This window comes from Lentinula edodes, assembly GCF_021015755.1.
Source record: "Lentinula edodes strain Le(Bin) 0899 ss11 chromosome Unknown C8R40scaffold_81, whole genome shotgun sequence".
Taxonomy (NCBI): domain Eukaryota; kingdom Fungi; phylum Basidiomycota; class Agaricomycetes; order Agaricales; family Omphalotaceae; genus Lentinula; species Lentinula edodes.
The window spans coordinates 1,319-67,749 of record NW_025764387.1 but is presented as its reverse complement, the minus strand read 5'-3'; the positions used below and the strand labels follow the sequence as shown (position 1 = coordinate 67,749).

Genomic DNA, 66,431 nt, shown 5'->3' with positions numbered 1-66,431 from the left:
TGTAATTGCGGTATCTAAGTTGTCCATGCCCTCGGAAAACTTTCATTCTACGAACTAGTGATGAATGCTTTGGAACTTCTTGCAGAGCAAGCAGTAGCAAGGACAGAGGGCCATGTTATCCCTACGACACCTCAGCAGGGACAGCAAAGTGACAGACACCAATATGGGCAACCTATAGTACCAACACAGCACTACCAGTCACTTCGACCCAGTCCCACACAACCTCCTCCAAGCTCTGCCCGCAGTGCACTGTCCAAAACATATCTTTACAATTTTTCGACACCATTTCGAAGTGGAGCGTATCTACCAAACCCTCCTTGAGATAACATGCCCTCCACATTCCAATCCCATCGTCAACTTCACCAGCCAGAACACTGGTCTGATGATTGGTGGAATCAGCAGGACCACGACGATCAGTCTTTCAATATCAACACACTGCACCATCCAACAGTACCTGTAGCTCAGAAGGAGAATGATCAGACAGTTGCAGAGCTTCCGAAAATTGATGAAGAGAGGAAGAAAACAACAACGGGTGAATGCAACATTGACAAGAAGGAGAAGAAAATGAAATGAAAAAAACCCCTGGGCACAGGGAGTAAATCTGGGTCAACAAACCGTAGAGATGGTGGCAACTCAGATGTAGAAATCGAGATGCTCTCACCAGAGGACATGAAGGCAGCAGTCTTGAAGGATCCTGGTGATGAAAAGAAGTCTGGAGTTTCAGAGGAAGACAAGGTTTTACTGGTGGAATATCTTACTCGTCCCGAACAATGGAAGAATTTTAAGTTGCGACAGGGTGCCCTGATGATTAATGTGAGTGTTCATCCATCTATCAGTATTGCTGAGTTGACGTACTGCTCTCCAGGCTGCCTCGGACATTTTCAAGACCAAATACACCGCTACACAACTCTCAAATGCATGGAAAGCATTGTGGGAGAAATACAAGGCTGTTCGTGAGTGCCAGGAGCGTACAGGTGGAGGCGATGGTGATGCAGATCGTGGTGAGGATCATAAAAGCAAGGAGCGAATAGCAAGACGGGGGAAAGCCAAGTTTTTGGAGAGGGTCCTCGATGCATTTGAAGCTTTGAAGATCTTCGAGCTCTTGGATAAAGTGTGCGCCCCATGACTTCTGTTCTCTCTTGCATTAATAACACATTTATTTTAGAGCCCATGATGATAGTAGTGTTGTACGTGGCCAAAATATGAACTCTACATCCAGCATTTCCGAGCCCGAAAGCAGTAGTGATGACGAGGAGAAGAAGCGGAAGAAAAAGAAGAAGAAGACAAAAAGAAATCGCCTCAGTGATGATGACGAAGAAGAAATCACTCGTGATAAATTCCTCGCAGATGCTGTTGGAGCAATCCAGGACAAAAACAAGGTGGCGAGAGAGATGGAGTATAAGAACTATGAGCTTGCTTTAAAGAGGGACAAATGAGAGGAAAAAGCAAAACAGGAAGAGCTGAAGCTGGCAGTTGCACAGCGAAGGAACGTCGAATGGGAACATGCAACTAAGATGATGGAATCACCTATTGCGAAGATTCGACAGATGGGGGAAGCACTCGCAGAAAGGCTATGTTCTGAGGAGGGCTTGTAATAGATATGAGCTGAAATTATCTTCGAAATTTTGTTCTCGGATTGATATAATAACAATTGGTTTAATGCAGTTAAAACATTGAATATTTATCCATAAGTAATTTACGACGAAGAAGGCCAGTGCAATAGAAGTCATCCCCTTCAAGATCAGCATCTCGTTCTGCAACCTCAACAGTAGAATCAGTGACCTCTTGCTCTCCACCGCTGCCCATGAAACCAGTGATTGTATAAGGATCATCTCCGATTACCTCAAGTATATTATGGACAATCATTAATGACTCGATCATCTTATAGGCCTCGCCCAAGTGACGGCTGGGAATGCAGCGTAGTATAGGGAATCGGCCTTTTAGATGACCAAATCCGTGCTCAACAAAAATGCGCATGCAAGAGAGCTGACGGTTCCACTTTTTGCGGCGACGTGCTTCAATTGGATTCGATGTGAGATCGTAGTCATTGAATGGGCAGATTGTAAACTTCGTCAATGGATATCCTGCAGTACGGGAGCTTCAGTTAAGGAATGAGGCAGAGGACTATATTGACGAACCTTTATCAACCAATATGTATTCATGTGCACGAAAATATTTCTCGTGGTGCAACCATAGATGTGAATTTCAAAAAACCTGACTGTCCTAAACAGAACCTGGCCATCCCAGTTCATGCGATGTGAACACGCCACAATGATCAACTGTGGCTTGCATGATCAACTATTTGAGACATAAGAAATGAGCCGAGAATGAATCAACAATCACTCACCGCATAAAACTTTTTCCTACACCAATATGCATATGGGTTGACAAGTGGTTGGTTCGTGAGTCTGAACAGACACCCATCTGCTGTCCCGAGACAGCCTGGAAATCCTTGCTCAGCAAACTTCTCGGAAATGAAATGTCTTCGAGCTTCTCCAGGCCATGCAAGGTAATCGGACCATAAACGACGTATTGCACCAATGACACGCTGTACATAGTTTTATACAGATCCCTCAGCAACTGCCATTACACTAGCTGTCTTCACCACCGTTTCAGCCCCGACTCTGCATAGGAATGTGGCCAGCTGATAGCGGACAGGGCGTTGAGGACGATTTGTTGTGGATTGGAAAGCTGCATCAGCAGCAATAAGGTCATGCAGGTGCCAGAAGGCATCACGACCCATTCTGAAACAATATTTAGTGAAAATTTTAGCCTTACATTAACACTCACCATAGCCATGCTTTAAACCAGCAAACAGGGAAGGAATGAAGCTGTCAAGTCCATGCCTCGGGCCTCCATTCCGCCGCTCGGTATTCCGAAGATCCACCTTTATTGTAATCTTTCCTTATTGTTCTTTCTCGCTACACATACCCTTTCATTCTAGTCCCTCCTTATTGTCTTTTAATTTACCCTGCAGGACTACACGTATAACTCCTAGTAGCTAGTCTGGCGCTCCGTAGATATAAATACTGCTTGTACGCTACTGTAGTTCCTCAGTTTAATTATCAACTTAGATCTCCCTTCTCTACTTAGCTCTTCTCTAAGTCTTCAGGCTCAACGCCTTGAAGTACGTCCTACTCGACCTTAGCACTTGAACGTTCTCTGGTCCGCTCCTCGTCATCGGCGATACCGCCGCTCCGACCTGGCTGCTACTTAGCTCCTCCTTCTATACTCTCGATCTCCGGGGACTAACGGCGTAACGGCGGTGTTGTTAATAACTTCACTACTGTCCCACTCGTCTTCCGCACTTAGACACCTTGTGGCTTTGGCACGGTTATACAGTGTACATGATCTTAACAGTATAATTAAACTCAATCCGTTAACGTCGTACTGACCTATCATTTTTTATGCCTCCGAAAACTCAAGCTCAATCCAGAGCTAACTCCGAAGAAAACACTTTCTTCACTACAGCCCAATCTTTCGCCCCATTCTCCGAATCTATCTCTGCCATCGGTCAACCACGTCGCCGTAATCGCGGTTTCGGTCCAGCTACAGTCCCTACTATGTCGACTCTTCCTGAAGCCATGGAAGAAGATCAACAATTTGAGTACAGCACCTTGTACACTGGTGACGGACAACCTGTCCAAGTCTTGACCCCTCGCTGTGGACAACCCCCCGTGGTCGCTCCGGCTCGGGGCTGGTCAGCTACTCGAATTGAATCTCCAATCCTCCAAGCTATAGCCCGTCGTACTGGGAAACAACCCCAATGTCGTGCTGTTTCTGAATCTCCTCGTGACCCACCTCCTCACTTCGATTTGGACACTGGTGATCACGACGATCAAGACCCTCCTGTCAACCCTGACGATCCGGGTGCCGATAACAATCACGACGATCTGGATGACGACTCCGGCGGTTTACCACGTGGTGAGCCTGGTGACCCCAGTGGACCTGGTGGACCTGGTGGACCCCGTTCTCCTATCTCTCCTGACATCCCCAACGAGCAACGTGCTATGTTGGAACTCCTCTCGGGATTCAAGGGTTCCATTGAGGCCCTTGGTACTGTCCTCGCCGCTCTCGGTCGTCCTTCTGACAGCTCTGAAGCTAAGAGCTGTTAAGATCATGTACACCGTGTAACCGTGCCAAGGCCACAAGGTGTCTAAGTGCGGAAGACAAGTGGGACAGTAGTGAAGTTATTAACAACACCGCCGTTACGCCGTTAGTCCCCGGAGATCGAAAGTATAGAGGGAGGAGCTAAGTAGCAGCCAAGTCGGCGCGGCGGTATCGCCGATGACGAGGAGCGGACCAGAGGACGTTCAAGTCCTAAGGTCGAGTAGAACGTGCTTCAAGGCATTGAGCCTGAAGACTTAGGGAAGGGCTAAGTTGAGAAGGGAGATCTAAGTTGATAATTAAACTGAGGAACTACAGTAGCGTACAGGCAGTATTTATATCTACGGAACGGCGCAGCGGTGCGGAGCGCCAGACTAACTACTAGGAGCTATACGAGTAGTACCTGCAGGGTAGAGTAAAAGACAATAAGGAGAGACTAGAACAAAAGGATATGTATAGCGAGAAAGAACAATAAGAAGAGATTACAATAAGGAGTGGATCTTCGGAGTACCGAGCGGCGGAATGGAGGCCCGAGGCATGGACTTGACAAGAGCAAGGTCAAGGAACCAGAGGTATTCGACGGTTCGGACCCCCGAAAACTCAAAACGTTCTTCGTCAATCTTGCCCTGGTCTTCAATGACTGTCCAAAGTATTTCACCGACCAACGGAAGGTGAACTACACCCTTTCCTATCTCAGTGGGTCAGCCAAAGAGTGGTTTGTCCCTGATATCCTAGACCCGGATCTCGACTCGCTGCCGGCGTGGACGTCCTCCTTCAAAGCCCTTGTAAAGGAGCTACAGGACAATTTCGGCGTTTACGACGCCCAAGGCGAGGCCGAAGATTCTCTCGGTAATCTGAAGATGAAGGAAACCGAGAACATCCGGAAATACAACATCCGGTTCAACACCCTAGCTGCTAGTACCAACTGGGATTCTGCTGCCCTGAAATGGGCTTATGGACGAGGTTTAGCTGAATGCATCAAGGATGAAATGGCGCGTTTGCCCGAGCCGGTGACGCTCGCCGATTATCGTCAAGAAGTTCTTCGTATTGACAATCGATGTTGGAAGCGCGAAGAAACTAGAAAGCGTGAGGCTGGTAAGCCTTTTGTTGCTCGGAACCCGAAGAAGGGTTCCTCGGACTTTAAGACTGGTTCTACTAACCAGCAAAACAACTCTCAGCCATCTGGCTCTTTGGTGCCGTTCACGCCGAAGCCTAAACCCTTCTCTGGTGGTAAGCCTAACAACAATGGTAAGCCCCAGAACTCTTTGAATTCCGGCCAATCCGGCGGTCAGCGCCCCGCGTTCAACCATCTTGGTGCAGATGGGAAAGTCCTTCCCTCCGAGAAGGAAAGAAGGATGAAGAACAATCTTTGTCTCTTCTGCGGTGGTAAGCATCAGATTGCTGACTGCAACAAGCGAAAGGCCCGAGAATCGAAGGGCCGTGCTGCCGAGGTTGAAGAAACCCCCGAAGCAACCATTGAGGTTGTTGAAGAGGAATCGGAAAACTAGTCCGCAGCTCTTGTTCCCTGGTACAAAACGGGAGCTGCGTTGATCAGGTTCGTACCTCACCTGGGGAGTTATATCTCAACGCGTCCGCTCTTTCTTCCATTGAACGATCTCTTGTAATATCATTAACTACTGAATTTCCTTTATCCGATTCGGCCGCGTCGGCCGAACCTATCTCTGCTCTTCTCAAATTTCCTACTCTTGTTGATTCTGGTTCTACTGACTCTTTTATTGATACTCGCTATGTTTCTCAAAATTCTATTCCTATGACCAAAATCTCTCCTGTTAATCTTCGTCTTTTTGATGGTTCATTGTCTTCTAAACCAATTACCGATATGGCAAATATTGCCGTTCGGTTTCCTTCCGGCGAGCTGCTTCTATTCCCCTTTTATGCTACTCATTTAGATTCATCCTGTAAAGCAGTATTAGGTTACAGTTTCTTATCCCGCTACAATCCGTTGATTGACTGGGCATCTCAAAATATTACATTCCGTAACACTTCACATCTTGATTCTCCACAGACATCTGTGCCTTCTGCTATCAACCCTGTTGTTGCAAAGGTCGCTGTTCCGCTACCGGAATTTTCGCCATCGGTTTCACCGACAATTCTGGAGATCCCTTCTGGGGACTCACCTCGCTCTCAGGCCTCATGGGCCAAGCCCCTTTCATCCAAATTCCCTTTTGAACCCATCTATTCTTATCCTACGGTCTCTCAATTCGCTGCTCAGCTGGAAACTCCCGAGGTTGACATTGCACTAGTGAGTGCTGCAGTCTTTAACAGGGCTTGCAAGGACGCTGGTATGGAACCCATACTTCTTCGTGCTATTCACTCTGAGGTCGCGGCCCGCGCCGCCGACCGCTCTTCCACCGCTCCTACTGTTCCTCCACTTCCTCCCTCCATCCCAGCAGAGTATGCTGAGTTTGCAGACGTCTTCGACGAGATTGCTGCAGATTCACTTCCTGAACACAGACCCTATGACTTGAAGATTGACCTGGAAGAAGGCGCTTCGCCGCCTCTCGGCCGTATTTACCCTTTGTCTGAAAAGGAGTTAGTCGCCCTTAAAGACTTTATTGACAAACAGCTGGCTACTGGTGCTATCACCCCATCATCCTCTCCTCATGGCGCTCCGGTCCTTTTCGTCCCAAAGAAAGACGGCAAACTTCGCCTTTGCGTCGATTTCCGTGGACTCAATCGTATTACCAAAAAGGACCGTTACCCACTCCCACTCATATCAGACCTTCTCGACACTCCGAAAAGAGCCAAAATATACACCAAATTGGATCTCGCTCATGCTTATCATCTCGTCAGAATCGCTGAAGGTGACGAATGGAAGACCACCTTTCGGACCCGTTACGGCTCCTACGAATGGAAGGTTATGCCGTTCGGCCTTACGAACGCCCCTGCGGCTTTCCAGCGGTTTGTTAATGACATCTTCTCTGACATGCTCGATGTTTGTGTCATTGTCTATTTGGATGATATTCTGATCTATTCTGATACGCCAGAAGAACACCAAGAACACGTCAAGGAGGTTCTTTGGCGACTTCGCCATCATTGGCTTTACGCCAATCCCGAGAAGTGCGAATTCAATATGGATACTGTTGAGTATTTGGGTTATATTCTTTCTCCCGATGGATTAACTATGTCCAAGGAGAAAGTTCAGACAGTGCTAGAGTGGCCGGTTCCGAGGAAGGTTAAGGACATTCAGTCCTTCTTGGGTTTTGCAAATTTCTATCGTTGTTTTATTTATAATTATAGTGATATCGTTGTGCCAATGACTCGGCTTACCCGAAAAGGCGCTCCCTGGATCTGGGACAGCAGCTGTCAAGAGGCCTTCGAAAATCTCAAAATCGCTTTTACTTCTGCGCCGATACTGGCCCATTGGGAGCCGAATCGCCCACTTATCGTGGAGACCGACGCTTCTGACTACGCCATTGCGGCTATTCTTTCCATCCAATATGCTGACGGTGAAATTCATCCTTTAGCCTTCCTTTCCAGAACGCTTCACGCGGCTGAACTCAACTACGATACACACGACAAAGAGCTTCTGGCCATCTTCGAGGCCTTTAAAGCTTGGCGTCATTATCCGGAAGGCTCGGGTGATCCGGTGGACGTCGTCACCGATCACAAAAATCTTGAGTATTTTTCTACTACCAAGGTTCTCACACACAGACAGGTCCGATGGTCTGAAACCCGACTCGATAACTAGACGCTGGGACATCTACCCTAAAGAGGGGGATATCGGCTACGCCCAAGTGTACCCTCATAACTTCCGTCCTATCTTTACTAACGAACAACTTACTGCGTCCCTTCGAGCTACCTTCTTAGAAGGCCCGGTTTTATGAGCCTCGATTATCATGGATATCGAAGCCCTACACCAGGCTATCATCCTCGCCCTTCCCGCCGACCCAAGCTCCGTTGTTGGTTTGGAACTTGCAAAAGATCCTTCCAATGAACGTTGGAGCTTAGGTAGTGACAAGCTACTACGCCTTGACGACCGTATTTATGTTCCTAATCACGGCAATCTTCGCCTTCAAGTCCTCCGCTACTTCCATGATCATCCACTTTCCAGCCATTTCGGCCAGAACCGCACTTTAGAAGCTGTACGTCGTCAATACACCTGGCCCAAGGTCAGAAACTTTGTACGTGATTACGTTACTTCTTGCACTATCTGTGGTCACAACAAACCTCGCCGCCATCGGCCTTACGGGTTGTTGAAGCCTCTGCCGGTTCCGGTCCGACCATGGGATTCCATATCCATGGACTTCATTGAGCAACTGCCAATGTCAAATGGTTTTACAGCTATTCTAGTCATTGTGGATTGATCTTCCAAGCAAGCTATATTTATTCCAACTCACGACACCATTACCTCCGAACAACTAGCTGAGCTTTTTGTTATTCATGTCTTCTCTAAACATGGTGTTCCTAATCATGTCACTTCAGATCATGGTTCTGAATTTGTTTTGGCGTTTTTCCGGGCTCTCGGTAAAGCGCTCTCCATGGAACTTCATTATACCTCTGGATATCATCCGGAAGCCGATGGGCAGACCGAGCGTGTTAATCAGACTCTCGAGCAGTACATCAGGATCTATTGCTCCTACCAACAGGATGACTGGTCACCATTACTTCCGATCACCGAATTCGCCTATAACAACACTCCCAATGCTTCCACTGGTATTACTCCATTCTTCGCCAACAAAGGATACCACCCAAATATCACTGTTCGGCCCGAGGTCGATATGAAGTCTGATCTAGCTAGAGACTTCGTCATCAACCTCGATGAACTCCACGCTTTCCTTCGAGAGGAAATCCTTTTGGCTCAGTCTCGTTACAAGGAACAAGCTGACAGGAAAAGAATCTCGCACCCGGAGTTCCCGATCGGATCCGAAGTCTTTGTTCTTGCTAAGCACATTCGTTCTACTCGTCCTACTGAAAAATTCTCAGAAAAATATCTTGGTCCCTTCAAGGTCATCAGTCGACCTGGTACTTTGTCTTACGAACTCAAGCTCCCGGATTATCTTCGCCGTATTCACCCGGTTTTCCATGTCTCACAGTTGGAGCCAGCTACGCCGAATCCGTTCCCGAATCGAACTCAATCTCCTCCACCTCCAATTGAAGTTGATGGTGAAGAGGAATACAACGTTGCCGAAATCCTGGACTCCAAGCTGGATAGAAGGTATAAGCATTGTCCTCTACGTTATTACATTCAGTGGGCCGGTTACGAAGGAACCGACGATGAGTTCTCTTGGGTTACTGCTGATGAATTACATGCTGACGAACTTGTACCGGCATTCCACGCCCGATATCCTCACAAACCTGGACCTTGATCACACAAAAACATTTTATTCCTTTTTCCCCATTTCTGCCGTGCTCCGCCAAAGTTTACTTCGTGTGTTTAGAGGGTAAACACGGTGATAGTAAATTGAGTGTTTACCTCTCTCTCTTATTTGCTTATTGCGGGTTCCTTAATTTAAGATTTCATTTAGCTTCCATTTACACTTATACTACTTATACTAAACTAATTACTTCTTACGCCGCTTTGCGGCCCATTCGCTTTCCGAGTTTAAAAGAAAACGCGATAACATTTTTTTTTATATACAAAGTCAAAAAACAAAAAAGTCTACAACAAAGGCAGGGATACAAAAAGGTTACAAAAGGATGGCCGAAGGCTGAAGTCCGATGTCCGTTAATCTACTTCTACCACCTCCTTCTCCTTTCCCTTCTCAGAGGCCGCCGTCTTCGCCTTCTTCGGCACCGGCGCCTCTCCTTCTTTCTCTTCCTCCTCTACCTCCTCTTCCCCTTCTCCATCCTTCTCTCCCTCTCTTTCTTCTTTTTCTTCCTCCTCGCTGTTCTCTATCACCCGTCTCCGCTTCAAGTTCCTTGGCCGATCGGAGACCGACCTCGACGGCCCTAGTGTCGCCGGCTCCCTCATAGCGTCTCTAGTGTCTGGCAATAAGCCGCGCGTGGTCTTCGTCCTGACGACGCAGGAGTTGCCTGAGGTATTGATGCGACCTCGAGGTTGCTTCCCTCAAGGCCCGGTTGTCCGCTAGGAGCTGAGCCAGTTGGCTCTCCATTACGGCCATCCATTTGCCGCTCGGTCCTCCTTCCCGCTTCACCTGCATCGGCCGCCCGGAATATGAGCATTTGACTTTTGCATCGTGACATGCCTTGCATATCATGGTGCTCCGTTTGTCCACCTGTTCCAGGCAGGGGATTTTCTTCATTTGGCACCGTTTGCATGGCACCCGCTCTTCGTCGTCATCGTCATCATCGTCTCCACCATCATCCGGATCTCCGCCGCTAGCCTAAAAAGTTAGAGTTAGTAAATCGGTGATGGTGTTGTATGGATTACACACCTCCATCCTTTGTTTACCTTTGCCCTTCTTGACCACCCGAGGGATTTCTACTTCCACTCGACGAGCGGAAGTAGACGCCTCCCCAGGCGAAGAGCCCTGACGATGTCGCGCCGCTGCTATCCTTCTCCTCTTCTCTGCTGCCTCCTCCTCTAACCTTCGGGCAACAGCGGCCCGGGCGGCAGCCTCCTGTCTCTCTTTCTCCTCTTCCGCCTTCCGCCTAGCCTCTTCCTCTGCCTTTTTCTTCTCCTCCTTCCTCCTCCTGTTCTTCTCTCGGGTACGCTCCAATTGGAGTTCTAACTCCCGCTCTTCGTCAGATGGGTCCGGCGTTGAAGGGCGAGTTGGGGCCGGGGGCGAAGTTGGATGGGCGCCGGTGACCAGAATCGAGCCGACGGTAGTGGTGGTTCTGGTGGTAGTGCGACTAGAGGACATGTGTGGACTTGGAGTTTTGGAAACTTGGCCATAGCGGCAAAACCTGGCCCTTCTTATAGGGACAAAACTGCGCACAGACCAACGAAAATTTTTCTTCGAGTTGTACTCGGTTTACGGTGCACCGAAAATTTCTTGGATGACTAACGACAATTCCCGGTACCAATGGTTTTCGAAAAATTTCCCTGCTGACTGATAGGCCAAATTCCCGATGCTGACGGCCTTTAAAATTTTCCTTTGTGGACTAATCAACTCCCGGTATTAATGGCTTTCGAGGGCTCAAGCCTAAGAGGGGAATACTGTCAAGTCCATGCCTCGGGCCTCCATTCCGCCGCTCGGTATTCCAAAGATCCACCTTTATTGTAATCTTTCCTTATTGTTCTTTCTCGCTACACATACCCTTTCATTCTAGTCCCTCCTTATTGTCTTTTACTTTACCCTGCAGGACTACATGTATAACTCCTAGTAGCTAGTCTGGCGCTCCGCACCGTTGCGCCGCTCCGTAGATATAAATACTGCTTGTATGCTACTGTAGTTCCTCAGTTTAATTATCAACTTAGATCTCCCTTCTCTACTTAGCTCTTCTCTAAGTCTTCAGGCTCAACGCCTTGAAGTACGTCCTACTCGACCTTAGCACTTGAATGTTCTCTGGTCCGCTCCTCGTCATCGGCGATACCGCCACTCCGACCTGGCTGCTACTTAGCTCCTCCCTCTATACTTTCGATCTCCGGGGACTAACGGCGTAACGGCGGTGTTGTTAATAACTTCACTACTGTCCCACTCGTCTTCCGCACTTAGACACCTTGTGGCTTTGGCACGGTTACATGGTGTACATGATCTTAACAGAAGCAATAAATCAAAGAATTCTTCGCATTTCTTCCAACTATAAGGTCCACGACTGCCATATCTCGAGCTACATTGAGCATCCTTATCTTTGGAAAGTGCTATCTTCAAAATAGCAAGAGCTACGAGTTCTTCTTTGCTGTCGTTGGCATCACTGAGCAATAAAATGGCAAGAGTTTTGAGGTCAGCAGCTGCACGAGCAAGATGTTCCAGAGATCTATGTGGCTGTCGGCAGTGGCAGCGTGCCATAGATGATCATTAGAGGTAGAACGTGTTCGTCAATAAGTGGCACTTCGCTCAGCTCGATGGCTTACGGATCTGATTGATGGATTTCCCAAATGGGCTTGCGGCACGCTAGCCGATATTAGTCTCGAAATTTCACTCGAAAAAAAAACTCTTAATTGAGTTGGACTACTATGCATAGCTCCCTTGATAGAGTATAGGCACAATGGGTGTCTATTGAAAGAGAGAAGCAATTAGTTTAACCCAGATGAATCAGATTAATAGGATTAGAATTGAGGAGAGCTGATTTGCCTCCAGACGAGGTGACAAATGATCGAAGTAAGTGTTGAACAGCAATGACAGCTGAACACCATTCGAGTCATTCTCCAAAACAATTAAATTACATGAATATTGAAGTACCTACCTATGTTTGGAGGTATACTAGAATCTTGGAACCATTATGGACCAAATAAGGACATGTAGATTCAAATTAAATGGTATCTGACCAATTGTAGAAGTTTCCTTGTGGTTCCAAACGTTTATTTTATTAAATTAATTGTACTGTGCGACTCTATATCCTGTATGTATAAATAGCGATCCGATGTATCTGGAATACAAGTGATTTTGGGACAACGTTGCAGTGCTAATCCGTAAAAAGGAAAGACACACTCCCGCCAGACTGAAACCTCTTTGCTAGCAGCCATTCGGGCCCGGCACTTGTGAGTATAGGAACATTGTGTTCTGCTCCTTGTGACTGCAAGAAGTATATCCAGTTGTTGGGTATTCTTCAAACTTAGGATCAGTCATTGGTCTTAAGGGCAAATCACGCTGTGTGGTTGTGCCAGCACATAGTTCTACCCCTCTGTAGGGGTCTGTGTGTTTTGGTTTTTAATTTACTTTGTTTCAAACCCCCAATTCTTGATATACCCATATCAATACAATCAAAGCACAAATTGTGCTGAATCTTGTTGACTGATAAGTACTCAGTTAGTTAGGAAACAACTGTATTGTGTACCTGTTGACTGATAAGTACTACATGTACCGTGAGTATGTAGAATACAGGTAAGTAGTCATTGGGCTCACCTCAGTTAGTTAGGAAACAACTGAGGGAGCCCGTGTCCGTCGTCCGCAGGTAATGATAAACTGTACAGTGTGTATGTAATCCTGTGGACGGAGGCAAAATGGTACACTGCCTGTATTGACTGTGCATACGCCGTGCGGAGATGGAGTCTAACAAATCTACCTTAATCAAAGGAATATACTGAATCCTTAGAACAATTCAAATTGATTGATTGAAGCTTCTTACTTAGCTCTCAAAGCTTTGCGGAACCTTTGCCAATGCTACCCCTTGCTATTAAATAAATTTGATAGCAGTGAACTCGCATATTGTGTATTAGATTGGTTGGTTGGAGTGCCCATTTGATTCCTTCCTTTCTCTTTCACACAAAAATGAGGCAAGCTTATTAGCGGGGATACTGGTACCCTCTGTTTCAGTCACCCATACCAACATTCCAATTGGGCCAGAGGAACAAAGACATTCAATCACATTCTTTACTGCTGCAGGGATTCTATGCTGGTATTTTAATGGGTTTATGAATAACAATGAATTCCTCAGTCAGGCTTCTGACTCACAAAAGAAGAATTGGACTCAATATCAGACGGATTTGTGGAAGTTTGGACTTGATATGCTAAGCAGTAATGAACCATAGTATCAGTATATAGTATGGTAGGTTAAATGCAGTTTTTTTTGTTATATGGGTAAAGAAGTGTGAGTATTTGATAGGTGGTGATGCACGCATAAAATCCAGATCTGAGCTTCAAGAACAATTTACAGGGATGGTCTTGCATGAATAATTCTATTAAAATTTTCACAGAGTACATGATGTACTCTAATATATGTATCTGAGTTATTGAGGCCAGGGGAGCAAAATTGCTTGGTAGAAACACTTCAAACAAAGTTAAGATATATCTACATGTGCGAAAATCCCTATACATACCCACATCATTTTTCACACTTTTTTGAATACAATAAATTTGGAAGATAGGAAAGTGTCTTTAATCCAAGCTGATATATCTCAAAATATATCTCTTATATTTCAAGATTGGCTAATAAAGAATATCTTGCATAATTGACAAAATATTGTGAATCAGACTTACAGTAAAAGTCTTTGATGAAGAGTTTCCCACAGTTGATTTACTGTGCTCCTATACATTGTTCTACCAACTCTGTATGTCATGGTCTCCGTTAAACAAAAACCTCTTCATGCTGAACTGCCACCAACATGTCCACGACTTTCAGTATCAAAGCAAACCAATGAACAGAGAGCCATTAAAAAGGAATGCCAGAGGATTGGAAGGACTATGGCATCCAGCAGGTATTGATGAAGGTAAGAAGTCATTCACCTAATTTCTCTTATAACCTTTATTAATTAAAACATCAGGCAGGGTGAAGCAGGAAGGGTGAGAAACCAAATTCGGATGGCACAGAAAAGAGCTGGGATGACAGAGGAGGAAAAAGCTGAGAGTAAGAACACCCAAAAGGAAGCTGCTGCTGCTTCGTATCTCAGGTATGTGGTTATCTGTTATATTGCTCTCCTCAATTCAATACTTTATAGAAACAGGAAAACTATCCTTTGGAAAGCACAGGACAAGTGGATCTCAGAGTTTGTTGAAAAGATCAGACACCCAAATGCTGATCTATGGTATCCTTACCATCATAATACCTACTGTGTCAGAACAGAAGCTGGCATCTTCACCAATCCCCATATTTACCTTTAAATGGTCTATTGAATTTTACAACTGCCAACTGGGAAATAGGGGAGAACAAATTGGATTGAGGTACAATGGCAGGCGCATAGCAGGTACGATCGCAGCCATATATGTATCATAATTTAGTTAAGGCCCCATGATTTTTCCTTTGGAAGCTTCATTGTCTTACCCTCCCTTTCCAATGCAAGAAACATCTGCTGGGTGTCATAGGCAGTTCTGATATGAACAATGACCTTGCCACCATGCCAATGAAGCCCTTGTTTCATGAGGGTACTAAAAGTATTCTTGAGTGTCAGTGATGTATAGAGGAAATAGAACATATTGTCGATTATATATCCCTGGATTCTCACCTTTGATAAGGATGAAGTTCTCCTTGGGCGACGACAATGTCTTGAAGATGTCAAGGACTTCGGGTTGTTTACATTCTTTGTATGCTTTTGCTGCAAGCTTGTAGTCATTAAATGACCTGTAGACTGCATCAGCAAAGTCAGTGGTCAGTTTGAGAGCACCAGTTGCTCCATAGGACCTGCGCCATTCAAAGTAAAGCCCACTGGTGCCATTCCGACCATAATATACCACATAGGTTTTTTCACCTGCTTTACTAAATTTCCGTGCCCTTTGTGCTTTGATCTCTGCCACACCAACACCCCCTGGGCCAGGTAAAGGCTCATCCTCATTGCTACTAACCTCTGGGGCACTCACAGGCACCCAGCAGTCATCACCCAGATCCTCTGAATTCTCCAAATCCTTAGAATTCTCAGGATAGCCTGCCTCTTCATCTGAGGAAATCCATACAAGGTTGGAAGGAATGGAGGAACTGGAGTCTTGAGGTACAGACTGACAATACCCATGGCTGTTTGAGGCAGGAGTAGGGGGGTGAGAACCTTCTTGGAATAGGTCTAGGTAGACAATGGACTAGACTGGTGAGGCTGGTGGCTGGTGGAGGTAGGAAGAGGGGGGCAATAATCGCGGTGGGAGATTGACAGTGAAGTAAAGTGTTGGACCTTCTAAAGACTGGTCGGGGTTAATAGAGTACTAGACTTGCAAGGTTGATGACTAGTGGGGGAGGGAAGAGGGGGGTCATGATCACTACGGGAGGTTGAGGTTGCCAGTAAAATGATGTGGTGAACCCTCTGGGAATGGGTTGGGGTTGATGGCAAGCTGGTAAGCCTTCGCAGCTCTTCTGAAGGATTGACAAACCTCAGTGAATTGGTTGAAATGATAAATAGATGATGCACCAATGTTCTGTTCCACATTATTGAGCTGCTCCCCAAGCTGGGCACTGGCAGCTTGAACCACAACTTCAGCTTCCCACAAGACCTTATTCTGCATACCAACCTCTATACCTAGTTAGCTAGTTCAGTATTTTGAGGCATACAAAGAATGCACCCTGGATATCCTTCTCCAACAATGCTACCAGAATTTCATGGTCTATGAACGGAATGTGGGGCACCAGAAGGTCTTGTAGAAGAAGTGGAATGAGATGGTGTTGTTGGTGCTGTCCTAAAAGTTCAATATTGATGAGCAGCAACTTTCATGTAAACCTTACCAGACATTGAGTAGATTTATCCATGATCTTTGTGATATTGATGAAATCAATTTGCAAGATGAAAGAGAGTGGAGAGAGAATGAACCAGGATCTGAAATCGATTTCTATGAGTGCACGTGCTTATTGACCAGCCCTCAACACATTGTTGACTGGTTTTGAAATATGACTTTGACGAAGTCTGAGCTACATGCAAAGTTAATGAGTTACTATGTCAAATCACAGCTTTTAGCATCAACTTCCCTCACTGCATCCTCCTCCCTTCCTGTATCTGCAGTATCACAGTAACAACTGTGAGGCCTGGCACAAAAGGCCTGCTCTCATCCTATCTGGACTGGGCCTAAGCAAGCAGGACAGCTGCCTAGGCCGTACAAGGGGAGATGGGATAAGTGCCGCTGTAAGACCTGGGTCAGAATGGGTCTTAAGGTAGGGTTTGGTATATGAGGGTTTATGTTGTAGCGTGCTAGGAGCAGGCTGGAGCTCGAAGGGAGCTACGAGAACCATGACCAAGGACGGGAATGACCTAGTAGTGGCTGGAATGACGAGATGATGACCCTTGAGGGGGTTCCTAGGAGGTCCAGGGAGGTCCCTAAGGCGTAGGGAGGTTAAGGAAGAGTGTGGGACCATACAATATTGCATAGTAGGAGTTGTACTTGCTAGAACATCAATATAGGATCGAGTAGGTTGTATATGTAACTGGGTCTCGAGGGTATAAGCTCCCGAGAAGGGATATGCCAGGGAGGGTAGGTCAGATGGTGACCCTTGAGGGGGTTCCTAGGAAGTCCAGGGAGGTTAGGTAAAAGTACGGGACCTTGTAATATTGCGTAGTAGGAGTTGTACTCGCTAGAACGTCAATATAGGATCAAGTAGGTCATAGATGGAAATGGGTCTTGAGGGTGTAATATACGCCCGGGAGGGTAGGTCCCTGGGGACTGGGCTTGAGGATGGACGTCCTCAAGTATTGGAGGTGGTAACGGAGAAGCAATACGTAGTTCGACATTACTTAGATCGAGGTCCCAAAGCTTACGAAGTAGCTAGGGAGCTCTGGGAGGTTTGGGGAAGGGTAACTCACCAAAGCGTTTAGGCATTGGGGAGCTTTAGTAATGTTCCAGGGAGCTCGGAGACTCACTCGGATGGCTTAGACTTGAAGTAAAAGTGTATATTCGATCGTATAGACAATTAGAGAGACAATAGATGAGAGTAAAGAGAAACAGAGATAGAGAAACAGAGAGTAAAGAGAAATCCGTATGGTTAGCAGGTACAAAGAGACAGGGACTGGACCTATGCAAAAGGGTGTGTGTTTAAAATATACCAAGCTGGGGCTTGGGACGTTGCGACGCTACTTAAATAGGTACGGGAAGTGAACAAGAGAATATCTGGAGGGCATGAAGCAACTAATCGAGGGATGAAAGTAATCGAGATTAGTACTTAATGGGGTTGGCGGTTAGGAGGGTTTTGTATGCATGTCGGAGTGGTCGCGAGGACATTTAGGTAGATATATCAGGGCAATGGGTCTTGGGGAGGTGCATGGTGGTGGAGGTGCGTGGTGGTACTTGGGGAGGTGCAGAGGTAGGTAAGAAGTGTGACGACGTGTGGCTGGTACTGGTTGTAGCCAGGGCATGACAGCCGCTACTGGTGTAGGAAGCCTGACCAGTAGTAGTTGCGGAGCTTAGGTGGACCTAGCCAAAGGTCCTGGAGTGGGGGAAGGAGGTGTAGTTGGTGAGGATGGAGGTGGTTGGGGATGTGAAGCCTTGACGTAGACTGTAAGTCATAGGAGAGGCTTAGGAAGTTGAGAGAGGTGTTCAGAGAGGTGAGATAGAGAAGAGAAACAGAGGTGAAGGAAACAGAGTTGAGGGAAACAGATAAAGAGGAAATGTATGACAGGTGAGACGTGTCAGGCCCTGTTAGCAAGTATAAGTAGACTGTACTAACAGGGACCAAGCCAGGTTGGAAGAGTTTCCAGATAAGATTTGACAATAACACGCTAAGGAGCTCCGAGGGGAGTCCCCATCCTCTATACTATACATGTGACAGCCATGTGGCATATTACATAATGGTAAAAGCGGACAAGGGGAGCTCTGGGTATACAGTGGGGAGATATAGGAAGGTGGTAAGGAGGAATATGATAGGTAAGGAAGCAAAATCAGGCAAGGCATGACAACAACCTGCTCCAAAATTCAGGAAATAATAACTTGTATGGCCATTACTCTCCAACTTCTCAAGGAACAGATATTGCATGTTCTGTACCCCCATCTCTGGCTAATATACACATGAACTCAAATTGATCACTCACACCTGGTTTTCCAACCTCACACAAGGAGTTTCCTGCTTCTCTTCCTCCAAGAGCAGGTATCTTTAACCACCAACCGCTGCCTGGTCTTTTTGGAAAATATCAGCAGATAATGGCCAGTATACTACAGAAGGCTTTCATTCTAGTCAATTGAATGACCATGAGTCTTGAGGGCTCCATAGTGTTGAAGTTGAAACACACTGGAGTGCCCTTCAGCTAACCCAAGCAGTATGCCGCCCAGCTCAGTGCACAGAATGTCAATGCCTTAATACAAGACTAGTAGGTTGGACTACAAGCCTTATAGTTGCTCAGTACTCCAATAAACACTGTAGATATGACAGAAGTCAATATAGAGTGAGGATTGATTTGTATCTTTCAACTGTAGTAGGAATACAGGTTTGTTTGGTCTTGGATGTACTCTAAATGCATGAGGCGTGATAATGGGTGTCCACAATTGTGTGCATCTATGAAAACTAACTACAGTAACACTAAAGAAATAGCTAAGTTATAAGTTGTAAAACTAAGTAATGATGTCTGTAAGTACTTTATACACTAAGTAAGACACTACAGTGATAACTAGGAGTGATGAAGCGCTGTGTAATGTATGTAGAAAGTGTTTCATCACTACAGTATGCTCAACACATAGATAGAGGGTTTCTTCAGAAACTTAGCTTGGTCCTCTCAAATGGCAGCAACCCATGGTTTGTACCAACATAGATGCATCAAGACTCTACTCTCCAGTCCCCATCCCATCACCTCATCCACCTACACCCCCTCCTACTCAGAATTCTGGACAAACTTATGGCCCAACCTATAATCATCGAGTTGTATCTATCCTCAATGGTGAAGTAGACTCAGCATTGTCTTGCCCTGTTGCACAACTCTTCCCCCAATACCTCCGCCAGGTCTTCCCCCAATATCTTTACCAGGTCTTCCCCCAATTCTCTTGCCAAGTCTTCCTACATCTCCTTCACCAAGTCTTTCCCCAATTCCCTCACCAGGTCCTTCTCAAAGATCTCAGCTGCAGGATACTTCGACATCGAACTTGAGGGCCTCTGAAAAATCCCTGGCAAGGGCAACTTCTATATTGAAGAACAAGTTTTTAAATGAGTCTATTTCTTGTTTCCATACTGAACAAGAGGAAAGGATTGGGGAGATAGCTAATGCACATGGTTTGTCTTTCAACAGGGTTAAGAAACTTGCGAGAACCTCAAAGCATCATCGGAAGAAGTGGATGAACAGTGCCCAGGATGCTATCTTACATGCAAAATCTAAGGAGCTCAACAAAGGTATGGTCTGTCATGCCCTGACCAACCTACCCTACTCTTACCCAACCTCAGAGAACCCCCTCATTGCTCTGACTCATTACAGGACCTCCCAATTCATTGCGGAACCTCCCAGACACCTCCTCCATAAGCTCCCCTGCCTCAGTCCAATTTTGACAATCCATTCTATCTCTCAAGACTCCCATGATACAATCATACACATACTCAACCCCTTCCGCAGGACCTTTCCATCGCAGCAGCCCCATTAGTACCTAATTTTGATCATTTACCTTACACAGACCAGATTCCCCAATGCTCTCTTGTTAACTTCTCCGTACCTATTTAGACAGTCCTGTATGGTCCCAAATGCCAGTTTGGTATATTTGAACACACACCCTTTACGTAGGTCCAGTCCCTGTCCCTTTGTACCTGCTACCTATATGGAATTCGCTTTACTCTCTGTTTCACTATCTCTCTTGTCTCTCATCTCTAAGATCATCTATATGATCCAATACACACTTTTACTTCACGTCCAAGCAACCCAAGTGAGTCTTTGAGCTCCCTCGATCAATACTAAAGCTTCCCAATGTCTATTGTTTTGGTGAGCCAACCTCCCCCAAACCTTCCCAAGCTCCCCAAGTGCTCCACGAGCTCTGGGATCCTGACCTATGTAACATTGAACTACATGCTGCTTCTCCGTTACCACCTCCAACACTTGAGGATGTCAGCCGCTACCTCCACTTCCTGGGCTTATACTTCATTGAGAGATCTCACGTTTGGAACCCACATCAACTATGATCTACAATGATCCTACGTTGACACTCCTATCTATTACAACTCGTACTATGCAACATTCCAATGCTCCCTAGCTTCTGGTTACCTTCAGCCCACCAGTTAATGTCCTAGGGACCTCCCAGGACCTGCTAGGAACCTCTTCAAGGGTCATCCCTCTCAATCTGAACTATCATAGGCAAAAATCAGTGAAATTCAATGTGCCACAGAAGTTGATGATGACCTCCAAGATGCAAAGACTAATCCGGAGAAGATGAAGATATTGATGGATGAATTAAAAGAGCATCAACAGGCAAAAAAAGATGTAGCCCGGGCCTCAAATAAAGTTGGTGCAATGAGGGTGACTAGGCTATTACAAAGGTTCAATTCCAATGTGAGCTATTCAGACCGCGTTATTTGGCAAATGTGTTGCAACCTGTATAATCAGTTCCAGGAGCTCCGAGAGGCAACAGATGTGGCAGGCTTTGGGTTCTTTATACAGGGAACTTGTCATATGCATGCAATTCACCTCATATGCTTCCCAGCCCGGCCTGGAGCGGCTGGACTTTGGAATAATTACCTTGTGACTTATTTATTATCCCAAGCTTTCATCAAGGTCTTATGACTGTATTTGGGATGTATATAAGCTAGAATACTTTGTACATTGTAGTCAAGCTTGAAATCAAGTGTACCATCTTATCCCAGTCTTGTTAAGATCATGTACACCATGTAACTGTGCCAGAGGCCACAAGGCGTCTAAGAGCGGGAGGTCGAGTGGGACAGTGGTGAAGTTATTAACAACACCGCCGTTACGCCGTTAGTCCCCGGAGAATGAGAGTATAGAAGGGAGGAGCTAGTAGCAGCCAAGTCGGAGCAGCGGTATCGCTGGTGACGAGGAGCGAACCAAGGAACGTCTAAGTCCTAAAGTTATAGTAGAGAGCACTTCAAGGCGATGAGCCTGAAGACTTAGAGGAGCACAGAGTTAAGGAGGGGATCTAAGTCGATAATTAAACTGAGGAACTACAGTAGCATACAGGCAGTATTTATATCTACGGATCGGCACATCAGTGCGGAGCGCTAGACTAACTACTAGGAGCTATACGAGTAGTACCTGCAGGGTAAAGTAAAAGACAATAAGGAGAGACTAGAATGAAAGGGTATGTGTAGCGAGAAAGAACAATAAGAGTGAGATTACAATAAACGGTGGATCTTTGGAATACCGAGCGGCGGAATGGAACCCTGAGGCATGGACTTGACAAGTCTTTAATATCTTCTTTACCCTTTGCTTCTGGACTCCCAGATCATCAGGAACCTCATTTAGGCTGCTTATCCCAATCTTGCACTCTTGCCATTATATTCCCGGGGACACCAACAGTGTGTGAAGGGTGTTGCTAATAGCTTCACTAACGTCCCACTCCCAGTGTGTACTACAGGCCAATACTCAGTTCCGAACCTCGGAATTATCCCAGGCCATTCCCGGGCCAGATCCAGCCTCAGAACCTCTATAGCTATTGACCTGTAGGCACGGTCTTGTCAGAACTTTTGAAAGTTCCATCAAGCCCACTGTTATTGGTGGGGGTCCTGTACATGAATTCTTTCAGCAGTACTTCAAGAAGGATCCTTGGGAGATTTCCTGCCTTTTTGAAGCATTTGTCACTACTTATAATAAAGGTATGGTTTCTCCGAATTTCGGAACTTGTTTTAGTCTTTTGAGACTTCAGAACACATTCCAGCTGGCCTGGACTTCGGAAGTTACGTGGTCATCCATTCTTTTGTTGATTATTTTGTTATGAGTTTACTTTTTTTCAATCTGGTTTTTGTTTGCTTTATTATGTGCCTTTGACCCCCTACATCGGCAGGCCGATCCCTTCCAGTTTCTCTGAAATGTTCACTTTTAATTTATTCTTTACTACTGGATCTAATCCAATCCCTTTGCTTCACTATACTTTACTATTTCACAGCACACATATTCACAGAGGCCTTTGTGGGCTCAGGCCTAACGGGGGGATACTGTCATATGCATGCAATTCACCCAATATGCTTCCCAACCCGGCCTGGAGCGGCCGGACTTCGGATTAATAACCTTGTGACCTACATTCTATTTATTTATTATTCCAAGCTTTCATTGAGGTCTTCTGACTGTATTTGGGATGTATATAAGCTAGAATACTTTGTACATTGTAGTCAAGCTTGTGTCATGCCCTGACCGCAACCAGACCAACCCCAGCACCAGCCCACACGCTTCCTTACACCTCCCCAAGACATTCCCGAGGTAGTACACACCTCCCCAAGACAGTACCACTGGTAATACGCACCTCCCCAAGACAGTCCTGACAACCATCCTGACACGCGTACGAAACTCCTAACACCAGCCCCATTAAGTACCAATCTCGATCGCCTGTCTCTCGATTACCTGCCTCATGTCCCCTAGACTCTGATGTTCCCTTGTTCACTTCCCATACCTATTTAAGTAGCTCCGTAACGTTCCCAAGCCCCAGCTTGGTATATTTTGAACACACACCCTTTTGCATAGGTCCAGTCCCTGTCTCTTTGTACCTGCTAACCATACGGATTTCTCTTTACTCTCTGTTTCTCTACCTCTGTTTCTCTTTACTCTCATCTACTGTCTCTCTGATCGTCTATACGATCGAATATACGCTTTTACTTCAAGTCTAAGCCATCCAAGTGAGTCTCCAAGCTCCCTCGAACATTACTAAAGCTCCCCAACGCCTAAACGCTTTGGTGAGCTACCCTTCCCCAAACCTCCCAGAGTTCCCTAGCTACTTCGTAAGCTTTAGGACCTCGATCTAAGTAACGTCGAAGCTACCCCTCACGTCAAACCACGTATCACTTCTCCGTTACCACCTCCAACACTTGAGGACGTCCATCCTCAAGCCCAGTCCCCGGGAACCTACCTTCCCGGGCGTATACCTTCTTGGGAGCTTACCACCTCGAGACCCATTTCCATCTACGGCCTATTCAAACCCTATATTGATGTTCTAGTAAGTACAACTCCTACTACACGATATTACAAGGTTCCATACTTCTACCTAACCTCCCTACGCCTTAGGGACCTCCCTAGACCTCCTAGGAACCCCCTCAAGGGTCACCATCTCTTCGTCCCAGCCACTACTAGGTCATTCCTGTCCTCGGTCGTAGTTCCCGTAGCTCCCTTCGAGCTCCAGCCTGCTCCTAGCATGCTACAACATAAACCTTCACATACCAAACCCTACCTTAAGACCTATTCTGACCCAGGTCTTACAGCTTGAAATCAAGTGTACCACCTTATCCCACTCTTTAATACCTTTGCTTCCGAGCTGTTCCGGACTCCCAGATCACAGGAACCATCTAGGCTGCTCATCTTGATATCATATCCTTGCCATTATATTCCCGGGAACACCAACAGTGTGTGAAGGGTGTTGCTAATAGCTTCACCGACGTCCCACTCCTAGTGTGTACTACAGGCCAGTACTCGGCTCCAGACCTCGGAGTTATCCTGGGCCATTTCTGGCCCATTTCCGACCTCAGAACCTCTATAGTTATTGACCTGTAGGCACAGTCTTGTCAGAGGCAAGCAATGAGGATGGCAATGCTAAGAGCACAGGGGAGGATGAGGACAATGACAGAAGGGACAATGACCAAGGGTCAGGATATGAGGATGAGGATATTGATGAGCTAGATAACTAATTGATTAGCACATACTGTATTGTTTTGTTCATAATAGTATGAAGTTTTTCATAGAAAATGTGCAACTTTGACATTTTTCTATGATGTATGGGGAGTTGGGACAGTGAGCGGGAGATCAATATAGTGACTGACTATATGCTGAAATAAGAGTGGAAAAGATGGTGGGATGTGCCAGGAGTAGTGCCCAGTGTGCTCAGAGATTCACGTCAATATAACAATCAGTATAAGTTACACTGCTGCACGGAACTTTGGTATATTCTTAAGAATTGGAAAGAAGAAAATTTTTACAAACGCACTTTCAAGAATATCGTCAATATCTATATTGGATCCTGTGAAATTCATGCCCAACCACTAACACAAAATCCAACTGAGCCAAAAGGCTACTATGACAGGATAATTGTCATAGGTGGTTGGGACTATATATACCACATGTATTAAGACCTCTCCGCATAATCTTAACAGATCCAGAATTCTTGTGAATCTTGAAGAAATTTCCTGACTAAGCCTGCAACTCTTAAGAATATCATCTGGTTGTTCACAAAAAATATTGGAAGTTTCTTTTTTTTTCTCAGCATTGTCAGCAAACAATCATAAAGCTGATTACAAATGTCTGCCAGCGCACTGACAATTTTCAAGTTCTCTATCGTTTTTTGTTGTTGTCCTTCCTCCTCAATGTCAACTTGCATCAGCCCACAAACTGGAAGCAAGTGTATGCCACAAGAATCAAGAGATTCAATGAGATTCAATGTTCTTCAAATAGTTACTCCTGCAAGGTCTCAGTTTTGGCTTCAAGTCTCAAGGATGAAAGTCTTCCACCATTGTCAATGTTGTCAATGTCGTCAATACCATCTCAACTTCCACCCTCAAGACTTCAAGTGTCAACATTCACTAGCACTTCTCAATAGGCAACAAAAGTACTAATATCAGTATATAGGGTAGACATGGCATGTAAAATATTGTAGTCATCGCAGTCTTGTACGGACTTGGCAAGCAAATCATTCTCTTTTTTTTTAAATGGTCTGATATTTGATGTTAAATCATCTGGTCATGGGCCAGGATCCGTGACATGAGCGCGCGAGTCACGAGACATTCAAAAATCTGACAATATTCTTAAAAGTTCATTCAAAATTCTTAAGAATTGTAGTTTTCAAGAAATTCTACAGGTTTGGGCGCTCCTCTATCTCAGGATTTCCTTAAGAAACCAGTCAAAATTCTTAAAAGAGTGCAACCATAAGAAAATCATTGAATTCTGCACACCAGTGTACTGAGGATTTATTGGATTTATTCAAGGATGAGAAACTACTGTTATTGCTACATATATATACCAAAGGTGATCCAATCAATCCATCGTATATATACTGTCAGGGGGGATTATCAGGTGGGATACAGATCATGATGCAACATTACTGCTGAACCTTGTGAGTGAGTCTGAGCAACGTTGCCCCTTTGCACTCGTCCACCCTCGTCTGCATGTAATTGATATTATGTACACAATTCATATCCTATATTCTAAATTTCCTCGGGGTGCTTATATCAGACACGCAGAGTATTGGTAATAGTGACTAAGCAATATTGCCGCGAAGCGGCTGTGGATCCTCTGCACGGAGCGCTCAGAAATCTGCCGCGGAGCGGCGCGGCACAGCCGTTTTCCCTCATGATCATATTGAATACTTGAGCTGTTCACCCTTCAGATAAATTCCCTCGCAGCCCTCATTGTATGTACTGATTTTGGAGATATCTAATTGCTTCCATGTAAAAAATCTTTTTGCTTAATCATTCCAATAATATTTGGTTCCAGAGCAAGTTTGATCCATTGCACTTCCAAGGTTCTACAGGTTAGAATACCTGGAGGTGATAATGCAGGAGACTGCATTTAAACCATGCATAACACTAACACCTTCAAATTTGGATGAACCTGCCACTTACATTGGAGAGACATCAAATTTCAGTCTGTCTTGCTTTTGCAAATGGTCAATCAACAAATCCCAATGGCAATTAGTGAAGCAAATAGGCTGAGATCTGCACAGACTGCAGTCATTTGCTCTACAACAAGACAAGGGGTCAAAGCTATTCATCCCAAAGGTCAAGTTGTTTGTTGCACTGTATCACAAATTCTTGAGGCTGCACAGATGATACTTAAGCAATGTCTGAGAACATAGAAAATAGATTGCAAGGTCTGTTTCATACTATCTCCTATCTATCCTATCCCAGAGGTTCTTTGAAATTAAATGACTAAATGTCAAGTGTTAACAAACAGTTTACTCTCAGTTGATAGAAACACAACTATGTATATTGTATGTACCTGTTAACAGACAGTTTACTCTACTGTGCATCAGTATGGTGGTTGTACAGAGTATACTATGCTCACAACTGACAGATTCTATAGTGCCGTGTCTGACCTACCTACCTATTGTACAGTATAATGTAATAACACTGTTTATCTGTCAGACTGGGTTGTACATACAGGATATTCCTCAACATCAAGCACTATTTCTAGCTTCACAATACATATTATTTGTATAGTTGAGAAGCAGAATAACAAGTATATAGTGTGGAGGAGCAAAGCAACGACAAATGGGGGTTTGGGGGCTTGCCCCCAACAAGCTGTGAACCCGGCTGGAGTGCGGTGCGAGCTTTGCGAGCCACCGTGGCGTAGGCACGGGTTCTAAAGCTTGTTATTATTCAACTTCACTCCGGTTCGCTTGTATATGTAAGAAATTCAATCAGTGACCAAAAAAGATATGCCGAGCAGTGCCGATCGTCCAGGGAAATTCTAAAATGCACACCTACCAGGAGGCCGGAGGTAGGGTGATTTTGAGCAACATCTCAGCTCCCAGGAAGCTTCCGGGAAGGTTCAACTAGCGAATCTATGGATATCCACCACGGTACCTTCCTGGAACCTTCGACACCAATCGTGGTGTAGGATAGCGCGCACGCGCCCTAGAGGTGAGGGAGATTCAGATCGGGGGTATTATGTTGCCACGCGAAAGGCCCTACAGTCTGATCCGAAGTCGGGTCTGGAAATTCTCTCGACTCGAAAAGCTTGGACGCTTACCGGCCTTGACATGAATATCTTCATTTCCTTCCCAAATGTTGACCAAGTTGTGCCGGCGTCCCAATTCCTTTTCCAACATTTGAAATCTCGCAAGGGACCATTCAAGCCATCATCAAGACTGTGCTTCAACGCTTTATCAGTTGACTCAGATTTACATGAAAAGCTCAAGATTGCGCATCATGCGCGAGACATGGGAGCTCTAGACAGTCTTTGCGGTGCGTATAATGGCTTTACCTACTCGGGTGATCTTTCAATATTCTTACGCAGTGTACTTTGAGCGGAATGCGTGGCGATTGGATCCAGACCTCAAAGGCATGATTAAAACCATTCGTTCAATAGAGTCAGAGAACAAAATAATGCCATTCGCTAGAGGTGAACAGAAACTCCCTATCTGGGCTTCCACCAGGGAAGACACAGATCCAGATACAATGGATCACATTCAAAAGCTCGGGATTCCACTCGGAAACCGCGAAGAAATTCCTCTTGTCATACTTCACAAACTGGGTAGTTTTCAGAATGATCCCATCTTGAGGAAGAGATTGGGCACGATATTCTCCTCTGATCATCATACGTTCGTCTCATACATTACTTGAAAGGACTTCGAGTTAACGTTGTCAAAATGACCAGGTTTCTGATCAATACGTCCGGCACTGGAAAAACTAAACTCCTTTTTGAAGGTCTCTCCCTCCATTGGGGCCTCTATTTCACATGTGATATTGATTCTTCGTTCCTCGGAGCTGGTGATCTTGTTGTCGCCATCAATGAGATCGAGTCAAACCGGAACTGGACAGGACATTTGCCTTTTCGCTCCAACCCCGAACACCACATCCCTGCAAAACAACATACAAACGGTTTTCAGATTGACTAGCGAAGCACTTTTGGCGCGATTGCTTGTTTTCAAACTGTACCTGGAAGCGTGCTCACAAGACGCTTTCTGCCATGATCATCGGCAGCGCTGGCTCGAATCGCAGATTTTCCCCCATACCTTCACATCGTTGTTTGAACCATATGGTAAGACGAAGTACGAGATTTCGTTAGCTGAAGTACGTGATTCAGTGATTGACGAAGCCATAACGCGCACGTTGGAAGACATTCAAAGCATCTGGGACATACCGCCAGGTGATTTCTTCTACATCGTAATAGATGAGGCAAACGTAGCTTCCCGAAAGCACAGTGGAGCCTTCGAAGATGAATACGGACGTTATCCGCTTTTAAAGGAAATTATTCGAAGTTTTCAATGTCGGATGGGCCACTTGCCCGTGAGGTTTGTTGTTGCGGGTACCATCATTCCTCGGGAACATTTTCAATCTTCCTCAGGGGAATGGGATAGTTTCCGTTGGTGTTCAGATACAGGTTGTTTTGATGATCCGGAGGCCCATCGACGTTATATCTCCCAGTTTCTACCGCCGCAATTTGAGAAGTCAAACACAGGCCAACTTCTCATAAAACGAATGTGGCATTGGTTACGAGGAAGGTAAATATTGTTCATCTCACGTAGACCACTGCTTAACAACATTTAGGTACCGCTATACCGCATCTTTCTTGACATTGTTATTGGACAATGATTTTGAGAGTCCCCATACATTATTGGGAAGATACGTTCAAACTCTATCCGGATACATGCCCCCTGAGAATTCTGAATATACATCACAAGAGACATTCTCCATGAACAATTGGTATTTATCTCTTGGCTCTGAAGGTTTATCTAGACGTGCGTTACTATGGGAAAGCTTGCCTTTTCCTTACTGATTCTTTCTGATGATTGTCAGGTTTCACTAGCACCATTGCAATGCACCGGTCGGTCATAAGCTTTTTGACCACTTCCAAGGGATGCTGTGATTTCACGTCCAACGACATCGATCTCGTCAACGAAGACTATGGAATTTTTCTGGATCCAACGTGTTCTCGAATAGGACTGGACGAGCCGGTAACAGTCATTTACGGGGCGAAATGGCTCAAACAACAACCATATCTCACACTCGTGAGGTTGGCTGGGACGTTTGCTTGGAACTACCAAACTGAAATACATCCGTCTCACTTTGCTTCATCCCTTGCTTTATCTTTGGCTTGGTGTTTTGGTGATTTCTGCAAGGTTTCGAACACCTGCACGGTCTTTGGACTCACCACGCCATTATTGGATGGGAGACTCGTGAAGTTTGTCAAAGTTGCTGAGCGACTAGAAACATTGGATGTACAACTCTCGGAAACTATGCCCGACAGACTGATGTTTGTGGCGGGGGCTCCAGAAGAAGTCATGTCCTGGTTCAAACACGAGCATGACGAACCGTTTTGTCTACTGCCCTCTTCTTCGAGCACTAGCGTGACTTTGGTCTTTTGTCTCAAACTGTCTGATGAGCGAACTTTTTGGGTTTTTGTATATGTTCCTTCGACATTCACAAGAGAAAATCCGGACTTTGCCCAAGACATCAAAGAGATTCATCCGAACGTTATATTTCGTGATCAGGTAAGGAAATCGTTACAATTTAGCCTTTCAAAATATTGAACGAATGTTTCTCAGCCTGAAGTCGTTACGCTTCTCGATCAGCTACCAAATCTAAATGCCGACGTGGGTCCCTCTGGCATCCTACGTATTTCTGGCTCGTTCCGGGTCAAAAGCGCGACCGTGGACAGCATTCCGCACGAAGAATATCCTGCTGGGGTCCTGAACATTGGGAGGCTAGATAAGTTAACGAAAGAAATTTCTCAAGACATGCTCATGCGTCGTCTATCTCGAATCTTCACTCAAGAAGGTCGAATAGAACCATTTTATATGGCGTTACCCACAGCGGCTCAGGGTGATGTTTCAGCCATAGCCAAGAAACGTGCCAGATCCACATCTACAGATGATGCCGCGAGTACTTCCAGGACCGATGGAACGAAGGTTCAAAAGTCTTTCAAAGATATTGTCGCCCCAGATTCCGGTCCCATGACTAGGAAGGGTCGCAAAGGTACAAGGAATTTGCGAACTCTTCGCAGTAATCGCAACATAAGAGATGTTGTTACAGGACGTGCTTCAGTCGTGGTTCCTCGTTCTAGTTTGGTTGATTCAACCGTTCCGTCCTCGCCATATAATTTACGCAAACGGAGATAAAAGCAGCTTTGAATGTACTTGATTACACTCGATTTTCGTAGGTAAAGTAGTATCTCAGTGATAGTCTGTTATACCCTGGATTTCTTTCATTTATGAATAACAATATTGGAGTAACTTTTAGAAATCCACCAACAGATTTCTTGTTCAATCTCATATTCGGCAGAGGTTCAACGTCCTGCTGCGGTGCTGTTTGAATATTGATGGGTTGTGTGAGCCCGAAAAAAAGTTTCCTCCTGACGAGTTCATGCTCCATCTTTCTCAAACTAGTATTGTCCAAGCAAGGAATAAGTAAGGTAAAAGTCATGTTTCATCCTCCCCCTAACCGTTAAGGGGCACTCAAAGAGAGAAAAAAACGGGGCAGATCCTCAACTGTAGTGGATGAGAAGGGGTGCAGTTAACCCCACCAAGGCAAAATTGGCTATGTTGCCATAGGCATGGTGACTTGATCAAGTCAGAACTGCTGGTGGATTGGGCCTCAACACCCTGCAGAAACAATGACTCAAATTATAGGCATATGTGTTCCATTACCTGTACAGTACATCGTGAACTGGTTGTTCAGGAATCGGACCTCGCCAGTATAATTCATATCCTATTCTATCGTATTCCAGTGTTACATAGTCCTATCGCATAATGATATCGATGCACTTGGTTATGGAAGCCAAACTGGGGCCCGTTCAGCGCAAAATTTCATCACAGAAAGCATCAGCATGTAACTAGGCTGGAAGTGCATGGCTATTTCAGCATCTCAAATATATTCTGCAAGAATTTTCGGAAGCCAAAGTCTTGAAATCATCGAAGATATGAATCACAAGGAGGCTCTACATCCGAATTTTAGCCTTCTGTCACAAATTTTCAGGATATACTTCGTTTGAATCCATTCACCGCCATGAATAAATCACCCTTCCTGATCAGTTTCTCCAGCCTTCCGCCGAAATAGATCGTTATAACGTCGTGGAAATGATTGCTATGGTTTACTTGAGAGTCTCATATGCTGGCCCTCATACTCGCAGTAGTAGCGGCACTTGCTACTGAAGCTCAGGCACAATCCCCGGCGTATGGACAGTGCGGAGGCATAGGATGGTGATTAGTGAATTTCACCTGAACCCCCCACCCTAATACTCTTTTGTATAGGTCTGGGCCTACTACTTGCGTCTCCGGATACACCTGTGTAGAGACAAACACTTGTGAGTGCAATGCAATTCTTAGACAGCCTTTGGGTTCGGGTTTTACCTGTTAACCTCGATGTAGACTACTCACAATGTATCCCTGGAACTGCCACTTCCACACCCACTACGAGCATCGGGAGCTCGACAACGGCTACCAGCACATCTACAGGAGCCACGCCTACTGGATCCCAAATACGTTCTGATCAGGACCCGACATACCATTTCTATCTTCAGAACAGCAGTACGTGTCCGATTCCTATTCCATTGTGCTTCATTTGACCTGTTATATCTTCATATAGATGGTACAGCTGTTCTCGGCCCTGAATCATCCTCTGGCTACTTCACGATTGGGACTACAATTTCTCTCCCCGGAGACGATGGCACGACACTCTATTTGAATGTCGACACCTCCGATACGACAGTTAGCTATCAAGCTTTGACTTTCGGGCCCACAGCAGTGACAACTGACTGGGGACTTGAGGGCGATACGATCATTGAGACTGATCCGCGACAGCTCAATTTCCTCAACTGTGCGACGAGTGATGCTACAGTATATAGTTTGTACTTGCAGACGGGAAATGACTCTCCGTCGGGGCAGACGTGTTCATTAACCTCCTTGCACTTGGACTGCTTGTGCTAGGTGAGGTACCGAAAAATTTGTTTACGTTGAGATAATATGACTGTCTAACCGACTTGATGACAATTGGCAATTGGAGAGGGATCGGGAAATGGAAAGAAAAGATCAGAAGAGTTGTGATGCAGGCTTTGATACGACTCACTTATAGCATGATATAGCGCAACAGACTTGGTGATTCCAATGTATGGCAGCGTTGAGAGTCAGAGATGAGACACACATAATGAATCAGGATTTCTTGTAACCGTGCCATAGACGCTATCCATATGAGCCGAGAGAATATGTAGCCTGTGTTGGAACTTGACTACGAGGTAGCTTGGTAACCCGGAGCGAGAAGCGCGTCAAAACTTAGAAGAGGTCAGAAGGTGAGGCGCGGCTTTCAGGTTTTGGGATCAGCCACCCTTGACCTTGACTTCTGTACTGTAATCAAGTTCAACACCGAAGGAGATTTTTGTAGTCATCCAACGCAGCTCAGAAATAAAGCAGTCCGAAGTTGACAGGAGTGTTGTGGGGGTGCTTTTCGCTTCATTCGGCGATAAATTACGGGAGCTGACTCAGCAGGCACTAACGCTTCCCGGCTGCGGTTCTAGACAATCTCATCGACCTCTTGTCATCCACCATCATCATCTGGGGTTGAAATGGCCGACGCTAAGGTCTGTAGCTACTGTTCCGACCCGAAGCGAGCTCATATTAATTAGGGGGCCAAACAGATTGCTATGTCCCGAGCTTTGGGCGCCGCATTCCTCAACCATCAGGTGGAACAGCTCGAAAAATCCGTCGGAAACGTTCATGGTCCCTCATCGGGAAATTGGAGGGATAGGACTTCGAAATACAACTCAGGCAATCCCAACAACTCCAAACATAATGCTCCTAAACGAGTTTCCAGCAAAGTGGTCAACGCTAATAACAGGAAACGAGATGGAGAGTTTCAGTTACTTACTAGGGATAGGGAGAGCCCAAAATCGGAGCAGGGTCTTAAGAAAAGGTCTAATGAGCAGCAGGAGAAGGACGCCGATATTGTGATCGTCGATGCAAGTGTCCTGGTCCACGCCCTCAATCACCTGAAGAAATGGTGTAAGAGTGGTAGGGAGGAAGTGGTCATTGTTCCACTCGAAGGTTTGTCGCTGTTGCTTACATTTTGAAGAGCGTTCTCATAGTGGACTTCACAGCTTTGAATACTTTGGATTTACTTAAAAAGGGTACGACCTCACTTGCACAGCGAGCTCGTGAAGCTTCCCGCATTCTCGAGGCTCAGGTCGGCAATAATCCACGAATTCGAGTGCAACGGGACGAAGCATTCGTACCATGGGATGCCATCGACTTTCAACTTGAATCCGACAATACAGATGATAAATCCAACATTCAAAACTCTCCTGAATGGGTACGGCGCACTATCTGTTGCGCTCGTTGGGAAGTACAACATGCGTCCCCTGCAGGTGACACTGGTACAAAGCCGAATGTTGTTATCGCAGTGTGCACTGCTATCACCACATCTCCATCGAACGCTACCACCAAACTGCCAGATGCCGATGCGAACTCTACAGCTTTGCTGACCCCGGTCCCTTTACCTGCTCCCTCTCACGCCCATTTCAACAAGCACGAACCACGTACGATGGGCTCTCAGGTCAGTCGGTGGGCCGCCAAAGCTGGTGTTACTATCTTGGACCTCAAGCCAGCTCCGCCACCGTCTCAGTCTACCCCCAAATCGAACGGTAGTACCGGTTACTCGGCTCATCCTCGGTCATCCTCGGAAGAAGATCGACCAAAACGAATACTCACCAATAAGGGCGGCCGTCGTCCTCCCTCTGCTGAGACCGGCAAGCTTAAGGGTGGGCTCGTCGAGCGCTCGCCTGCTGTTTCTATTATGATGGAAATGGTGCAGCGCTCGGACAGCAAAGCGGTCAGAGTTCTCGCCCGCGGTGAAAAGCTCGATCCCGATACCTAAGGAACAAATGACCTCACCGTTCAACGGGAAATCTTCAAACCAAAATCACGTTTGATCACTAGAACACGGATCTCGTCAGGTTTTCGCACATTTTTTTCGTCTCTGTACTCTCTTCTCTGTTGCTGGCTCCTCCGGTTATGATGGATATGGGTTTCGAGAAGGAATAGTGTCATTCTGACTGTCAGGTGGTGTGTTCGTATCTCAACACTTTGCTATGGGGTGCTGAATAGCTTTACCTCTTGCAGCTGTGGGCCCACTAGGCTGGAAAAGGAGGTCACGAGAAGAGTATTCAGCAATAGACATTTCCTGTCTGAAAGGGAATATCTTTCCTTTGTATGGACGCGAAGCGCTGCTGCACTTCCATTGATAGGATAGGGTACAGACGCTATCCGGGGTTTCTAGCCATGGACTCGGATGATGTGCTGTCACAAAGTATCAACATGCCAGCGTTATACAGTACAACTTCTCACTGCGCCTTATGTGCAACCACGGATCGTGATTTCTTTTTTACATGTTTTCGTTTTTTATTCTTCCTTCGTTTTTTGAATCCCATCCTATGCAACGTACCTTATTTACCTGTCTTCTCTGTCTTATGCTATATATCTTCCAATTTGTACAAGGCGTGAATGAAAATGGGTCCATTGATAAATGGGATAATGTAACAATAACAGCGATTGCTATTATGTAAGCAGAGTATCCTCTTGTACTATGTTTTGCTCGAGTGTCCGTCCGTCCATGTACATATATTGTATTCCAAAGTTCCAGAGAAAAAAGTGTACTTGAAAATGAAGAGAGCAGCGAAGGAAAGCAATTCAACGAGAACAATTATTTAAGCCAAGGAGGGAATGCAAAGTCTATCGGGTATTCGAGAAACTCTTGAGCGAGTAGCAGCAGCACTAGAAGCAGAAGTACCGAGGAGTCGGATTCTGCTTGTGATGATTCGCGTTTGAGGGACTCTTGGGTCACATTGACGTACAGAAGGTTCGAGCGCAGCAGATAGACCTAGGACTTTGTTTGTTTGAGGATCGATTCCAATGGCTCCAGTCATCGCTGGTGCAGCAATCTTTCTTGATGACGGGTCGAATAAATCGTTACTATTCGAGGATTTAGTGCTTATGAGATTTACGAATAATTCGTTACAGCAAGAGATTCGGGAAGGATCGAACACTATGCCAGGGCTAACTCACCTCAAGAGAAATTGTCTTTGCTTTTGTCCTGTGAGTCTTTCAGGATCGTTCGGTACCCAATTCGAAGTGGAAGTTATGAGAATGCGGTGAAGGTATTTGCGGCAAGAAAAACATAGTACGAGGAAGCTCTAAAATACCCACAAGTGAAGGAAACAGGGGAGTTTGTCAGTGAGCATTCACAACAAGCGAAGTCAGAGAAATTGACTTACGGTAACAGTAGAGAGGCTTCGTTTGAGCAACCAGAACGCGACGATCCAAATGATTTCTAGGATCTTGAGGAACGGAGAATCAATCCACGCGGATAGGGAGGCCCCTCAAATCACAAGAGATGTATGTTCAGCGAGGTTTCCGTTAAAAATAAGTACTGAAATTACCTCTAATAAGAAATCCCAGAACCCAAACCAGGTTCCCTTTCCACCACCTCTCTGAGATTATGTTATCGTATGAGAACCAGGCTTGATCTTCTTCCTTAGGTGCAGGCGGGAGTAGCTTATCTTTGAGTTCTTCTACCTTCACATCGAGAGATTCTATATGGTCGGTCGTTCTTCCCGCGAGGGTATTGAGGACATCGCTAAGGTGATACGCCGAGTCTGAGATGAGTGCACGAGCTTGATGAATTTCTTGCGTGGTTTGATGAGATTGAGAGGCCAAAGAAAGAGCGGTCGAACTTGTTGAGGTGGTTAGGTGGGAGATTGCCTGGAAGTTGGAAGCGAGAAATTGAGGTAGGGAAAGAGTCATCGAGTCCAGTACAGGTTGTCAGTTGAAGAAGACGGGGCAAATAGACAGTGTGGTTATCACCTCCTTCATGACAGAGAACTCGCTGTACAGGAGTCTCCATTGATCTTGGACGGAAGTCTATGAAATAGTGAGCTAGTGTTTCGTTCGGGAATCAAATGAAATTGTGCCGGATGTCACAGAAGCATTTACTACTGCAAATCTAGAGGAAACAGTGTGAAGAGAACGAAAGAAAACACACGGTTAATTCGCCTAGGACGGCTGCCTGCTGTTGACGAGCGACTTCGGATGAATGCATGAGAAGCCCATGCAAAACGGCTTCGAATTCTGGTACAATTGCTTGAAGTTCGCGCGAATGCTGATTTCATCCAAGTGGCGGCATAAGCTTGACGAACATCAGTAAAAAATACGCGGTACTCACCCGTGCGGATAAGCCTGCCAGTGCAGAGTCGATCTAGACGTGTCATATCAAGCACGTTGTGGATACTACGTGAGGTCGACAACCGGAAAGAGACTCACTCTATCCAGTTGAGTCAGGTGGTCAGCCTTCACCTGTGACCGAAACTCTGATGATGACTGGGATAGTACATGGAGGGTCTACAGAAATTGGTCCGTCAATTGAGAGGTAAGGTGAAAGGGCTAAGAAATTTGACCTCAAGGCCATGTCTTTGAAGCTCTTCTACTGCACTGGATGTATCTGTCTGAATACGTCGCGAGAGGAGAGAGAGCTGGTCCGTTATTTCAGCTGTATGCTGCCAGGGAAGTAAAGCGGTCAAGTCACCGATAATGAGAACAAATGATGAATGAAGAACGTACATCGAAGAACGCCGACCATCTCTCTGAATGGATAATATTGGCATGCTCTCGGTCTACTACCATTCGAAGGAATAGCTCTTGGTTGAGTGATATGTTTCGGAAAAGATCCTTCGCGTTGTCTGCAACAAGGAGCGTAAGTGAACACCACTTGAGTAGAGAGACAATTATGACCTACCAATGTCGTTTTCTCGCTGAAACGTAGAACATAACTGAGCTGAAATTATTGGTCTCACCATGAGCATTTCTGGAGACGCAGGAACTCGATGGCTGAAGTGTAACTCACGGACTTCTCGAAGGTAACCGGAGTAACTTGACCAGAATTGCGCGCTGCGCGATAATGCACTTGAAAGGAAAGGTACATCCAGATCAGACAGATCGCGCTGCAACAACTTAGGGAGGCTTATCGGGCTAACTTGACGCAGTTGCCTCGGATATCCACTTCAAATTCTTCCTGCTCGTCCGAAAACCCATCACGTGGACCTGAAGCGCGGAGACGAGCTGAAAACATGTCGCATTCCATAGGCGGCGCGTGGTGCTTTGCTGTTGCTAACTCGCATAGAGTCATTGATATAGCGGCTGTGTATTGGATTTGGTGCATCATGGAATATATATGCTCATTCGGAAACGCACCGACAACCCTTTCTTCTTCATTCATATGCAGCTCTGAGCAGCGCGTCCGGATCGATCCAGCAACTTTGTGAAAACAATCCGAAGATCGGCCGAGGGAGTTGAAGTAAGAGTCCGAGAGAGCATCTAAATGGGAGAGTTTGATGGAGAGAGTTGGTAATTATGCGATGGCTTACCTTTGTCACGGAGTAGAACTGCTCCTCCTGCTCTTATTTCTAGCGCTTTGAACGTGTCAATGGGGTAGCGAAAAGTACCTTTGGAAAATGTTTCGGGGATCATGGGCACAAAGCCCGACGAAGCCCGTGGGCCTGACTCGATTGTTGACGCCGGGGTAGCGGAAAGACAGCAGACAACAGCGACAAAACGGAGAGGACTCGTAAACATAATGGAAGTCGTCTTCAAGTGCAGCGGACCCGGGCGCTAGATAAGGCGTTAATCCCATTTAGCGCTCGGTTTTCTCGCGACCCCGACTCCGTTCCCCTGCCGTTCCCTCTATTACTAACGAAACTTTCCGTTTTTCTTCATTCATACCTGTACTCATACAAGCTCTAGCCTTATCTTTCTACAGGTACTAATCTCAGTTGATTTCCCACTCAACTGAGCCTTATCTATTTCTACAGTTTCAATGTGAGTCATGGGTGGTGAGTATTCTTGATATCTTTTAGGAAGCATTAAGATAGGTGCTTTATCATGTCCAGGTTTCTGTGAGTAGGATCTGGCTATTATGTCAAATATCGATATCTACATATATCTGTCTATTGATGTCGAGTTCCGAGTACGAGTCAAGCAAACGCATCTATGTATTTTTTCAGAGATTTTCTCTCACTTTGCATGTCGGATAATACCCGCGAGCTATACCAACACCTACTTCCTCTGGTCCTCTGATTGTGTCTCCTGACAGCTCCCAGCAGCTCTCTTACATGCCCTATGTAAGCCTATGTAAGTCTTATAATATATGTGGGAATTTTAGAAACTCTTCCACAAGTGGTCCATGGTTTAGGATCCCAAACTCAGAAATTTGATAGCTCTACTCAGAAGGGAATTTAGGATACTAACAACGACGAGAAGTCATCCACTTGTATCTCCTTGAGACTGATGAGGATGGGGGCGTCGACTATAAATCGTGTGAACGTCCTTTCGGAAGCGTGATAGTCATTCGCTTAGTCATCCTAACTTTATTTTTTTTCTTTCATCGACGAACAATCGGCGTCGTCCTACTCCTCCCAAAAACTAGAGAAAGGAATCCTACCACCATGGCTCCATTCTCCAAACCTGAGACCGTGCTAAAACAAGCTGAAGGCCTCGTTTCCGTTGGTCAAACTCATGCTGCCCTTCAGTCGCTTTCAGAAATGTTTTCGTCGAAGCGTTTCCGAAGTACCCCGGTCACGGCTTTGGAGCCTATCTTGATACGATTCATGGAACTTTGCGTGGAATTAAGGAAGGGAAGGACAGCGAAAGAGGGGCTGATGCAATATAAGAATCTTGCCCAGAATACGAATGTGGGAAGTATTGAGGTTGTGGTGGGTAGGTTTATTGAGATGGCAGAAGGGAAGGTCGTGGAGGCGAAAGAGAAAGCAAGAGAAGTCGCTGCTAAGGAGGTTGAGCTCGGTGGCGGAGCAGCTGGGGACGTTGATGACCTCGAAGCTCCATCCACACCGGAATCCATATTACTTTCTTCCGTTTCCTCACCGTCCTCTGCTTCGTCGATTCACTCGGATCGCACTTCACGTGCTCTGATAACACCATCTCTGAAATTCCTTTGGGAATCCTACCGCACATCCCTCGAAACTCTCAAAAACAATGCTCGCCTTGAAACGATATATCAATCCGTGGCTCAAAAAGCATTCCGTTTCTGTCTTATTAACAACCGTAAAACCGAATTTCGTCGTTTATGCGAGACTCTTCGCCTTCATTTAGCGAATGTAGGGAAATACGCTGCTCAACAGCGCGAGTTACATGCCGCAGGGGGAGCTGCGACTAGTGCGGGACATCATCAGATCAATCTAGGGGACCCGGATACGCTGCAAAGGCATTTAGATACGAGGTTCGCACAGTTGAACGCCAGTGTGGAACTGGAGCTCTGGCAGGAGGCTTTTAGAAGCATTGAGGATATACATAATCTGCTGACGATGGCAAATTCGATGCCGCAGATCGTTCAGCCTTTGAATACCATTGCTGGCGCCGCTGCGACTACCACTCCTTCCCTTGTCGGCACTACTGCCGCTGGTGCTGGTGGTTCCGTTACTGCCAATGCAGCTTCCGGTGTTGGCTCCGGGGCTGGATCGGCACCCGCTTCCTCTTCGTTAACAATAAAATCGACAGTGATGGCCAATTACTACGAAAAACTCTCTCGCGTGTTCTTGATGTCTGGCAATGCCTTATATCACGCCGCCGCTTGGGCGAAGTACTATAATCTAGTTACGTATGCTGGTGCGAAGGCCGTTGGGACTGGGGAAAGTAAGGAGGTTTTGGCAGGTAAAGTGATCGTCAGTGCATTGGCGGTCCCAGTGGGAAGTGGAGGTATGTTGTTTTGTTTGAGCCATTGTCTTCATTATTACTCACCGATTATTTGAACACAGGTTCACCTTCCCATCACCGTCTCTCCGCCCTTCTGAATCTTCCTTCTCCTACCTCCGGATCAGCGACTTCGTCTTCCTCTACCTCGACTTCATCCACTCAGAACCCGGCTCCATCCCGATCTGCACTGCTCTCATCCGCTCTCTCCCGAGACGTCCTAAAGCTAGCTCCTCCTACGGTTCAAAAACTCTATCACGCGCTCGAGGTGGATTTCGACCCGTTGACATTATGCGAGAGTGTGGCGCCGTTGTTAGAGGAGTTGGGTGGGGGTGCATCTACTGTTGCAAGCGCTGAAGATGCCGAAAACAAAACCGATGAAGTCAAGGAAGGTGCCACGAAAGAAACGACGCCCTACGCATCATATCTTCCTCTCCTCCATCAAGCTCTCCTCTCCCGTCTTCTCACACATCTCTCGGAGGTGTATTCGTCTATCAAAATTTCTTTCCTTATAGACTTATTGGCGCCGTTGAACACCCTCAATTCGACAGAAGGAACCACAGGGACTACAGTATTTACCCCCGCCTCAATCGAGAGCTATATCATGTCCTGCGCTCGTCGCGGAGACCTCGATGTGCGGATCGATCATGCAGAGGGGTCGATCGTGTTTATCGATGAGCCGTTCTCTATGGCCACATCGTCCACGGGTACCTCTGCTGATGCACAAGCCAGTCCTAGTGGTGCATCTGGTGCTAGTGGTATAATTGGAGAAGACGGTGCTACGATAGACGACGGTTACAAACCTGTCCAACCAAGTGCCACGGCACTTGTCAGGACCAGGCTAAGCAGTGTAGCGGGGTGCCTATATCAATCGTTAAGGGAATTGGAAGGACAGGGACTTGTTGCGCCTGCACCTTCCCCTCAATATTCTGAAGATTCCACAGAGGTGATATTTTTTATTCATCTATCCACCCAATTTACTCAACTCAATATCAATTGCAGGATTCGGCTCAACTTTCTCAAGAAGAACGCATCAAATCTCTTCTTACATCACTGCCAGCATACCGCAAAACTTTGCTCCTCCATCAAAGTCTCACCGCACGTCGCCGTCAACTTCAACAAGAGCTCCATGCCCGAGCGCAGGCGCAAAATTTGACGATGCAGGCGGAGGCGCAACGAAGAGGTAGCTAGTGTTTTTTACTTGAGTTATATTTGTGCGTTGGTCTGATCACCTAAACTAGCCAAAGAACAAGCTCGTCTCCTCTCGCTCGTTGAAGCCCGCGATCGTGAAGCCGCAAGGAGAAAAGCCGAGTTAGAGCAGATTAGAAGGGTGGAGGCTGAGAAGTATGCCAAAGGTAAGTTTTATCCTTGCGTTTCGTCCTCGAGTACATGATTTCAAATGTTACATGCTGTTTCAACATCTTTTTCTGTGCTTCACCGTCTATATTCATATCGAGCACAATTCTTTCTGACTTGAACACAATGTTCATTGGCCCCTCTAATTTTTTATCTTCCTCTCACTTGATGGTTTACTCGTACTCTGAGTCTCCCTCCATCGCCTGTTTGATCTATTTCTTTCCTTCACCCTTTCTGTCCACTTTCCACTTTACTTGTCTTCCGACTGTTCCTCACTTCTCTTTAACAGGTCTCCTTGAAGGTGGTATGGGTGGTATCCTGAAAGGTATGGGTAAAGAGGGGAGAGAGGCTGTCGAGGTGAGCTTTCATCTTCATCCTCGTTACAATTTCATATTGGAGGCATTCGGGTTATGTATTCTGTGCCTGCTTGTACATCTGTGTCCCCGTCATCGTTGCCTTCTACGTCCCTCTGCTTGTTGTCATTAGGGTCCTGTCATTCTCATAAATCTGACTCCTACTTCTCCGAGCGACATGTCATACTAATTAACTTTGTTGTACAGAAACTTACATCGTCCACTGACCCCATCGATACAACGTCCCTCATCAAAATGCAAGTCCTCGCGCTCGAACGAGACAAATCTTTACGTCTTTCCCGGCTCAAGACTATCTCTAAGCGGATCGACCACCTCGAGCGTGCTTACCGTGTTTCAGAGATGCCGTTGCTCAAAGAGGACTACTCTGTCCAGCAAGGAAGGGACCGGGTGGAATGGGAAGTTAGAGGGAAAGAGATGAAGGAGGAGGAGAGGAAGATTTGGGAAGAGGAGATGGCGACAAAAGCGAGGTTAGCGAGAATGAGAGATGATTGGGAGGATAGGTGGGTCGCTCTTTTCCATTCATGTGGCATTCAACGTCCTCTCTTATTTCTTCCTTCAGAAAATCCACCCTCCTCAAACGCAAAGGCGAAGAATTTGCTCTCCGTCGGGAAAAAGCTCAGCGCAAAATCGAATCTGAAAAGTCCAAACGTCTTGCCGAAGTACTTAAACATCAAACTGAAGTCCGAGCTGCTGCTGAACGTGAGACCGCTCGTCTTCTTGAAATTGAAGCCGAAGAAAAGGCTGCTCGGGAACGCGACGAGCAAGCTCGCCTTGAGAAGGAGCAAGAGGAAAGGGAACAGAGGGAGAAAGAAGAGGAAGAACAAAGGCAGAAGGAGGAGAGAGAGAGGGAGCAGAGGGAGAAAGAAGAGAAAGAGAAAGAAGAGAGGAGGAAAGAAAGGGAGAAAGAGAGACAGAAGGCGGCGGAGCAGGCGAGACTACAGAGGGAGAGAGAGGAAGAAGCAGAGAAGAGGAGGGCTCAGAGAGCACTAGAAAGGGCACAGGAAAAAGAGCAGGGATCGCAACGGAAATCAGTCTTTGGACCCTCTGGTGGTGCTCCTGCTGCTGGAGACGGTGTCAGTCCCGGAGCAGCTCCTGGAGCAGGAGTCTGGCGTCGTCGTGCTGCCGCGGAGACCACTCCTTCCGGTACGCCAGCAAGCTCTGTCCCTGGTACTCCTACCAAATCAGCATTTGGTGCACCAAGGGCATCTGCTGCTGCAGATATACCTGCCCGTTCCGAATCGCCTGCACCTGGTGCTGGGGCTAAATATCGTCCTAGTGGAGGTCTTGGTGGAGGTCTCGGCGGAGGTCTCGGTGGAGGAAGGAGTGATGGATGGAGATCTAGACTCGAAGCGAAAGGCAAAGGCGAGGCTCCGCCACCTTCCACGGGTACCGAGGGAGTGTCAAATGGCCGTGGTGGAGGTATTGGATCGAACGTCCCTAGTCGAACCGGTTCCCCTGCTCCTGGTGCTTTTGGTGGTAGAAACGACGCGAAGGGAGGAGAAAAAGGGGAAGCAGAAGATGGGTTCACGGTTGTCGGTGGGGACAAAAAGAATGTGTGGAAGTCCAAGAGGGGAGGGTTTGGTGGGCTAGGTGGACGTTAAAAAAACGTTGGCGATGCCATCTTATACAGGTTCTTCTTTGGACTTGGAGTCCTGGTTTGTTATCCCCTCCTGCATCCTCCTTTTTTGTTTTCCTTTTGGTTCATGCACCTCCTCGCGTCGTCAAGTTCCACGTCAATTGGTTTCTGACATTTGACAATCCCATGCCCCAATATACACTCTTTTCCTCTTGTTTTTTCTTCCTCGTCTCTAGTCTCCTGCGCCTCCACCGACCAACGTATCCGCGTATCTCGACTATTGCTCTCAGTCTTGTCCTGACTAAAGAAAACAATTTAATCTCGAAATACAATACCAATTCCCCATTCCCTCATACCTATGTATAGTGTGTAGAAAGATAGTTACTGATCGTTACATGCTTTTCTCTTTCTCTTTCCCATGCCACAGTTCCTCGTCAAGTTAATTGTATCTTTTTCACTTTTTCACCCACAGTAGTCTTTGAACTCTCAACCAAAAGCGTATCCTGGCAACATGGGCAACACAAGTGAAAGTGATGTTCACAAACAAAGGCTAACGATCATTTCAAGTGCGCCACAACTCTCTTGTTGTACGTGTACAATTCTAGATTTTGTGGCTTGTATGATGAGGACATAAAAAGCCCTCGCGCTGCATGCAGGAATCCTATCAAACCATCACCAATTTTGGCGTCTGACAGCGAACAGTGGGTATACCTCAGCCCCGCAGAAAGATCAATCATAGTGAGTGATTAGGTACTAATGTCCACTATCCTTCTTCAATCATCCAAAAACTCTTATTCCTACTTACAGTTTCACAGACTTCGAAGCATAATGGGAAAGGAAGAGAAAGATCAAAGTCCAAGAACCGCTTCGACGTCCGAGTCCCAGTCAAATGATAAAAGTACTCACTATGACAGTTCGGAAACTCGAACGAGGGATCAGGAGACTCTGGATAATACTGAGAGGAATAGTAGACGTGAACCAGGAACAAGCACATTGCTCCCGGCATACTTGAGATACTATGGTTTCCCAGAAACCAAAACCATACTTTCGATGAGGAGTTGGGAGTCTTTGCCGAGTATGGGCACATACTCATCATACACTCACCCTGCTGGTGCTCCGATATTTGAAGGTACCAACTATGGTCATCGAGTCAGATCAGTTAGCACGCACCTTCATCGCAGCACAATACCAATACCAAGGATTCAGGCTCTTCCGCCTCCACTACATATGCCAGCACTGTCGTCGAACTCCTGGGCACACTGCAAAAGGTGCTCACAGCCACTAACACCCACAACAACAGTTATCCAGGAATCCACTGTCTTAATTGCGCTGAACCCAGTTGAACCGTGTCCAGTATCATGCAAAATTCAACTGGACGCAGTTTTTTGCCCTTGGTGCCAGGATTCGGTCATCCTGTCGGGGGATCTGAGTTTCAATGGATACACTACGAAGCCTTTTTCACAAATTATACCTATATCAAAGTCTGGAGTCAACAGATACTATGATGATCGGTACGTTGCTTATCTGGTTAGGATATACAAGTACATTGAATCGATTACTCTGGATTCAGAGATGCCTATAATAGACCGACAGACAGCGCACAGCTTGGAGTCCGTCAACGTCGAATATCGAATCCATCAGATAGTGGGCTAGCAGGCAACATCTCCCTTACGTCTTCAACCTCGTCGGCAACTTCTGAGAAAACACAGGCTTGTGGTCGTCCAAAGTCGATCTTGAAGAAGGATAATCATGATAAAGGCGGTTCCAAAAAGAAGGCAGGTCTTTGAAGGTCTTTGATGGAAGTCCTCGTCGAGATCATGGTACAGATGCTAGGATATGAATGAGTTCAAGGGCAAATGAAGAACTTGCCAACAGTGGAGTAGAAGTTATGATCCTATCTATTTATCCAAGAGTGCGCATTTGAGTGGTAGCCCGTTGGCGCTTATTTTTGTATCGAACAACGTAGTCAGAGTCTTAGTCTAACTGCTTTTATCGTGAGAACTCCTTTCTTTACTTGGCGTATCGGCCATTACGGAAACGATGACGAAAGAAACATTGTTTACGCTGGAGCCTCCAGATTTTCGTGTTTTGATTCTGGCGGCGAAAAAGAAGAAGGCCGGAGAGGCAGTGGTAGATGCAGGGGCGGAATGGATAGACGATGGGCCGACTCAGACAATCGGTGGTGGAGATATAGCGATATAGTGTTGAAAAAGAGCTTTTGTCGAGTCACTCCGCGTTGGTTCTGCTTATATGGACACCTCCACGACGTGTATGGACCGCAGTCACGAGTTATCGTGCCCGTTATCGTGCCCATTCTCTTTCAAGTTTTGAGTCTCATGCATGGAATTCTTCGAGTCTTTCTCTAACATCACAAATACGGAGCTTGCCTCGCCCAAAGCGCCCTTTACAGCGCTCTGTGCTGTGGCCTTATCGACGGACCGTGTGTTTCATGGGAAACTCGAGACGCATAGGCTCTTCAAACTCTGTAGTGCGTTCGCTTATCTTGCTATCTCAAGATCATGCTCACAACAGATTTACAGTTCATTTAAACGAAATCCATGGGGATTACATCCTCAGCTCGCAGAAATGAACAAATCAATTCGCGAAATATCCTCGAAAGGGAGAACAAATAAAATTGCGAGAGGAGAATGGACGCGGCCTATCTGGCGGAGGGTAATAATGGCGAGGTACCCTTGGGAATCCTTTACAAGCCAGACAGCTTTCATTGTAATCCTAAGCTCGAAGCAAAATTGGATCGAATATTCTCCCCTCTCACTGACACGTACGCCGCCACAATTTTCTCTGTCACTCATTCTGATACTATTGACTTAGATTTCTTGTCAATGCATGTGGTACAAGAAAAGCCAGACTCCTCTATGAAGGGTTGTCTCTGCTTCTAGTGTTTTGGGGGCCCGAAAATTCCGAAGTCTGAAGTCCATCAAGGTCAATACTGCGGGCCCTGGTGCCAAAGTGCTAAAACGCTAAAGTCTTCCAATCATGATCGTGTGCGAGGTTTCGTTAGCAAAATTGGGAAGAATCGCAATGGTACGAGCAGAACATGCGATAACGTTGTAGTCAAAGCAGAATGTGCTACAGACCGAGCTCCAACTAGGATGGCACTTGATCTACTGCTTCATCGATGTCGACCTATTCTTACAAAGATTGATAACTCGCTTTGCATTACTCGAAGATCCTCAACTACTGAGTTTGATTTGTACTATTGTACTATTAAGTATTACCTAGGTGTCTAACGCTTGCGCTTAGAGCCCGGATGTATTACCAACTGTGCAATCTCGCTTTCTATCGAGTCAACGGTTTTGTTGTTGGGGTCACTGTTCTGACACTGGTCAATACCCAATACAGCGGGATCTTGTTCGTCCAAAAAGCTCAGTCCTTTTCTTTTGGCATTCAACGCGCTCTGTCTGATGACTTCGAGAATATCATTGGGGTAGGTCCAGACGTCCATCATATAAAACAGGTGAACAAATAACAAAAATACACTTATTACCCAATGCTACACCAGGTAATCCCAGGGTAATCCCCAGGGAAAAAATCCAATGAATTGAAAGTGATGAGACGTGAGGCCCTAGGAGGCCCTTTAGTATATACAATCTTTTTTCATAGTTGCCAGTTGCTCGATTCTCACCAAAAGGAGGACGATCGAATTAATTGCATTTGCTTGAACTAAATAAACGATGGACGTGCATTTCATTGACAACTTACCTGATGTGCCGATGAGCTACTGATGCAAGACTCGAAATACAATGCTTTCCAAATTGAATACACAGTACAATAAGTAAGCAACCAAAGACGGTTACACAATAGATCGTCAGGATGGTAATCCGAGTCATCGCTTCCGCAAGTTATATGGTGTCGAAGATGATGCACCAGTAGCTTCAACTCTATCAGACTGAGTCTCAATTCTATGTTGTCTACGACCAGATCGTACAGTTCTACCAGTACCTTTGTGATCATTCCCAGGTTTGGTATCGGGGCCTGTGGCAACATCAACCTTGGTAGACTTTACACTCTTTGTTCTGTGATCGCCGGCAGCTCTACGATCTACAGCAATGCCTTTAGTGAACCTCGTGCTCTTGGTTTTTCCGGTTCCAATGATAGTGGGGGTAACTGCGCCAGCCTCGTCTACTACAGTCGAGGATCGGCCCCGTTTTTTACCTTTCTTAGAGTGTTCCTCTACAGTCAGCGGAGGTGCAGCTTCTACTTTTTTCTTCGTTTGTACAATGGCTAGGGAAAGACGGCGCATGAACTCGCTATGAGGAACTCCTTTTTCGGCCATGTCCAGCCCGTCAATATTTAAAACACCAGCGGGACGTTGTTCAGCAGGAATCTTGTCCTCAGTCGCTCTCTCGGCCCAGGAGGATCCTGAAATGCGGAGAACTCCGAGTTCCCCGACTTCAAGACAGAGGTTCGGTAAATCGCTGAGAAGTGGAAGTACGTCGGGCTGAAAGCCAACAATTGGTTTTGTTTTCGGCGAGTTCAGAGTACAATGCGTTGTCACGTACCTGGTCATGGAAGACCTTGGTGGGGTGGAGGTCATCAATTTCCTGCGCAAAATCTATATCCTCTTCATTTGTGGATTTCGATGAAATCCGTACGAACACCCAGAACGATCGTTCATCGGCAAGTTGTAGACAGAATGCCAGGATCACGGTGTTGCTCGAGGAAGATAACAGGGCACAAAATGGTTCGTCCCGCTCATGTTTAAACCACGAGACTATGTCTTCTGCGCTATTCGCCATGAAAACCAGCTTGCCATAGATTTCTACCCGTATATGCACGTCCACAGCTTCAATTTGTTGTGCTATCTTTGTGCAGGTGACCAGTTTCACTGGAGAGAAGGTTGCAGGTAATCCGATGATTCTGAACGCATCCGAAATCTTGCAGGGAGGGCGCAAGAGCGACGCGAGCCAAAAGGTCAGAAAATGTGCAAAATGAGTGGGATGAACGGCAACTTCGGATCTCTTGCAAAAAATCCTGATGAACTTTGCAAAACCGAAGTACGAATTTTTCTTCAGCCAACTTGCGCCAGACGTTATTGTTAAAGGCTCATTGAGCCCAATTTGTGCACAGTCAGGGTCAATGAAATATCCATAATCTTCAGTGATCAGAATCCTGTCCTCTTTTAAGCAGTCAATGCAACCGTTCGAAGTGCTCAAAAAGGAGGTGGCTGCACGGTGCATTTCCACAGTAACGGTGCTAAGTGACCCTAGGATGAATACTCAGTGGTAATAGTGATATCTCGGTTTTCAACATACATAAACCAAGTCCTCTAGAACCAAGTGGCGCATACCAACCGTTGTAGCGAGCCTCCTCCTCCCCCGAGTATTCATGATTATCATGAGGAATGTATTCAGTGATCCGTTCGATATAATGACCGAGTAACGTATGAGGACTGCGGAAACTATTGTGCAGCAAGACAGCAAGGAATGACGCTGTATACCGATGCCTGACCGCAATCAAATATTTAATATAGGGACAAGTGGATTGGACCGACCTTCCACGCAACCATTGCCACATACGATCTAGTAAAGTCTGCCCTGTGACTGAACTAGCAAATTCAGTAGGCATGAATTTGGAGACATAGCGACGATGCTCCTCTGGATCATCGAAGGACCCGGTGTCTGAACACCAGCGAAAATCATCCCACTCGCCGACAGATGACTGGAAGTGTTCTTCGGGAATGATGGTACCAGAAACAACAAATCTAACAGGCAAGTGACCCATTCGTTGGCGGAGGCTGCGTATAATCTCCTTCAAGATTGGATAGTGACCGTATTGGTCTTCGAACGCCTCCTCGTGCTTTCGTGACGCTACGTTTGCTTCGTCTAATACGATGTAAAAAAAATCGTCGATAGATACTTCCCATATGTTTTGTATCTCGTCCAAACAATGCATAATGGCTTCGTCTAAATCCTTGTCATTCAAACGGGCATCAGCTATTGCGGACTTCAGCATGCCAAACGAGTCGAAGGTAGTCGATATATCTCTTGGGAAAATTTGTGATTCCAACCAGCGTTGCCGCTGTTCGAGACAGAAACCTTCCTTGGAACAGATTTCTAGATACATCTTGAATAGAATCAGCCGAGCTAGGAGGACCTCACTAATTGCACGATATGTCAGCCGTAGATTGGTTTGAAGGGATGAGGTGTAATTGGCACTGGAACTGGATGGTAGGCGAGGGGTCCAGCTACTATCCCAACTTATTTCGTTCACGACAGAAGGAAGATCCCCTGCTCCAAGAAAGAAAGTATCAACGGCACATGTCAAATAAAAGCCCCAGTGTAAGCATAGTCCTTCGAAAAGCAACTTGGTTTTGCCTGTACCCGAGGTATTCACAAGAAACCTATTGATTATGTGGTCAATTGCTTGATTTATAGACGTGAAGAAACGCCCTTTACGTGTGGTTCGAAGGGGAAAATATTCGGTCCAGTCTTTTCCTGAGTAGTATATCGTGTTTGAAATTACCCAACTGATGAAGAATAATCAAAGGTATTTCTTCATTCAAGCTCCCTAATGGAATATGCAAGCTTTCAATGTGGTCCGTGGTCTTTGCACTGGCTTCATGCTTCGAGATCCAAAAAGGACGCTTCCATTCGCCCCTGATTATAGGTGCCATCTGGCCATTAGAAGAAATTTTGTGGATCAATTCGTTCATCTTCCGTAAATGGGGATGAAACCGCCACGCATTTTGTGTAACATAAACTGCCGGTGAATCGTGAAAAATTCAATTTCGTCGTACAAGGTTTGGAAAACGCACCACAGATACTATCCAGAGCCTCCGAATCCTGCGATCTATGTGCCTCCCGGAGCTTCTCGTGCAGGGTGGAGTCTTCCGACAAAATCGTGGCACAAACTTCTAACGAGAGTTTCTCGCGCGTATAGGAATGAAGATATCGGGAAGCAAGGTCTATTCCTTCGATGTCGGGAAATTCTTGGAGAGCTTCCTGCTGAGAGCCTGTGAGAGCACACATAGAGGTCCATTTCAACGTATTAATTTATTAACATCATTAGACGTGGCGCGTAGCACGTGCTAACTGGCGCTGTTTGGGCGCTATTTCGGACAAACAATGCTTCGACGCTACATCGATGTCGTCGAAGTCCTGAAGAACGGCAACTGAGCAGAGACGGAAAAGCCCGAGTATTTAAAAGTTTGAAGAGTGTGAAGAAAGCGGAACAACTAGGGAAATCATTCGGTTTGTTTCTTCCATGTTCCAAAGTTCCATGTTCCAAAGTTCCATGCATTCCCGAAACTCGATGTCCTTTCCTCTTCCAACTAGTATACATGTGTAAAGTAATCTTTGTGTATCTCCCAGCATCGACCGTCTCTCTACTCTTGGGGACTGACAAGTGTCGCTCTTCTGGCATAAGCAGGCAAATACAGGTGATACCAGCAAAAGAGAACATAAAACCTTCATACGACGATGTCCTCTGCATCGTTGAATTACCCAACCCACTGGGAACATGAAGGGACGGATGATAGTTTTCCCGAAGAATCGGGGAGGAAAGTTTTGATAGCAACGTACCCTGGAACCTTGAGATAAGCCATCTGCGATTGAACACAAGGATTTGTACAAGATTGACATTCACAGCAATCGTTAAGAACAAAATAAACCAAACTCTGCGACGAACTCCTGTACCGCCTTCTCTCCAATCTCGCTATGCGTTCGAGGACCCCAACGCCATTCGTACTTATTCTCCCCATCCTCGCCATCTAGATTGCCACCAGCTGTAGAAAGGCGCCCGCGTTTACCGCCAGCGGCCTTGGCAGGTTTACCGGCTTCTCCGGAGACGACGCGGTTGATGTACCCTTGCCTAATGAGCAATTGCAGATACGCTTCTATCGTGAAGGTCGCAGTGCCCCCGGTTCCAGACGAGTGATCATGCGCACTACGACCTAGAGGGACACTAGCCCCCATAGGTAAATGTAATTGCCTTAACGCTCCTCGTGGCTCACGGTCGCTTATGAGCCGTCCAGAAGTGAGAATGAGGGAGAGAATGATATTCTGTATGCCGAACGCTGCGACGTTCTCGAGTGCAGGTAATGTAGGGGAAGAGAAGGATAGGAGGGTTCCAGTGCAAGTCGGAGGAGATAAACTTGTAGACTGCGAGCGACGAGGACGACGGCTGCCTTGGATTTGAGATGGTGCAGGAGTACCATCGTCGTCTAGTTCGTCAGACGCATCATCTAACTCGGCTGTAAGGATTTCCTCATCGGGAAGGGCCGCAAGGGAGATCAGTGTTGAATGAAGAATCGAGCAAAGTATATAGGTCTTGCTGCCAGTAGGAGGTGCTGATACATGAACCTTCAGCTTCCGTCTGATAAATCAAGTTCGAGTTAACCTTTCTTTTTGATCCGGTAGCTTTCCCCTCCGTTACCCTGGGTGGCAGGAGGCGCTCCGTCGTCTTCCTCTGATTCTTCATTCAAAGCGGATGGATTGGCAGCGGCAGCGGCTTTGTCCATCGCAGCCCGAGTTCGACAAGCTCCATACCAAACGTATGATTGAGGATGGATTGTGCTCGTTCGAAGACGCGATTGAAAGAACGAGAAGCACGAGAAGACGGACCGAAGACTGTTGATAAAGGATACATTAGGAAAATTCAAAATCTCAGGATTTATATTCCAGCACGCGTCGTTCTGGAACGTAAAGGCATAAAGTAGCTCTATGGTAACAGATAAGTTCCTGCGCATTGGCGCTCACCTTTCCTAGAAATTTCATCTCTTCTCAGCGGCATCCGTTTATGCTCCATAAAAAGGGCCAGCCGAACAAGTTGATTTGCCTTCAAGTTGATATCAACACCTTCTTGACTTGCACCACCTCCGCCTCCTTCGACATCTATCTCTTCGTCGTATGCACCATCGGCATCGGCATCGGCATTACCATCATTCTCCTCTTCTGAGTCGACGCGTTGAGCGCGTGTACCACGCTTTGGTTGCGTTTGACTTGAACCTTGAGACGCCCGACCATATTTAACAGTGTTCGTTTTCTGAGAGCGCGTTTGTGTTGACGAGCTGCCTCGGGCCATGGTATTCCCTTCGCGCGCGAATATTAAATTCAATTTAATTGTTCCAGAAGACCTGGTGATAACTAGAAGATTTAAACGGTATCTTCAACTCTACTCAGTCAGTATGTCACCATGGTCAAGTAAATCGAACTCACCGAATGTGATTGCTACTTCGCTGGTCTTAAACTGCTCGACGTTGTAGTGGCAATGAGAATCAATTCTCCGTGGGAATAGCCGAGCAGTCACAAGTAGGACCGTGTCCCGTGAGGTGACAGATCGTGACTTTATGGTCCGACTCATGATTACTTGTGTTGCCCATGTTGCCAGGATACTTCATTGACGTTGTACTTTACCAGTTGCTCTTCTTCCATGATGTTGCATGTGTTACACTCAAAGAACAAAAGTATCCAGGAGTAAGTATACTATCTCATTCATCGTTTAATTGTACCATGTTCCATATGAATACATGACCTTGTTCTTCTTAGAAGCTTAGCGACGGTATATATTGAATCTAGTCGATACTTAAGCTCAGTCTGTGGGGAATGTTAGTGGAGCAACAGTTATCCTCTCCATACCACTGGCAGACGGTTGTGTCTCTTATAATTCCTGATATCCAGCGCCATCTAATTTCTGGTCGGTCCATATCGATGCTTCCCATGTAGATTTCCATACTGATTATGACGGATTAGACCAGCCCGCCAACATTTCTACTATGGAACAACCAACGAACACCATGCATGCTGGTATGATATGGAAATTGTCGATGGGATTTCCGCTCTCTGCTGACCGCCGATTCTAGGAAGTCAGTGCTTCAATGTGAGTGGGCTCGCACAATCGCTCAATAGCCATGACAAGGAAAGTGAGTCAAATATCTCGGCTAGCCTGGTTCTATATACTCAGTGTACTACGTCGATGTTCTTTCTCATACATAGTCAATCGCCAAGTGATGATTGCCACAATCAAAGCCGAAATGTATAGCTACCTGCAAAAGTATCGGTCTGGAATGATCGATTTGGCGACCAATGCTATAACCACAGAGCCTTGGAAGCCAAATGTGCTGGTTTCGGAGAGAACAATAAAAGCCATAACACAGCTCAACATTCCTCGAGCTTGTGCTCCCTATAGTCATCTTCCCGACATGCTATCACATCGGTTAGGTCGATTTCAGGACGACGCCAAGCTGAAGCAGCGGATGCACGAGTTATTTGGTTCAGAGACTCATAAGTGGGTTGAAATTTCTTTTTCTGCGCTCACACTCGATCCCGACTGAACTCTACGCCTTAAAGAATCTTTGTGAACACGTCCGGTGCTGGTAAAACCAGACTCGTGCTAGAGCATTTGTGCTCCAACTGGGGCTTATATCTCACCTGCCAGGATGATTCACGTATCGGTTCGAAAGACCTGTCTATCGCCATCTCCAACATCAAAGCCAGCCGCTTATTTAAGAAAAGTCTTCCCCCTTCTATCCAACTCCTTGTCAGTACCCAAGATAGACCAGAACATGCTAAACAATCAGCCGGCCGCGCCTTGCGAGACAGGATGGAGGATTTCGAATCCACGCCTGAAGGTCACACATTTGGCAGGGCTCTTGAAACAAACAATGGACTCGTTGCATGCGAGCTGTTCGCCACGTTACTGGCTCGTTTACATATTTTGCATCAATTTCTGGCAACCTTAGTTGAAATTGGAGAAGATATTACCCAACCGATGCACATACAAAACTGGTTGCGAATTCAACTTCACCCTGACCTCTTGTTGCCTCAGAATGAATCAGGGGATATGTTCGCTCAGTTCAGAAATCATATCGCTAAGATGCTTGGTCACTTCCAAGAATTAAAGGACTCCGAGGAGATTCTGTCGGAGTTGTTACAAGATATTCTGGCAGAGATCCGGTCAATACTTCATTTCAATCTGATAATTGTGTTGGATGAGTGTCAGTTTGCCGCACGCGAACTGAGGAATTCTTTTCGCTCAGATGATTGGATCACAAAACGACCACTTCTTCGCCAGATAGCGAAATGCTTGAATGACATATTTCTCGAGTCAGGCGTTCACGGTTCTCGGGCCACCTTCATTTTCACAGGAACGGGTCTATCCAAAGTTGACATCACCGATGCGCTTTCGTCGATCGTTGCAAAAGCGCCACCTTGTGATGACGTGAATGATACTGGAGCATTCGACGACATCGACACACTGCGAAACTACATTGAAGGGTATCTTCCTCAACATGTGTTGCAGAGCGACCAGTTTCCACGGCTTTTGGAAAGGATCTTCCGCTGGCTTCGAGGAAGGTAAATCATGGCTGATCCGATTTGAATGATTATTCTAAAACTTGCGTAAAGGCACAGATTCACCGCAGAATATATATCTGTTGTGTTGCAGAATGGATACAAACATCTGGACAAGCTTCTCAACGCCTACATCTATAACTTGACTGGCTTCGAACCCACAGATTATAGCGGGGAAGAGGTCATTTCAAGATTGATCACCTTTCCAACTCGGGCATTCATTTTCGAAACGGTTAGTGATACGATGAAAGAAAGGATTAAATCATTATGCTACGACTACCTCTTGAGATCAAGACTAGAAGGCTGGCTAGGTGACGACGAGGACGATTACATAGCATACGGTTTTGCAAGAGTCAAATTTTCTGGAGAACTAAAACGCATCAGAATTGACGAGCCCCTTGTTTTGATTGCCTGTGCGATGTGGTTGAACGGTAGTCCTGGGGTGATGGGCGCGCACTCCCTATACAAATATGTGGCCAATCGCATTCAGGATCACAATCCCTCTACCGGTCGAAATGGTTTCGAAGAATTTATTTGCTTTTATCTTCAGCGGGTCTTTCAGACACCTCGAAGATTGGGCCAAGTTTTTGATTTCCTGGATAAAAAGAGTGCGCTGGCACAGAAGCGAGCGACTTTGGTTACTCTTCACATTGATAAAGTCGGAACAAAGCGTAAACTCGTGGAAGGAACAACTGACATTCAAAACATCGGCGAAGCCAAACTTCCAGGAGCGCTCGGCTTAGGAATTGAGTCACTAGACGAAAGTGTCTCTTTGACCGACTGGGTGAAGTTGAAGAGCCATACAGCATTCTGTTTTCCAATGAATGAAATGGGACCCGACATTATGTGCTTCCTCAAGCTACAGGGCGACAAGGAAAATCCAGAAGACTTCACTTATATATGTCTCGCAGTTCAGTGCAAGTTTTATCAAGTAGATGGCGAACTTGAACCTTCTACGCTCAAGGACGCAATTGCTACAGTCACTCCAAGAAAGTTCTTTGCACCACGACACGTACGTCTAACTTTTCATAAATTTATCATAAGATTAGTAGCAGAAAAAATTAACTCCAGCTTGTTGCACAGGTCAAAGATGAAAAGAAAGCAGAAGGGCGGGAAGAAAAACGAAGAGGATTACGCAGGTGTATCTTGCGCGCCTTGAAAAGGTTACCACACAGGGACCCACTGGCTGGCAAATATGGCGTGATACGTATCATTTGTGGCTTCCCTGTGAAGGTCAATCTCGAGACGGCATTCTACAAGCACAAAAAACAGGGTAAGACACCAAAGTACACACAGGATCCTGATGAAGAAGATCATCACCCTTTGGGTCAGTTGAATGCAGACCTCTTGAGTACAGAGACTGCGCATCTACACCCTACGAACCTTCTTAAGGTAATAAAGGGGCGAGCGCGAAAAGAGAAGAAAAAGGGGAAAAGCTTTTGGGACACCTTTGACCCGGCTATTTTGTGGTCAGACTCCGAAGATTCGGAAGATGAGTTGCCAACGAAGACTGGACGACGGAAAACTGGACGACGAAAAACTGCAGACCCGGCGGAGCCCATCGAGTTTGGCAGTCAAGCGCGCATGGTCATTGAGATGTTGGACTCAGACTATTCACGAAGTCGGGGCTTGGACTTGCCTTCAAGACCAAAGCGTAAGCGCGAAGAGATGGATCTGGATGAGCTCGATATTGAGAGAAATGAGGACGAGGGATATGAGGAAGATTATATGGAGATCGAGGAGGATAGCAATGATTACGAGGATGATTACGAGGATGACGACGATAATGATTACAATAGTGACTGAGGAAAATTTCGGAGTTTCTTCACTAGCTTCGCTTGCTGTACGGGAGTATAACAGTAGTATAACGCGTTATAGAATTGCAGGGACAGGTTAGATTGTTCGGAATTCGCCTGCCGGTCAAAATAATTTCCATATCTAGAAGCTTATTGTACGCCCTGCTTAGTAAGTAATCCAACTTGAAATCAGACATGAATATCTTCGAATCTTTCCCGGAAGTCGAAGACGCTACTCTTGGTTCGAAATTCTTGCATGCTTATTTGAACAAAGCTCCTAAGGGACTATTCGAACCCTCCGTGGAACTATGCGCGGCAGGTCTGACGGTAGATCCTGCTCTTCATAGCACACTCAGGTCTGCCCATCGAACACGCGATCTGGATGCGCTCGAGCGTCTCCGCAGTGCGTCTTTTGCAGTCCTAATTCAAATTCAAGTTCTCTAATTTCTTTCATAGCTCATCTGGAGTGGAACTCCTGGCGGTATCATCCTCAATTCTCCGAGATGAACGAAGTGATACTCGCCACAGAGTCTGCTGGGAAGATAGAAGAGATGGCCGTCAAAGAGTTAGAACGGCCCATTTGGATGCCTCGGAAGCCGAATACCAACTCTCAGGTGGCTGAATTCATTCGAAATCTTCGAATACCCTTAGGGAGCTACAAGGATGTCCCTCTTGTGATTCTTGTTAAGCTTGGTAGCTTTCAGCATGACCAATTACTCAAAAAGAGATTGGATAGTATTTTCTCTCCTTTAAACCATACGTGAGTTTACATGATAACTCGAAACTCATGGGCTGACGCTACTTGTTTCTGCAGTTTTCTGGTCAATACCTCGGGCACCGGGAAAACCAGACTTCTCTTTGAAGGCCTTTGTCTTCATTGGGGCTTTTATATCACATGTACCCTTGACAGCTCGCTGCTGGGAGCAGGGGACTTTCCGCATATTGTCAACAATGTCAATCGCAACTCCAGATGGAACCCCGTTTTGCCCCCCATTTCCGACCCTGAACATGCTTCTGCTCTTCAAGGCAACGTACATCTCGTTTACCGCGCCTGCAGTGAGGCCCTATTGGCCAGGCTGCTCGTCTTCAAAATGTACTTGAAAGCATGTTCAAAAGTGGGTTTTTCACATGATCAACGAAGACGTTGGTTAGAGTCTCAAATTTTTCCATTCGACCTCACTTCTGATTTCGATCCTTTCGGCAAGATAAGATATTCAATTCACTGTCTCTGTCTCTCTGATTCAATCCTCGATGAAGCCATCTCTTGTACTCTGAAAGACATCCAAAGCATCTGGGACCTGCCACCTGGGGAATATATCTATATCACTCTGGACGAGGCGAATGCGGCTTCAAAAAAGCATCGGAGGGCCTTTTCAGATGAGTATGGCCGTTATCCCATTCTCAAGGAAATGCTGCGTGCTTTGCGGCGCCGTATGGGCCATCTTCCTGTGAAATTCGTCGTCGCCGGTACCATGATTCCACCCGAACATTTCCAGTCTGCTACGGGAGAGTGGGATGACTTTCGCTGGTGTTCGGATACTGGGTCTTTTGACGATCCAGAGGAACACCGGCGGTATGTTTCCCAATTTCTACCTTCAGAGTTTGTAAGTTCAATGACGGGACAAGCTCTTTTGGATCGCTCATGGCGGTGGCTGCGTGGAAGGTTATTCCATTCCTCTGTACTCTTCATGTCTTGCTAACGAAAGGTTAAGGCATCGCTATACTGCATCTTATATCACAGTGCTACTGGACAGTAGTTTCGAAAGTCCTCACACACTACTGGGAAACTACATTGAGAAGATCTCCAACTACATCCCTCACGACAATTCTGAATACACACATGGAGAAGTGGTTCGTTTCAATCGATGGTATACCTCGATTGGTGACAGCGGGTTAAAGGAAGGTATGCGTGGAAGGGTTATCGCTTACTTTCTTGCTAATTTATAATGCTACAGGATGGATCAGCACTATCGAGATGCACCGAGCAATCATCAGCTTTCTGGTCACTTCGAAAGGATGCATTGACTGTTCAACCAAGGAGAGAGCTCTTGTCAGTGAAGACTACGGTTACTTCATCGACTCAGATTGCTCTAGAATAGTCTTGGATGAGCCCTTAACGATAATGTACGGTGCGGGTTGGTTCAAGCAGACTAAAATGGTTTACACAATTACGACCTTCGATACCTTTCGTTTTCAACATGGTATAGATATACGTGCTTCTCATTTTGCTTTTTTCCTTGCCTTGTCATTTGCATCAATGTTTGATGGTTTATCGGAGGTCTCAGACGCATTCACAATATCTGGAATATCTATGCCTTTTCCAAAGGCGAAACTCGTCACGTTCACTAATATTGGACCTCGACTAGAAGCAAGGGATGCACACTTCACAGATCATACGCCCGACCGACTCGTATTGTTGGCAACCACAATGGAAGATGCGCTGTGTTGGTTCAAACATGAGCGTGATGAACCATTTTGTGTTCTGCAGGATTCCTCGAGCACAAGCGTTACATTGGTCTTTTGTCTTCAATTCTCTGATGCGCGGACCGCTTGGGTCTCCGTTCGTGTACCTTCGACTTTTCAGAACGCCGAAGATCAGGACTTTGCTCGCGACATACAAGATCTTCACCCAAGCGCGATCTTCCGTGATCAGGTAAGGAAAACTATCCAACCTCAGATTTCTCGACATAACTTCCCTCGCAGTTCGATATGGTTTCGCTCCTCGACCAAATACCGGATATCTGTCTCGATGTAGGGCCATCTGGGATGTTGCGTATTTCTGGATCGTTCTGGGTTGAAAAAGCCAATGAAGAGAGCATTCCACATGAACTCTACCCCGCTGGTATTTTGAACGTAGAAGCATTGAACGAGGCTGCAAAAAACATTTCTCAAGACATGCTCTTGCGCCGTCTATCTCGTATTTTCTCTCAAGGGAATGACGCAAAGGTCGCGCCTCCGGTGTCGTCTGTTGAAGCTCCACAAAAGCAAACTCAAAAACGAAGTAGATCCGCGACGATTGGCGAGGACACTGATCCAGCGACTTCCAAGACATCCCAACCCAAAACCAAAAAACACGCAAAAAGCGATCTTGTTCCTGCTTCAGGATCTAGTAGAGCCCGTAAAAATGCGGATAGACATCCGCGATCCCATCGCAGAAAAAGCAAAATTAGCGACGTTGCTACGGGACGTGCTTCAGCTGGTGTTCCTCGCTCCGATCGAGTTGGACCTACTGCCACATCCTCTTCATACAATTTGCGCAAGCGGTGAGCTGTGTTTCGAAGCGTTGTATCGTCGCTGATGCTGTGTAACATTTCATGCAATTTATGAGACATTCTTTACATGCACATCGATGATACTTATGTGATGATTTTTCCGTCTCTTTCGCGCTCCAAATTCCTGAACTTTGCTCTGAACCCAGACTCTATGGTAGATAGATAGATTATGTAAAAGTAAAAATTGCAGGGGGATAATGATACAAAATGAGGCTCAAATACGCTATTTCGGACAAAGTTTAGGTGTAGATTCTGGGAGCCTGTAAAAATTGCGAGCAGCCGATTTTAAAGCTACATTATGGTCCAGTTTGAAAGGTTGGGTGGGCCTCAGCCATTCTCAACAGGCACTACCTCTGGCGTGCGAGGATTATGAGCGGAGCCCACAACATCAAGAAACTTTTATTGTCTAACTATCATCATGGCCGCAGACTCTGGGACCCTGTAAGTTTTCCGCTCTCGTATTTCTTATTGATCTCAACCATGTCTTAAGGGACCCACCAAGTATTGTTTCGGCTTCGAAAAACCCTCCGTTAGAAATTCTTACCCTTCGTGATGGTGGCTTCCCCATTTCGCATCGTGATGCGCTTGCATGGGCAAATCGTGTCCGAGCTGCCAATGGCCTGCGCCTTCTCACTGATGCGCCGCATGATTCAGGATCTATTATGGGGACATTGAATTATGTAGTTGAAGCAGCCGGTGGTGTCAAATGTAATCCTCATGGCCGTATCGAAGCTGGCAAACCATATGAGAAATACAATATTATTACACAGTACGAAGTGGGAGAATGGGTATCCGTAAATGGGGTTGTGGAGCCCAGTGCTTACCTGGTTGAAGGGGAAACTGAAACAATTGGCAAGGAATTGTTGAGACGAGAAGGTGAGTTATCTATGAATTCAGCATACAGCATTCATCTGGATTGCTTTGATAGGTATTGCTCATGAACCATTTACATCATGTTCTACCTATTATTGAATCCAATTGTCTCTTTCGCGGGTCTCTCGAATGAAATTAACTATCGTCGGGTGTCACTTACATAGTACCCCGTGCTGGTATCATCTCCTCTGTCTGCTTTACACCTGCTTCCTTTGGAAAACCAGAATTTTATTCTCTTTCATCCTCATCTTGCCCTTTTCTGCTGAACATTGGAGCTTGAGCGTGTCAAGAATCAATACCATCGATCTGAAAGTCGAGCCCTAATTCATGTTCATCTTTCGAACAAAATATTTATGTCGACGTCGCGAAGTTTGAATTGTTATATATCGATTATGAGGGGGATACGGGGATACGACGGTTTGCCTGAAGAACTGGGGTACAACCACGCACCCTAGATCTCTGAGATAAGTCATTCCTAATTGAACAGAAGAATACATATATGAGAAAAGTAACGTACAAGCACACCGATCGTTCAAAAGAACAAAAAAAGCATACACAAACCCATGTTTTCTCATCATTTCAAATCAACAATGTTCCCTCCGGAAGCCTTCTCAATCCCGTCCATCATCTTCTTCAACTTCGCGGCATTGTCCTGCGCTCTATTGCTTCCCCCAGACCTTCTACCTCCTCTACTGCCACTTCCATCCTGATCATCCTCATTACTACCGATACCCACCATGAACTCTGCGACGAACTCCTGTACCGCCTTCTCTCCAATCTCGCTATGCGCTCGAGGACCCCAACGCCATTCGTATTTATTCTCCCCATCCTCGCCATCTAGATTGCCACCAGCTGTAGAAAGGCGCCCGCGTTTACCGCCAGCGGCCTTGGCAGGTTTACCAGCTTCTCCGGAGACGACGCGGTCGATGTACCCTTGCCTAATGAGCAATTGCAGATACGCTTCTATCGTGAAGGTCGCACTGCCCCCGGTTCCAGACGAGTGATTATGCGCACTACGACCTAGAGGGACACTAGCCCCCATAGGTAAATGTAATTGCCTTAACGCTCCTCGTAGCTCACGGTCGCTTATGAGCCGTCCAGAAGTGAGAATGAGGGAGAGAATGACATTCTGTATGCCGAGCGCTGCGACGTTCTCGAGTGCAGGTAATGTAGGGGAAGAGAAGGATAGGAGGGTTCCAGTGCAAGTCGGAGGAGATAAACTTGTAGACTGCGAGCGACGAGGACGACGGCTGCCTTGGATTTGAGATGGTGTAGGAGTACCATCGTCGTCTAGTTCGTCAGACGCATCATCTAACTCGGCTGTAAGGATTTCCTCATCGGGAAGGGCCGCAAGGGAGATCAGTGTTGAATGAAGAATCGAGCGAAGTATATAGGTCTTGCTGCCAGTAGGAGGTGCTGATACATGAACCTTCAGCTTCCGTCTGAAAGATCAAGTTTGAATTAACCTTTCTTTTTCAATCCGGTAGCTTTCCCTCTCCGTTTACCCTGGGTGGCAGGAGGCGCTCCGTCGTCTTCCTCTGATTCTTCATTCAAAGCGGATGGATCGGTAGCGGCAGCGGTTTTATCCATCGCAGCCCGAGATTGAAGTTCGACAAGCTCCATACCAAAAGTATGATTGAGGATGGATTGTGCTCGTTCGAAGACGCGATTGAAAGAACGAGAAGCACGAGAAGACGGACCGAAGACTGTTGACAAAGGATACATTAGGAAAATTCAAAATCTCAGGATTTATATTCCAGCACGCGTCGTTCTGGAACGTAAAGGCATAAAGTAGCTCTATGGTAAGAGATAAGTTCCGGCGCATTGGCGCTCACCTTTCCTAGAAATTTCATCTCTTCTCAGCGGCATCCGTTTATGCTCCATAAAGAGGGCCAGCCGAACAAGTTGATTTGCCTTCAAGTTGATATCAACACCTTCTTGACTTGCACCACCTCCGCCTCCTTCGACATCTATCTCTTCGTCGTATGCACCATCGGCATCGGCATTACCATCATTCTCCTCTTCTGAGTCGACGCGTTGAGCGCGTGTACCACGCTTTGTTTGACTTGAACCTTGAGACGCCCGACCATATTTAACAGTGTTCGTTTTCTGAGAGCGCGTTTGTGTTGACGAGCTGCCTCGGGCCATGGTATACTCTTTGCGCGCGAATAAGAGATTAAATTCAATTTAATTGTTCCAGAAGACCTGGTGATAACTAGAAGATTTAAACGGTATCTTCAACTCTACTCAATCAATATGTCACCATGGTCAAGTAAATCGAACTCACCGAATGTGATTGCTACTTCGCTGGTCTTAAACTTCTCGACGTAGTGGTGGCAATGAGAATCAATTTTCCGTGGGAATAGCCGAGCAGTCACAAGTAGGACCGTGTCCCGTGAGGTGACAGATCGTGACTTTATGGTCCGACTCAACTTGCCTCGAATTTGTATCATCAGACTACGATCTTGAAAAACGTAGCTCTTCCATGGAATAGTCCGATATTCTCCTTGTACCAAGGCTCATTGTGGGCCAATATGACTCTGGTGCGGGGTAACTGCCAAAATTCGTTAACGAGCTTGCCTCGTTTTTGTGTGAAAGAGAAAGGAAGGAATCTAATGGGCACTCCAACCAACCAATCTAATACACAATATGCGAGTTCACTGCTATCAAATTTATTTAATAGCAAGGGGTAGCGTTGGCAAAGGTTCCGCAAAGCTTTGAGAGCTAAGTACGAAGCTTCGATCAATCAATTTGAATCGTTCTAAGGATTCGATATATTCCTTTGATTAAGGTAGATTCAGCACGATTTGTGCTTTTGGTTGTATTGATTTGGGTATATCAAGAATTGGGGGTTTGAATCAAAGTAAATTAAAACCGAAACACACAGACCCCTACGGAGGGCTAGAACTATGTGCTGGCACAACCACACAGTGTGATTTGCCCTTAAGACCAACGACTGATCCTAAGTTCGAAGAATACCCAAAAACTGGATATACTTCTCGCAGTCACAAGGAGCAGAACACAACATTCCTATACTCACAAGTGCCGGGCCCGAATGGCTGCTAGCGAAGAGGTTTCAGTCTGGCGGGAGTGTGTCTTTCCTTTTTACGGATTAGCACTGCAACGTCGTCCCAAAATCACTTGTATTCCAGATACATCGGATCACTATTTATACATACAGAATATAGAGTCGCACAGTACAATTAATTTAATACAATAAACGTTCGGAACCGCCAGGAAACTTCTACACTCGGTCAGATACCATTTAATTTGAATCTTCATGTCCTTATTTGGCCCATATTGGTTCCAAGATTCTAGTATACCTCCAAACATAGGTAGGTACTTCGATATTCATTTAATTTAATTGTTTTTGGAGGATGACTCGAATGGTGTTCAACTGTCATTGCTGTTCAACACTTACTTCAATCGTTTGTCACCTCGTCCGGAGGCAAATCAGCTCTCCTCGATTCTAATCCTATCAATCTGATTCATCTGGATTAAACTAATTGCTTCTCTCTTTCAATAGACACCCATTGTGCCTATACTCTATCAAGGGAGTTACACATAGTATTCATTTAATTGTATTCTTCAATATTTTCTACATCAGGACTCTTTGACATTCATTTGATATGCCTTCGGAGCCTCGCAGTCTTTTGATCGTTCTTCTAGTCATTTCCCTCAACCATGCAACTTGATTGGTCTATTAGACTAAATCGCAGTCTTTTAGGTTAATGCATGATCTCGTTCTAGAAGGAGTATTTGATAATTCCTGAGTTCTAGAAAGTCATTTCGAGTCAATCCTTGGTTCATGGTCACTTGAGTAAGTTCTTCCAAACTCCTGCCAGTGTAAGGTCCAATAAGAATACCCTTGGTATGTCATATGTGAATGGTCATCCTTCGGATGTAGTCCAAGTCTGGTATAATCCTGCTTGACAAACAGGTAGACTGCTATCCGTAGGTAGTATCGGGGATGGGTAAACTGACCAACTTGTGGTAGTATGGGTATATGGTCCCTTCAACTTATTAGACTGATTCAGTATTGACTTTGATTGTCAATCTGGGTCTCAATTACAGTCCTCTTGATACAAATCTATACGTGAAAATGTCACAATTCACAGCATAGACGTCTAGCCAAAATTTAGGCGTGTCATCCCCCCCTGACAAGACCGTGCCTACAGGTCAATAGCTATAGAGGTTCTGAGGCCGGATCTGGCCCGGGAATGGCCCGGAGCTGAGTATTGGCCTGTAGTACACACTGGGAGTGGGACGTCGGTGAAGCTATTAGCAACACCCTTCACACACTGTTGTGTCCCCGGGAATATAATGGCAAGAGTGCAAGATTGGGATGAGCAGCCTAAATGGGGTTCCTGATGATCCGGGAGTCCGGAAGCAAAGGGTAAAGAAGATATTAAAGACTGGGATAAGAGGGTACACTTGATTTCAAGCTTGACTACAACGTACAAAGTATTCTAGCTTATATACATCCCAGATACAGTCAGAAGACCTCGATGAAAGCTCGGAATAATAAATAAATAGAATGTAGGTCACAAGGTTATTAATCCGAAGTCCGGCCGCTCCGGGCCGGGCCGGGAAGCGTATTGGGTGAATTGCATGCATATGACACCCCCAAACTAAAGAATTTGACCGTCCTTGGTCATTCGTAGTTTTGTATAGGGAAAGGATACCCAATCTGTTTTTAGATTGATTTGACAAGACTATATCTCCTTTTAATGTAATTCACTGGGTTTGGATCTCTACTTCTCCGTGCTCTCCAATCAATTTGGATGCCCTCAAATGGGTTTCTAGCGCTCATCTATCAATTTATTCACACGCCTGCTACGAATCGTAGCAGTTTAGCGCTCAATTTGAATTGGATACTTTTTCGGTATTCGTATCACATTTCAAAATTTTCATTCACAATCTTTTTATCATCTAATCACAGAACGAGCTTCCATTTCACGGAGAACTGCTCTGACGTACACACTGATTCAGTGTGTACATTTATTTGGTTCGGGGCACGGGGTTCAACCAATTTTCGTTGAAGTCCGTTTTCTTTCTTTTTCTTCCTTCATCTCCTTCTTATTAATTCAAAATGGCCTCAACCTCGAGTCAAACTCGGGCTATAGCTTCGACCACGCTTCTTCCTACCTCCCTTATGGAGGCCCAAGTAATTCTGGCGGGTCTCTCATTCAAATCAACACTCCCTTTGTTCTTCGAGAGCGCTGTTTTTGTTCGTCTTCAACAGGGAGATTACTCCCCCCCTATGCTCGATTCTCAGAATTCTCCGGATTTCGATGGATCTACTACCTTTCCAGCTTTTTCGTATCCTCGTCCTCTGGTTCCCTTCTGCTTCCCTTCTAACACTTCGCGTCCTCTATCTGTTGCCTCAGGCTTGGACTTATATTGTTCAGCCCAAATGGCCGTGCGGACATTACAAAGTGGGGATGAGGATTCCATTGAAACCGATCCGATGGAGTTATATCATTTATTTGAGGAAGCCGCCCCGTATCTGGTGCGTATTCCACTTCTCATTGCTTTTATTTATTTTAATTGTTCTTATTAGCTTTATATTCATGAATTCTGGATGGGAAGGGCGAATTGCCCTTTGTTCGCAGAACAAATCCTTCTAGCTGCCGAGTTCTTATCTGCCCGTCTCCCTGCATTTCTTCGCGATAGCTTATTACAGCAGTGGGGAATTCCCCCTGAACATCGGTCTTCTTCTACGGTAAGTCTTTCCTGCTTCTGAAGCAATCCTTTTATTCATTTTAATTCGATTTGTAGGATGCTCCTGTCCTTGAACACTTCCCCACTATTCCA

At 46.0% G+C, this 66,431-nt stretch overlaps 20 protein-coding genes across 20 annotated transcripts; 11 read left to right on the top strand and 9 right to left on the bottom strand.

Annotated features, from left to right (window-relative positions):
• Positions 1–327: 327 nt before the first annotated feature.
• Positions 328–1,436, top strand: C8R40DRAFT_1178394 (uncharacterized protein; the record flags this gene model as incomplete). The annotated part of the gene is made up of 4 exons (XM_046232865.1): positions 328–532; positions 593–813; positions 866–1,113; positions 1,166–1,436. 4 exons carry the CDS (start codon positions 328–330, stop codon positions 1,434–1,436), a joined length of 945 nt encoding a protein of 314 aa, XP_046079063.1.
• A 787-nt stretch (positions 1,437–2,223) lies between these two features.
• C8R40DRAFT_1178393 (uncharacterized protein) lies at positions 2,224–2,743 on the bottom strand (the record flags this gene model as incomplete). The annotated part of the gene is made up of 3 exons (XM_046232864.1): positions 2,224–2,298; positions 2,348–2,548; positions 2,606–2,743. 3 exons carry the CDS (start codon positions 2,741–2,743, stop codon positions 2,224–2,226), a joined length of 414 nt encoding a protein of 137 aa, XP_046079062.1.
• Positions 2,744–14,296: 11,553 nt separating this feature from the next.
• Positions 14,297–14,735, top strand: C8R40DRAFT_1178388 (uncharacterized protein; the record flags this gene model as incomplete). Its single annotated transcript, XM_046232863.1, has 3 exons — positions 14,297–14,344; positions 14,403–14,524; positions 14,573–14,735. 3 exons carry the CDS (start codon positions 14,297–14,299, stop codon positions 14,733–14,735), a joined length of 333 nt encoding a protein of 110 aa, XP_046079061.1.
• Positions 14,736–14,999: 264 nt separating this feature from the next.
• Positions 15,000–15,224, bottom strand: C8R40DRAFT_1063187 (uncharacterized protein; the record flags this gene model as incomplete). The annotated part of the gene is made up of 1 exon (XM_046225513.1): positions 15,000–15,224. A coding segment is annotated over one exon (225 nt), but the record flags the coding sequence as incomplete, so codon positions are not given.
• A 6,889-nt stretch (positions 15,225–22,113) lies between these two features.
• C8R40DRAFT_1136873 (uncharacterized protein) lies at positions 22,114–22,790 on the top strand (the record flags this gene model as incomplete). The annotated part of the gene is given in 3 exon segments (XM_046229398.1): positions 22,114–22,139; positions 22,277–22,689; positions 22,701–22,790. A coding segment is annotated over 1 exon segment (238 nt), but the record flags the coding sequence as incomplete, so codon positions are not given.
• A 5,677-nt stretch (positions 22,791–28,467) lies between these two features.
• Positions 28,468–28,930, top strand: C8R40DRAFT_993529 (uncharacterized protein; the record flags this gene model as incomplete). The annotated part of the gene is made up of 2 exons (XM_046236749.1): positions 28,468–28,814; positions 28,861–28,930. Coding segments are annotated over 2 exons (417 nt in total), but the record flags the coding sequence as incomplete, so codon positions are not given.
• Positions 28,931–30,942: 2,012 nt separating this feature from the next.
• On the top strand, positions 30,943–32,409 carry C8R40DRAFT_1136865 (uncharacterized protein). Its single transcript, XM_046229397.1, has 4 exons — positions 30,943–31,511; positions 31,563–31,615; positions 31,680–31,838; positions 31,897–32,409. Exons 1-4 carry the CDS (start codon positions 31,420–31,422, stop codon positions 32,235–32,237), a joined length of 645 nt encoding a protein of 214 aa, XP_046079057.1. The 5' UTR covers positions 30,943–31,419; the 3' UTR covers positions 32,238–32,409.
• A 538-nt stretch (positions 32,410–32,947) lies between these two features.
• C8R40DRAFT_1075197 (uncharacterized protein) lies at positions 32,948–34,176 on the top strand (the record flags this gene model as incomplete). Its single annotated transcript, XM_046226823.1, has 2 exons — positions 32,948–33,347; positions 33,401–34,176. The coding sequence occupies 2 exons, from the start codon at positions 32,948–32,950 to the stop codon at positions 34,174–34,176; spliced, it is 1,176 nt and encodes a 391-aa protein (XP_046079056.1).
• A 727-nt stretch (positions 34,177–34,903) lies between these two features.
• Positions 34,904–36,200, bottom strand: C8R40DRAFT_888131 (uncharacterized protein). The gene is made up of 4 exons (XM_046236581.1): positions 35,738–36,200; positions 35,573–35,676; positions 35,364–35,491; positions 34,904–35,270 (listed from the first exon to the last, which is right to left on the bottom strand). Exons 1-4 carry the CDS (start codon positions 36,099–36,101, stop codon positions 35,006–35,008), a joined length of 861 nt encoding a protein of 286 aa, XP_046079055.1. The 5' UTR covers positions 36,102–36,200; the 3' UTR covers positions 34,904–35,005.
• Positions 36,201–37,078: 878 nt separating this feature from the next.
• Positions 37,079–37,632, bottom strand: C8R40DRAFT_1063185 (uncharacterized protein; the record flags this gene model as incomplete). Its single annotated transcript, XM_046225512.1, has 3 exons — positions 37,079–37,256; positions 37,328–37,490; positions 37,545–37,632. Coding segments are annotated over 3 exons (429 nt in total), but the record flags the coding sequence as incomplete, so codon positions are not given.
• A 1,162-nt stretch (positions 37,633–38,794) lies between these two features.
• Positions 38,795–45,563, top strand: C8R40DRAFT_1075195 (uncharacterized protein; the record flags this gene model as incomplete). Its single annotated transcript, XM_046226822.1, has 13 exons — positions 38,795–40,061; positions 40,121–41,001; positions 41,058–41,238; positions 41,297–41,410; positions 41,701–41,768; positions 41,972–42,285; positions 42,345–43,366; positions 43,416–43,440; positions 44,018–44,099; positions 44,169–44,490; positions 44,716–44,872; positions 44,932–45,140; positions 45,361–45,563. The coding sequence occupies 13 exons, from the start codon at positions 38,795–38,797 to the stop codon at positions 45,561–45,563; spliced, it is 4,845 nt and encodes a 1,614-aa protein (XP_046079053.1).
• A 1,645-nt stretch (positions 45,564–47,208) lies between these two features.
• C8R40DRAFT_1178380 (uncharacterized protein) lies at positions 47,209–50,353 on the bottom strand (the record flags this gene model as incomplete). The annotated part of the gene is made up of 6 exons (XM_046232862.1): positions 47,209–47,823; positions 47,885–48,588; positions 48,638–48,828; positions 48,877–49,725; positions 49,781–50,084; positions 50,140–50,353. 6 exons carry the CDS (start codon positions 50,351–50,353, stop codon positions 47,209–47,211), a joined length of 2,877 nt encoding a protein of 958 aa, XP_046079052.1.
• An 85-nt stretch (positions 50,354–50,438) lies between these two features.
• C8R40DRAFT_887720 (uncharacterized protein) lies at positions 50,439–51,125 on the bottom strand. The gene is made up of 2 exons (XM_046236579.1): positions 50,970–51,125; positions 50,439–50,906 (listed from the first exon to the last, which is right to left on the bottom strand). Exon 2 carries the CDS (start codon positions 50,843–50,845, stop codon positions 50,525–50,527), a length of 321 nt encoding a protein of 106 aa, XP_046079051.1. The 5' UTR covers positions 50,846–50,906; positions 50,970–51,125; the 3' UTR covers positions 50,439–50,524.
• C8R40DRAFT_1063205 (uncharacterized protein) lies at positions 50,978–51,673 on the bottom strand (the record flags this gene model as incomplete). Its single annotated transcript, XM_046225514.1, has 1 exon — positions 50,978–51,673. A coding segment is annotated over one exon (696 nt), but the record flags the coding sequence as incomplete, so codon positions are not given.
• A 250-nt stretch (positions 51,674–51,923) lies between these two features.
• C8R40DRAFT_887942 (uncharacterized protein) lies at positions 51,924–52,488 on the bottom strand. The gene has a single exon (XM_046236580.1). It carries the CDS (start codon positions 52,404–52,406, stop codon positions 52,044–52,046), a length of 363 nt encoding a protein of 120 aa, XP_046079049.1. The 5' UTR covers positions 52,407–52,488; the 3' UTR covers positions 51,924–52,043.
• A 202-nt stretch (positions 52,489–52,690) lies between these two features.
• C8R40DRAFT_887610 (uncharacterized protein) lies at positions 52,691–56,566 on the top strand. Its single transcript, XM_046236578.1, has 7 exons — positions 52,691–53,018; positions 53,075–53,128; positions 53,185–53,244; positions 53,318–53,609; positions 53,672–54,676; positions 54,728–55,685; positions 55,757–56,566. Exons 1-7 carry the CDS (start codon positions 52,928–52,930, stop codon positions 56,477–56,479), a joined length of 3,183 nt encoding a protein of 1,060 aa, XP_046079048.1. The 5' UTR covers positions 52,691–52,927; the 3' UTR covers positions 56,480–56,566.
• Positions 56,567–56,633: 67 nt separating this feature from the next.
• Positions 56,634–60,005, top strand: C8R40DRAFT_887483 (uncharacterized protein). Its single transcript, XM_046236576.1, has 6 exons — positions 56,634–56,872; positions 56,926–57,229; positions 57,284–58,132; positions 58,182–58,372; positions 58,425–59,122; positions 59,173–60,005. The coding sequence occupies exons 1-6, from the start codon at positions 56,665–56,667 to the stop codon at positions 59,734–59,736; spliced, it is 2,814 nt and encodes a 937-aa protein (XP_046079047.1). The 5' UTR covers positions 56,634–56,664; the 3' UTR covers positions 59,737–60,005.
• A 154-nt stretch (positions 60,006–60,159) lies between these two features.
• On the top strand, positions 60,160–60,713 carry C8R40DRAFT_1178376 (uncharacterized protein; the record flags this gene model as incomplete). Its single annotated transcript, XM_046232861.1, has 3 exons — positions 60,160–60,182; positions 60,232–60,617; positions 60,670–60,713. 3 exons carry the CDS (start codon positions 60,160–60,162, stop codon positions 60,711–60,713), a joined length of 453 nt encoding a protein of 150 aa, XP_046079046.1.
• C8R40DRAFT_887473 (uncharacterized protein) lies at positions 60,644–61,030 on the top strand. The gene has a single exon (XM_046236575.1). It carries the CDS (start codon positions 60,744–60,746, stop codon positions 60,936–60,938), a length of 195 nt encoding a protein of 64 aa, XP_046079045.1. The 5' UTR covers positions 60,644–60,743; the 3' UTR covers positions 60,939–61,030.
• C8R40DRAFT_887498 (MAGE family-domain-containing protein) lies at positions 60,903–62,958 on the bottom strand. The gene is made up of 5 exons (XM_046236577.1): positions 62,902–62,958; positions 62,450–62,849; positions 62,081–62,320; positions 61,132–62,030; positions 60,903–61,065 (listed from the first exon to the last, which is right to left on the bottom strand). The coding sequence occupies exons 2-4, from the start codon at positions 62,760–62,762 to the stop codon at positions 61,189–61,191; spliced, it is 1,395 nt and encodes a 464-aa protein (XP_046079044.1). The 5' UTR covers positions 62,763–62,849; positions 62,902–62,958; the 3' UTR covers positions 60,903–61,065; positions 61,132–61,188.
• Positions 62,959–66,431: the final 3,473 nt, after the last annotated feature.

What these genes read in the sequence shown, in the direction of transcription:
- C8R40DRAFT_887483 (XM_046236576.1), top strand. Translation starts at nt 56,665, where the DNA reads ATGAATATCTTCGAATCTTTCCCGGAAGTCGAAGACGCTACTCTTGGT. An exon ending in TGGCGGTGGCTGCGTGGAAG is followed by an intron (nt 58,133 to 58,181) that starts GTTATTCCATTC and finishes CGAAAGGTTAAG; the next exon opens with GCATCGCTATACTGCATCTT. An exon ending in GCGCGATCTTCCGTGATCAG is followed by an intron (nt 59,123 to 59,172) that starts GTAAGGAAAACT and finishes CTTCCCTCGCAG; the next exon opens with TTCGATATGGTTTCGCTCCT.
- C8R40DRAFT_887942 (XM_046236580.1), bottom strand. Translation starts at nt 52,406, where the DNA reads ATGGCCCGAGGCAGCTCGTCAACACAAACGCGCTCTCAGAAAACGAAC.
- C8R40DRAFT_888131 (XM_046236581.1), bottom strand. Translation starts at nt 36,101, where the DNA reads ATGACTCTTTCCCTACCTCAATTTCTCGCTTCCAACTTCCAGGCAATC. An exon ending in TCTGGGATTTCTTATTAGAG is followed by an intron (nt 35,677 to 35,737) that starts GTAATTTCAGTA and finishes TTGTGATTTGAG; the next exon opens with GGGCCTCCCTATCCGCGTGG. An exon ending in GAAGCCTCTCTACTGTTACC is followed by an intron (nt 35,492 to 35,572) that starts GTAAGTCAATTT and finishes TGGGTATTTTAG; the next exon opens with AGCTTCCTCGTACTATGTTT.
- C8R40DRAFT_887473 (XM_046236575.1), top strand. Translation starts at nt 60,744, where the DNA reads ATGAAATTAACTATCGTCGGGTGTCACTTACATAGTACCCCGTGCTGG.
- C8R40DRAFT_887610 (XM_046236578.1), top strand. Translation starts at nt 52,928, where the DNA reads ATGTTAGTGGAGCAACAGTTATCCTCTCCATACCACTGGCAGACGGTT. An exon ending in CCAGCGCCATCTAATTTCTG is followed by an intron (nt 53,019 to 53,074) that starts GTCGGTCCATAT and finishes ATGACGGATTAG; the next exon opens with ACCAGCCCGCCAACATTTCT. An exon ending in AGTTCTTTGCACCACGACAC is followed by an intron (nt 55,686 to 55,756) that starts GTACGTCTAACT and finishes CTTGTTGCACAG; the next exon opens with GTCAAAGATGAAAAGAAAGC.
- C8R40DRAFT_1136865 (XM_046229397.1), top strand. Translation starts at nt 31,420, where the DNA reads ATGCTGGCCCTCATACTCGCAGTAGTAGCGGCACTTGCTACTGAAGCT. An exon ending in CAGTGCGGAGGCATAGGATG is followed by an intron (nt 31,512 to 31,562) that starts GTGATTAGTGAA and finishes TCTTTTGTATAG; the next exon opens with GTCTGGGCCTACTACTTGCG. An exon ending in CTGTGTAGAGACAAACACTT is followed by an intron (nt 31,616 to 31,679) that starts GTGAGTGCAATG and finishes ACCTCGATGTAG; the next exon opens with ACTACTCACAATGTATCCCT.
- C8R40DRAFT_887720 (XM_046236579.1), bottom strand. Translation starts at nt 50,845, where the DNA reads ATGTTCCCAGTGGGTTGGGTAATTCAACGATGCAGAGGACATCGTCGT.
- C8R40DRAFT_887498 (XM_046236577.1), bottom strand. Translation starts at nt 62,762, where the DNA reads ATGGCCCGAGGCAGCTCGTCAACACAAACGCGCTCTCAGAAAACGAAC. An exon ending in AGATGAAATTTCTAGGAAAG is followed by an intron (nt 62,321 to 62,449) that starts GTGAGCGCCAAT and finishes CTTTGTCAACAG; the next exon opens with TCTTCGGTCCGTCTTCTCGT. An exon ending in TACCGGATTGAAAAAGAAAG is followed by an intron (nt 62,031 to 62,080) that starts GTTAATTCAAAC and finishes TTCATGTATCAG; the next exon opens with CACCTCCTACTGGCAGCAAG.